This window comes from Amblyomma americanum, chromosome 1 (genome assembly GCF_052857255.1).
Source record: "Amblyomma americanum isolate KBUSLIRL-KWMA chromosome 1, ASM5285725v1, whole genome shotgun sequence".
In the NCBI taxonomy this organism is placed as follows: Eukaryota; Metazoa; Arthropoda; class Arachnida; order Ixodida; family Ixodidae; genus Amblyomma; species Amblyomma americanum.
In genome coordinates this window covers 283,317,041-283,389,129 of record NC_135497.1, presented here as the reverse complement: position 1 = coordinate 283,389,129, position 72,089 = coordinate 283,317,041, and the positions used below count along the sequence as shown (strand labels likewise).

The following is a 72,089-nucleotide window of genomic DNA, read 5'->3' as shown; positions in this document are numbered from 1 at the left end:
AGATTATGTTTATTCTAGAATCCCGAGAGATTCTTGATGTCCACCAATGTGGTTTTAAAAAAAAACATGTTCCACAGTCGACCATTTAGTCCGCCTGGAAAACACAATCCGAGAGGCCTTTATACACAGGCAACACTGGGGGAGGATGCTGAAATATTTGAGCGACTTTTTATCCAACCGTTCTTTCCAAGTTCGTCTCGGCGCAACCCTCTCAAATAATTTTACTCAGGAAAACGGCGTTCCTCAGGGATGCATTTTAAATACTACATTGTTCATAGTAAAAATGAATTCTTTAACCAGTATAATTCCACAGTCCATTATGTACTCGGTCTACGTTGATGACCTTCAAATTGCATGCACAACTTCTAGCCTGGCAACTTGTGAGAGACAACTACAACTCACAATAAACAAATTAGCACTTTGGGCAGACAGAAATGGATTTAGGTTTTCTCCACAGAAAACTGTTGCGGTTCTTTTCTCGCTGCAGAGAGGACTGCAGATTGATCCCACCCTCCACTTGAACGACACCACACTTCCAGTAAAACAAGAACACAAAATTTTAGGCTTAACTTTTGACAAAAAGCTAACGTTTCTACCACATATAAACACCCGAAAAAAGAAAGCCACCCTATCCCTGAATACACTCAAAGTACTCTCACGGAAGCGTTGGGGATCCGATAGGAGGTGCCTATTGCACATCTATCGCTCTCTAGTACGCTCTTCGTTAGACTAAGGATCCATAGTGTATAAGTCTGCGAGGCCATCATACCTTAAAAAGCTAGATCCGGTACAAAACCTCGGGTTGCGCCTTTCAACTGGTGCTTACAGAACATCACCCATAAATAGCCTTCACGTAGAAGCAAATGAACCGACCCTCACCAACATGAAATCAATGCTTACATGTGCATACGTACAGAAAATAAGGTCGCTACCGAAACATCTTTGGTACACCATAGTTACAAAATGCCCATCCAGAACACTGTTCACCAACAAGCCTCAAGCTGCAGAACCATTGCTCCTCCGCTTTGAAGAAATATTCCAAGAAATAAACATACTAGATGCACTTCCTGATGTTGGCCAGAGACACGATAGGTTGCCACCTTGGTACTTGTTTCCTGGGGTATGCGATTTCGCTCTGACACACATTTAAAAAAGACATACCCGACTGGAATATATACTGCAAGAGTTTCTTGGAGTAAGTGAAAAATACAAGAATTGCACAGATTTCTACACACATGGATCTAAGGCAGCACTCTATGTAGGGAGCGCATTGTGCGAGGAAAATGGGAAAAAGTAGTGAGGCTGCCTCAGTGCGCTTCAATCTTTACAGCAGAATGCTACGCCATTGCTCTGGTTGTAGAACAAATATTGAAGAAAAACATACAGAACAGTGTTATCTACAGTGACTCCCTCAGCGTAATTACAGCAATAAACTCCAGAAATGCAACCGAACCCTTAATAGGAAACAATACATAATGTAATACGAGCTGATTCACAAGGACATACAATAAAGTTTTGCTGGGTTCCCAGTCACGTGGGCATCAGCGGAAACGAGAGGGCTGATGCAAGCGCCGCACTTGCCCTTAACGCAAAAATAAAACCAGTAAACATACCGCATAAGGACTGCATCAAGTTAGTCCAGAATAAATTGAGAGAAAAATGGCAGGCTTCTTGGGACAACGAGGTTAACAACAAGCTGCACTTTGTAACACCTGTCCTGGGTGAATGGAAGACCTGTAGGCACCAGGAACGATTTATTGAAGTAATTTTATGTCGTCTCCACATTGGACATACGCACATTACACATAATGTCTTACTAACGAAACAAGACAAACCTCGTTGTGAAAGATGTGGAGACGAACTAACAATAAACCATATTTTGTTCTCTTGTGCAAAACACGAAAAACTAAGAAATTAGCACTTTACGAAGTTTTATAGTGAATACATTCCTTTACACTCAGCGCTGCTCTTAGGCGAAAATGCCATTGTTGACATATCTTCCGTTTTTAGCTTTTTAAAAGTAGCAGGTGTTCTTCAGAAACTGTAAAATTTGATCCACAGCTTTGCTTTATAATAAGATGCATTTCAGCCATTTTCTCATTCCATGAGAAGAGGGCTGAGGTGGTTATTTGAATAGTTGGGAGCCTCAGGATCCTTGCCCAGCCAAGGATGGCTACTGAGGTTATCTGACCTTCTTGAAAGCGTTTATTTTTAGCCATTTTTAAAATTTCTTCTTTCTCTTAATACTACCAGAACGAAAAAGCAATTTAAGTCCTCTACACAACCATGTTTCCTCCCACCTACAGAAAAGTGTTCATATACCTTGAGCCTGGCGCATGATAGCCTTAGCTGCTTATGTGCCATTAAACCCAACACAACACAACAACACAAAACGAACATACGGTGTCTGCAAGGCGTTCAGGCTCAAGCTCTGCGGACGTGTCTAGGACTCCCAAGATGCGCGTCTACAGCTGCAACAGTACTAATTGCCCAGGAGAATCCAGTGACTGCCTATGTCACAATAGAAGCCTTGAGAGCGCACATTCGTCACCTCTCGCGGATTCCCGCACACCATCTTGCCAATCTTTCTGCTGATCGGCCAAGTACATCGTTTGCGAAAATTATGAATGTCCATCGCCACTTCCTACCAACCCAATTTACACCAGCCTCTAGACCGTCTTTTCCATTATGGAGTCTGCACCAACGTCGTGTGCTTCTTTCCATACCGGGCATCAAAAAGAAGGCTGATATATCGTCGACAGCACTAAAACAGACCACTCTAGAATATTTACATGAGAAACACGGACACCGACTGCACATATACACCGATGGCTCAGTGACCCCTTCCAGTTACTCGGGCTCTGTAGCCATCCCCGTAAGGACCATAGTTAAGAAAGTGAAAACATCACAGCGGACTTCATCGACTCGGGCAGAACTTACTGCTATTCGTATCGCCATTGAGAATATCAGTGAAGAAACACCCCGGCAGTGGTCTGTTTTCACTCATTCAAAGGCAGCCCTCCAAGCGTTACAATCTGCTCTTCGTCATGGATCCGATGAACGACTTGTCGCTTAAATCCAAGATCTCCACCTCACATCTATCAAAAAAGCGCACGATATTAATTACAATGGCTGCCAGGACACAGCGGCATCGCAGCAACCACCACGTGGACGAGACCGCGCGAACTGCTTGCGTTGAGGGCGATTGTGTGTCCATCCCCATCTCGAGGGTCAACGCAGATGGTAGGCTTAGAGCACTATCGCGGGACATCACGCTTGCCGCGTTGAATTCCGGCCAATTCTCGCATTCGCGTTTTAAAACCTTGGACCCAGATCTGAAGCTTCGGTTTCTATCCGGCCTACCTCGACGTGAAACAACTTTGTTGTGTTGCCTGTGGCTGCGTGTAGCTTTCACCAAGCACTACTCCTTCTTAATAGGCATGGCTGACAGCCCTGCATTTGCCATCTGCGGGTGTGTTGAGACTATAGCCCACATTCTTTGTGAATGCCCTGCCTACAGCACCGAAAGACAGTCTCTCTGCCGTGCACTCGAGCATCTATATCTGCGCCCACTGACGGAAGCGAAGATTCTCGGCCACTGGCCGCTGTGATCGTCGGCGGTGAAGGCCTACAAGGCACTGCTCTTCTTTTTTAGGAGTTCTGACCTGCACGATAGGCTGTGAGTTTACTGAACACTGTGACTTTACATAGCGACTTTAAGTGCCTGCAACTGTCTTTCCTCATTCATATTTTTCTCCCCTCACCCCTTTCCCCCGTGTGGGGTAGCAAACCGGCTATTCTTCTGGTTAACCTCCCTGCCTTTCCCCCTACTCCTCCAAGACCCCATTTTTTGGGGTACTGTAAATTTTGTTATATGTGGGCAGACGCATAACATATGGTATGGGCCTGCCAGAAAAATTCGCCAATAAAGGGAGGAAATCAGCACACAAGAGAGGGCTGGGAGGCGACCTTGTCCGGCTGCTTGGGAGCGGCGGTTAGCGGTACGAAGAGTACTTCAGGTCTTCGTCCGGCGACACGTTGCCGGTTGAGGCAGCAGTTCCAACTTCTCAAAGCAAAACTTATTTATTAAAGACGGGACTGACATAAAAAGGCAGGTGAGTAAAAGGCAGTTTAAAAAAAGGGCAGTTTAAAAAAGGCCGTCTAAAAAAAGGCTGTTAAAAACGGCCGAGCTTGAGACTCGGCGCGCTCGTCCAAAATCGTTGTTTCCCACGGGTTTTAAACCCTTCGATACTTGGGCGGAGCTTTACCAAACCAGCTCTCGCCCAATCTGAACCAATAGCCATGCAATGTACAAGTGGGCGGAGCCCAGTGGACCCCGCTCCTCCTGGAACGTGCAGGGCGCGTGACTCCGCGTACGCAGCTCGCTGCATGCACATTCCATCGATTGCCACGCATCGGATTGACAGCTAAGGAATGTCTTCCGCGGGACATGATCGCTCCTGGTAACAGGTGCGGGGGGGGGGCATTGTCCCCGTGGGCTGTCGCGAGCCCAGTGGAATGCGCAGCTCGCTGCATGCGCATTCGATGCACCGGTTGCCACGCGTCGGGACAGAAAGGATTAGTGCCGCCTTTCACCCTAAGCGCGGGCGACACGCCTCGACGTAGTACATTCCTCGATTCCCCCTCGGGCATGACCGCTCCTGGTAACAGGTGCGGGGGGGGGGTCCCATCGGCCCTGTGGGCTTCCACTTAACACCTCCCCACCAAGAATGTTGGGGGGACACTTGCTGTACACTCAACATACCGAAGCCCACTATAGCGCCAAGAATGCGGCCTTCTACAACATACAAAACGCGCGAAAGCAAAAGGGTCCGGGCCCCCACTGGCCGCTGTACCAGCACAAAAAAATACACTTCTACATCCTACTAACAATTGGAAGAAGAAAAAAACATGCTAGGGAGGATATTGGCTCTAGATGAGGGGAATCAGAGCAGTGACGACGGGGGATTCACCCCATGCCCTGGAAGGAGCGAAGTTACACTACCGCTGATAGAGGCGAAGCGCGACCCATGCTGCGATCTCCTTGCGGATCTGGGCGACAGGCGGATCGCAAAAATAGAGGTCGCTGATGAATTCAGTGAGCTGGCCATGCCATGTTCTAGGAGGCTCTCTAGACACGAGCATTTAAAGCCTTTCGCGGAGGCTTGCCCCCCTTATGCGCAGACGGTCGGCCTCTCCTTCGAGGAAGATGAGAGACACAACCCCAGAGCAGGACGAATGCGAGAAGGGTGCTTCCTGAAGCGCGCACTGTACACTTTCGTGCGAACAGACATGTTCGATCCTGGGGGATAGGGACAAATGCATAATGGCCATAGCCTTAACCCACTTTGTCACTGCCAGGTTGCGATAGGCGTAAATATTCCTTGTGGCTCGAGCACACGATGGGGCAGTGAGTGAGAGTGGGGAACGTGAAGAGTGACTCTGAAAGTGATCGAACAGTTTCATTCCAGTTGGCTAATTGTGTCCTCTGTGAACTGTTCCCCTTGTGACATTTAATCAATGTGTGATGAAGAGCACCGTGTCATTAGGTTTGTTTTGCCCTCGTCGGGATCGTGTTGAGGTGTATATGCCACTTCATAAGAACTGGAGACAATGTATGCTTTGTTCATTCGGTATTCCGTTCCATGTTGTTGCGTGTGAAATTGTTCTAATGCTTTTACAAGAGGATTTCATTTCTGCTTGTCGTCCTGTACCTGAAATGTGTTAACTAAGAATTGTGCTTGCGTCCGCATGCCTGAAGGTACTGCCTCCAACCGCTCTGCAGGAAGCCGCTCAGACGATCCTGGTCACGGCACCAGTTAAACTTCCTTGCCCTCCTACTGAAGGGAGCGGCGGTTAGCGGTACGAAGAGTACTTCAGGTCTTCGTCCGGCGACACGTTGCCGGTTGAGGCAGCAGTTCCAACTTCTCAAAGCAAAACTTATTTATTAAAGACGGGACTGACATAAAAAGGCAGGTGAGTAAAAGGAAGTTTAAAAAAAGGGCAGTTTAAAAAAGGCCGTTTAAAAAAAGGCTGTTAAAAACGGCCGAGCTTGAGACTCGGCGCGCTCGTCCAAAATCGTTGTTTCCCACGGGTTTTAAACCCTTCGATACTTGGGCGGAGCTTTACCAAACCAGCTCTCGCCCAATCTGAACCAATAGCCATGCAATGTACAAGTGGGCGGAGCCCAGTGGACCCCGCTCCTCCTGGAACGTGCAGGGCGCGTGACTCCGCGTACGCAGCTCGCTGCATGCACATTCCATCGATTGCCACGCATCGGATTGACAGCTAAGGAATGTCTTCCGCGGGACATGATCGCTCCTGGTAACAGGTGCGGGGGGGGGGGGGGGGGGGCATTGTCCCCGTGGGCTGTCGCGAGCCCAGTGGAATGCGCAGCTCGCTGCATGCGCATTCGATGCACCGGTTGCCACGCGTCGGGACAGAAAGGATTAGTGCCGCCTTTCACCCTAAGCGCGGGCGACACGCCTCGACGTACATTCCTCGATTCCCCCTCGGGCATGACCGCTCCTGGTAACAGGTGCGGGGGGGGGTCCCATCGGCCCTGTGGGCTTCCACTTAACAGCTCTCGTCCAAAGAGCGCGGGCAGCGGCTAACACCAATGGTGTCCCGGAAGGAGGACTACCACCCAGGTAATGCATGGAGCGGTGAAAACTTCCACTCAACTCTAAAACGCACCCCAGTGCATCCAATAACGTTTAACCACCACCACCACCACCTGGGGATCTTTAACGTGCACTGACATCGCGCAGCACCCGGGCGCCTTTTGCGGTTCGCCTCCATCGAAACGCGGCCGCCGCAGTCGGGTTTGTACCCGAGTACTCCGGCTGAGTAGACGAGAGCCTTAACCACAGAGCCACCGCAGTGGGTCTATATTCAGATTGGAGGTTCGGCATTGAAGACAGCCTCAGGTGTGACCAGCCATGTAACTCTTCGTCACGATTTTTTGTTTGCGGTCTTAGAGCATGCAAGTACTGGAGATATTTTGCTCAGGGGCACAATATTGTGCTACAAGGAGTCCAAGACAAGGCTAATTATTAAACAACAGCTAACCAAACCTATACCACTGAAGTTATCAATTCGCCCAGGCTATTTACTATTCTCTTCGTTTTCTCCCTATATTTTGAACCCTTTTGCTTTAGTATTATTAACAGCGGAACTTTCCGTGGCTTCTCCCTGGCACAATGTGAAGTTAAGATTTTAGCCTATGCTGAAGATGTCGCCCTCTAGTGCTTTGACAGAAAGATTTCACTTGAGGTATTACATTTTACTGAACAGATATGGGAGGTATCAAGAGTGGCTCTTAATAAAGATAAATCCAAGAGACTTCGGTTGGGTCATCGAGGTACGAGGCCAAGTCATTTTGGTGGCATAAGCTGGGACTGCGGAGCCCTTTTGTATCTATGGGTTCCTTGCACCAAATTCGGAACAGTGGAGCCTATAGTGATGAACAGATATTGTTTATGAGGCGACATACCCAGGCCTCAATGGGGAGGGAACTGTCAGTGTTTGCTCGCGCTGACGTCTGCAACATGTTTTGTGCAAAACTTGCCTGTGCTGCAGGTTTTCCACTGTGCGAGAAAGAAAGTCCAGGTGATGCACAGAATATTCGATACCTTTGTATGGCGCTGGCAACGGGAACCGATGCGTCTGTACAACCTTTCTCCGCATGGAGTCTGACGGAGTAGGCCTTATTAATCGTCCATCAGTTTGGTTCGCGTTTTTTTTCCAATCGGAAAACCATTCCGTTTTAGTAGCGGAGCTTATTAGGCGTCAAAGTGCATTTGCCTTTCCTATTCGCACCGACTGGAGACAATCGCGAGCGGCCTTCATGGGAATTCGTTATAAGGAAGTTGCGGACACCTTCAATTTCCACACTGTTAGACTACCTGTATAGCCTCTCCTGAAGGCATATGACTCAGGAACTTAGAGTATTTGTAACCTGTACCGTGTTATCGGCATTTTTTCTGAAGTTCCTTTACACCAGTGTTTTAAAACGTGTTAAGGCAATGTGCACTTCTGCTGCAAAAACGCTCTTTCATCTGCACACATCGATGCTACCTGTCAAGGCATGACTGCTAGCTATGGAGATTTTTGCGCCATGTATGGTGAATTGCCGCGTCTGCAATGCGTTTGACTATTACTGACCATTGTTTGAATTCTGTGCAATGATGCTATGTTCTTTTGCTACTGTGATGACCCCCATAATGCGCAGGTCCACACGGGACGGAGAGGCAAAGAGACACCGTATGGCTCAGTTTAAACAAACAGGTATATTCAATAATTACACATGATTAAGATTATACATCAGAGGCTGGGGCGTCCGAGCTTACGTGCCGACGACTTTATGGGGGCGATGGAGTGGCTCCGGAGTTGGGCTCGAGCGGTTGCTGGCAGAAGCTGCACGCCGTCGGGCTTCGGCGCTGAAGGCCCTCTTGGCGAACGATGTCGTCCTGAGCGTTCTCTTCCGTACTGCTTGTCGATTTTTATATCCTCTTCTCCACGCTCCCTAGGGTGAGGACGCCCACGCCGGAGGGGAAGGAGGGGGGGCTATGGCTTTCACTTGGGCGCACAAACATACCACCGCACTTAAGGTCTCGCCCCCCTCACGTGTTGAGTCCGAGGGAAAGAAGGTTGTCTTCGAGGTAGCGCATAGCGTCGGCTGTGGTAAGGCGCGCTCTGGCCCGCTGACAGTTCCCGCGGGTCACCGGCCTCCATTCTCCATCCATCAACTGACACTCGCTCCTCAAGGTAAGGCGCGCTCTGGCCCGCTGACAGTTCCCTTGTCCTGGAATGTGCTCGGGAGGGCCGCCCCTGGAACCGCCACGCCAATTGGGGAGGATAAAGCCCGTTTCCCCGCGGCGGCGGCGGCGGGTCCGGTTGGGTCCGGTTGGGCTTAAACCCCTTCGTTCTGGTCGTCACTCAAAGAGCATGGCTGGGTAATTGATGATGCCGCTGTCATCTGGGTCTCCGTCTACGCCGCGCCGTCGAACGCGGAACCTCGTAGCACACACAAGGAATGTCACACTACATATTACAGCGAACACTTAAGAACGATATTGAAATAACACTACAGTATCTGTTTTTTGCCTGCAGAGAAAAACTTTGTGGTCCCATGTGATCTATTTATGTTGCTGGGACTATTTATATAGTCTCTGGAAGAGCCGTGTGATATAGCGCCACGCCGAATCACTGCGGTCACCGAAATCTTTGTTCCGTATGCAGTGCGCTTTGGTGCGTATATGTTGCGCTAGAAGAGCCGCCTGGCTGACTCCCCTATCTAGATGCTTGTGTGCCTCGCAGACTTTTGATGCTTGGGAAGACTGGGACGTGCAGGAGTATGGTGGGCTGATATTGCACAGCCTGGTGTTTTGAAACAGGAGCATACTCCGATTTTCTTTTTCGGCGCTATTTCCGTGCAATAAAAAAAATAGCTGCGCCGATAGCGTAGTGCTTTCGTGCAGTGGCCAAAGAAGCTGATCTCTTTGCGCCATCGCTGGTTCGGATCCAGTCGCGGCATTATTTATTCAAGGTCAAGGTCAATGCTTCAGCGATGATCCGGCTCTTGCAGCTTTCGTTGAGAAGTACAGCTTTCGCTCTAAAAAATATTTAGCCTTTATCTTACTGTTCTTTTTTTATGGGGTACTAGCGATGGTAATCGCCCACCTCTCTGTGCCCGCGTATTTTCGCCCGTCCATCCGTTCACACAACCAGAAAAAATGTATGTTTCCTACAGGTACATTGTCACTGCAGCGAGCAGACAGAAGGAGTTTGAAAGCATTAGATGCAAAAGAAAAGATTAAAAGAGTAGGTGCGTCGCAGCTACCGTGTCTCACGTGCAACTGCTACAACAGACGCCCCCAATGCCTCCCTTTCATCTTGCATACAGGTCACAGAATATTACAATAGGGTACCAGGCCGTGTGATAGTTATCTTGCAATTAGTGCGACATTAAGAGCAGCAGCATTGCTAAAAAGAGGCGCTAATTTTTTCAACGCATACAGCACACGTTGAGTGGCATATGAACCAAGGCACTGACTCGTGGATAATCAGGTCCAGAGAAATTGTTGCTTATTTCGCATGAAACGTGACCACAGAATGAAAAAAAGCCAATTCAGCAGCGAGAAGAGGTAATCGGTGTGTTGTGGGTGTGAAAAATAAAAAAACCATTCAAGGGGACAGAATGCCGAAAAAACTCCGGACCATAATCAGCTCGGCATTCTTTCCGGCTTTTCGCAGCAGTGCCTCGCGGGAAGTCTTCAAGCGACCACACGTTCCCTTTAACAGTGTATACAGTACAGGGACTATCGACAGAGCGTATCATCAGAGCGTGTCCGCAAGGACTGTAAATCATCCATTAAGGGGTAGTTAATAGATGAGTTAAGTATAATTACGTAACTAGCATGAAATAAAGATTAAGTCACCAAAATGGCTGATCAGTTGAGGAATTAATTGGGCGAAGCAATTATTCTGTTGAAATTTGTTGTGAACGTATCGCGAGTACTACTGATCGGGATATATTTTACAAACTGATGTCTGCTATTACTATCGCTTCTTAACTTTTTGCGTTGTTTCATATCAATGCATTGGGTATTTTTGCCTTGTATTTTTATTAATGATGATTCAAATTGTTTCACTTTAACGTTGTGGTTTCAATGAAGTTGTGTAGATTATAGTCCAGGGAAGAATTTTTCAGTGTGCTGCTTTGTTCATTTATTGATTATTCTGTTTTAATTATTACTGCCGTGTATTTTATTCCAATGTCCCATAATAACTGTTTTTCTCATCTGTTTGTTTTTAAATTTCTTTTCGATCGATTCCCTGTACCTGCCTATGTAATAGCCTCAGCCGTGAGGGTCTTTAGAGGTAATTAGTAATAAAAATTAGTAAATAAAAGTATACTTCCCAAATTAGTCGGTAATTTTATCAAATCGATGATTTATGTAATCGCTGAATTAGTTTCAATTATATTCAGTTAAATGTACTGACATAATTAACTAGTCAATTACTCCACAATCTGATAAGCAAGCTAATTTTACCAATTAAATTAGATTACATTCATTTGTTCATTTCATTGTGAATAGTTCGGATCTGTGCTTCCAGTCCACGACCAAGGCATAAAGAAACAAAAACGCAGAAGTGCTTTCGCATCACTGCACATAAGACAAGTACGCCCCCGGAATTTTTTCCTTTATTACGTGATTTCGGTATAGCACGACATTTTTGCAAAAACAACAGGCCACACATAGCAACAAGGAGAAACGAGAACAGCGCGCAGAATACAACGTGTACCACGTGTTGCGAAAACAAACTGATTGAAAACTGACGGCAAAGACTTCAACGACCCCTAGAACACACAGAGAAACAAGTTGACAAGCCGTGGCACCACAAGCGCGCACTTTCCAACCGGAAATAGTGTTTAAAGCCCGGACAGGAGTTACTCTAGGCCCCTTTGTGTCTATCCGCGCTGTGAACAACGGCAGGAACAAGTTCCTGCCCTCAAGTGACTTGTAAACAGCGTCAGGAATGCGGTTAGGCGGGTGGACGAGGAGGTGGACTCGCTGGCCGCAGTCGGGGCTGACCTCTGGTGACTCTAATACCCTAGTTACACGGCCGCCTTAACCGCGGTTAACCATAACCGTGGTTAGGAGGAGATAACCTTGGTTATCGCTAACCTCAGTTTGTCGGTGTTACACGCGAAAACCTGTCCCATGGGCGTGTTCGGCGCTGGTAACGTCACTGCTTCTCCAGACACAATTATAAGGCCCATTTTATTCCCGTGATATAATAAGCATTTAACAAAACACTGTGATAAGAAGTTCTTTTGGTGAACTACGCTTGGTATCGCCTGTGCATCTAAACTTGTTGCCTGAGGTTGTTCGAATTCAGATAAAACATGAAGGTAGTCTTTCAACAATGGGGGCGGTCGACACCGTAGCGGATTCTAGAGCCAAGGCAATCCTCCCTCGCTGCTTGCCATCGCCTCGGCACTTTGAGCTATTCCGTTTTCTTCTCGCTGTTTGCATTTTACTCAATTTCAGATTGTTTCTCGTGTCATAATAAGTTCACTTTGCTGTTTTAAGTATATTTTCAATTCTATTCCATCCTTTTCTTCGTGTTTGAAGTGTATTTTAGTTCATGAAACGTGTTGACAGTGCTGTGCGTCGGCGGGAAATGGCTCAGAGCAAGCCTATGTTGGGCGGCGAGAGAGAGAGCAAGTTCCTCGTTTTGTTCGCCGCTTATCAAATGGAAATGCAGCAGCTATGTCTGCGACAGCTCGCCATTCTTGGCGAACTTGAAGACAAGCAAGCCGAGCAAGAACGAGCCGGACATACGTGCCGGCACCTCCAAGCTCTGGCTGCAACGCTGTGCTCTCGCGAGCGGAGTCTGTGGGCGTATCCACGCGAAGTTCATGGTACGAAGCAACGCTTCCGCACTTGCCAGAGGCTCGGTTTAGGGAGAACTTTCGAATGACAAGAGGCACATTTAATACATTTTAAATATGTGTGACTGCATGAGGAGGCTGGACACAAATATACGGAAAGCAATACCGCTGCATAAACGTGTGGCAATTGCCTTATATCGTCTTGCGACTTCCGCGGAAGAAAGAACTGTACCAAACGTCTTTGGAGTCAGTCGCTCCTCAGTTAACATCATCGTTAAGGAGTTCTGCTATGTTGTTGTGCGACTTCTCGAACCTCGGTACGTGAGAATGCCGAGGACGCACGAACTGGCCGAACACCTGTAGCAGTTTTCTGCAGTTGCAGGCTTCCCTCAAGCTGTTGGAGCACTAGACGGCTGCCACATCGGTCTGTCCACTTTCCGAGCATGCAGTGGACTACATAACTATAATGGGTGGTATAGTGTAATACTTTTGGCTATTGCTGACCACAGGTACAAATTCCTTTACACAAACAGTGGATCTCCTGGGAGGAACCATGACGCAAGTGTGTTTGAGGAATCGAAACTGCCAAATATTCTAAGCAGGGAATTGTTTAAGATGGAAGCCAAAACCATCGAAGGAGTACACGTTTCACCTCGGCTGCTGGCTGATCAAGCCTTCCCACTCCAAAAAAACATCATGAAGCCATACCCGCATTCTGGCACTACAGATTCTGCTACGCAGCCATTTAACGTTCATCTTTCAAGTTCCAGGTGTGTGGTAGAAAATGCCTTCGGGCGGGTGAAGGCACGTTTTCGCATACTGCTTAAGGGCCTTGAATGCGACATTGGCAATGTGAACAAAGTCATTCGCTGCTGCTGCGTACCACACAATATTTGTGAGGAAATGACTGACAGATTCAACGCCAACTGGCTGGATGCAGTCCGTCTAGAGGATGGACGATGACCACAGCCTTCCTGCACAAGCAGGCAAGACGAGCCTTCGGGTGGCAGTGAGAAATGCCCTGGTAAAGCACCTTGCTTCACAGTGAACGGTCTTGCATGTGTAGCAGCAGCATGATCGGCATGATCGAACGTTTCCATCGTTCGCTAAAAACATCCCTCAAAGCCCAACTCGACACCACCCACTGCACCGCCTCCTTACCACTGGTTCTGCTCAGCCTCCGTGCTACGCTGAAACAAGATCGTCGTTGCACTACGGCAGAACTTGTCTTCGGCTCACCCCTGCGTCTTCCTGGTGAATTTTTCGAATATACCGGTTCGTTGACAGATTCCAAACCTACCGATTACGTGACACTTGCACGCACATCTTTGTTCGCCGAGACTGTCCGCAAGCCGCTTCAGCGCCCCTAGGACGGCCCCTTCTATGTACTCGAAAGAACATCGAAGTTCTTCATCGTCGACATTCATGGACGCATTGACACCATTTCAATCGACCGCTTGAAGCCAGCCTTCACAGAGGACGCCCCGCCCACTGGACCTTCATGTGTGCTTTCTCAAGTTGTATAGCATGATGAAAAGTAGCGTCTTTTGCAGCAGAGTTTATCATGGCATTGTGACGGTACACCCATCAATCAAAGCACCTGCCCACTTCATAGTATACCTATTCATTACACCGCATAAAGTACTGAGATGTAGCCTCAGCCTAGTGCTAGCAGCATGTATGTGTATGTTTTATTCAGTGCTTCCATTGTGTCATGTTGTGCAAAATGGCATTGTAGGGTTGTAAAGGTTTACGACTTGGATCTTGTTCAGTTGCCTACCCATTTTATAATTTTGATAGCTTGTCGTATAGCATGTATATATTATTAACAATGTTGGCCACAAAATATTTTGTTCTATGTTGGGCAAAGGCTTGTTTAATGTTTGCAGGATAAAAGGACAGTGATAAGCATTCTTAAGTTTAAAATATTTAAGTGAGCAGCGGCGGCAGCTCGTGGGAACAGCTGCTCATCGAGGAATCCTGCTTTTTACAGGTTACGTGCTGTTTCTCTGCTGACACAAGCCCTCGTAGGAACCTTTGGACGTGGTGCCGGCTCTGCACAAAGCCCTGCCAGCAGTGCCACGGTGCAAGCCCCGAAGCCCTGATTACCTCGCATCGCCATTTCAACGAACTCTGCCAGCGCATGCGCAGTGTGACATTCCTTGTGTGCTACGAGGTACATTCCTTGTGTGTGCATCGAGTTGGGGCTTAAGGCCGCCCCTCTTTTCCAGCTGCATACCTTTGCAGAAAGCAGGACGCCGGCACACGCGGAAACCGAGAGCCCCCGAGTACATACGGGGAACGAAAATTGTCGCTTGACGCACGGACCCCCTCCCCCCCCCTTACGACGTGGGCTATCGCCGGGAAGGCACCCACAGCTTCCCGCCGTGCCTCGTGAACAAAAGCGCATTCCCAGGAGGGCCGTGACGGACACCTGTCATGGCGGACAGGCAAGACTCGCCAAGAATGTGGGAAGACAGGGGCGACCCTTAATCTGGTTTCCCGGAGCGACAGACGAACCCCTTCATGCTTATTAGCTGTGTCCCGCCGTCGGTAGCCCGGCAGCATCGTGGGCCCTTTCGCCCCCTCCTCTGTTGCTGACGGGCGACGCGAACCGATGGTGGGTGGCGGTATGCATGCATGGGGCAAGGATTAGCTCCGAAGGGAGAGCCTGTGGATACTCTCACTTGAGAGAGAGTTGTGGCGTTTTTGTTTATTTAGTTTGTGTTGTTAAGAAGACTCTGGGTTCGAGGCTAAGCCCAACCCAAGGGGTTGTCCCCATCTCGCATGTTATTTTTGATTGGAGAATTGATGCTTTGGGCGGGCCACTGAAAATGACCGCCCTTAGTCCTTTGTTAATCAAGTGCTTAAAAGCGCATGTAAACGGATGCAGTCCAGTCTGAGCTGGGGCTCCATGCTTAGCATGTAATGTGATGCTACTTAGGCACTAACCTGCCCGGTCGATGAGTAAAGTAGTGCAAAGTTTGTTCTTTTGTAAATTCAGTTCTGCTTTTTCCAGTTTAACTCTCTGTATATGTATGTTGTAAAATTATCCTCTGCTGTCATCATCTACAGGCTCGCCTCCTGTTCATCTTCCAAGCCGAACGACACTAGAGGAAGGGTTTGTGAACCATCCTCGAAGAAACGGACGACTATTGAAATTCTACTGCATACACGCTCAGGACGACATCGTTCGCCAAGAGGGCCTTCAGCGCCGAAGCCCGACGGCGTGCAGCTTCTGCCAGCAACCGCTCGAGCCCAACTCCGGAGCCACTCCATCGCCCCCATGAAGTCGTCGGCACGTAAGCTCGGACGCCCCAGCCTCTGATGAGTAATCTTAATCATGTGTAATTATTGAATATACCTGTTTGTTTAAACTGAGCCATACGGTGTCTCTTTGCCTCTCCGTCCCGTGTGGACCTGCGCATTATGGGGGTCATCACACTGGTGTCAGAAGTGGGGTCTCAAAAGCAAATGTCCTCTGAATGCTGCGACATTCATGACTTCAAAATTGTAATCAAAAGGGTATCACGGGACTGATTGTGGGACTTTTACCCCCATTTGAGAGGCTTGAGGCACCGGACGGCTTGAAAAAAAAATGTCTTTATCTGAGGGAGCTCCCACTCCACAGCCGTCGCTCGGAGCAAGCATGCTGGCATTAGGAAGCGTCATTCCGACGTTTACGGGAGATAAGACAGGGGTTCCAATCTGCGATTTCTTTTCCATGCTAGAAGAGATTGGGAAAATGGGGGGATGGTCCGATGCTCAAATGCTGGGAATGGCGAGGTGTAAGATGGCAGGAGCTGCTCATGATTTTGCATGGCGAGACGAAAAAGTAAAATCCACAAAATCATTTGCGGAATTTAAGAAGCTCGCGTTTGAGCATTTTTGACACTGAACCACGTCACGTGCGAGTACAGAGGTTCCGTGACGCCGGACAGATGGTAGGGGAGGACGTGCGAACGTTTGCGTCGCGGCTTCAGCGCTTAGCGCGCGATACGTTAAGCAGGGAGGAGGAAGGAGACCAGCTTAAGAAGAAATACGCGGAGGATATACTTAAAGAGGAAATGACCGCTTTGTTCGTGGCTGGTCTGCAAGACCCCGTGCGCCGGTTCGTGCTCTCGCGCAAGCCGAGCAATTTCGACCAAGCCGTGGAGGCCGCATTGGATGAGGAACAAAATGAGGCGTTAACGACAGCCGCAGCGAGAGTACGCGTCATAGAGAGAGCGGTGCTCAACCCTGAGGTTGCTCTCTTGACAGAGCGGTTAGATCGCTTAGAACAGCTGCTATCTCAGCAGGTAGAATGCCAGGTTGAAGCGCGCGCTCAACAGCGCCCATTCGCTGGAAACCGGAGACCGCCACAAAGCTACAAGCGCGGTATGCGAGATTTTGAAGAAATCGTATGCTTCGCTTGCCAGGGTCGCGGACACATCGCCAGGTTCTGCCAAAACGTGCGCCGTGGGGAGCCACAAAGAGAAGCAGGCGAGACACGCCCTAAGCAAGCCTACAGCGGGGCTCCAGATACCGAGACAAAAAACTAGTTAGTCCTCCCCAGCCTGAGGAGCGTGGGGAGGGAGCAGTAGATGATGAGGTGGTGGTAGTTTGTGTGGCCGACGAGGCATGCCCTGTTGTGCGTTGCAAGTTAAATGGTTGTTGTATGGAATTGTTGATAGATACGGGGTCAAAGGTGACATTGCTTAAGGAGAGCAGTTTTAACACGCTTCGAAGGAAGGGGGACCGCGAGGTGTTGGAAGCGTCGGGTGGTATAGCAACCAAATTTGTAGGCATAACGGGGGATCCTCTAGGCATAAGTGGACTCTACCGGTTACACTTCTCTCTCGGCGGAATTGCATTGGAGCACCCCTGCTACGTATGCCCGGACACGGTGTCTCTGCCAAACGGAGTGTCAGGTATATTAGGGCAGGATTTTTTGAGACAAGGGAAGGTAGTAGTCTCATTCTCTGAGGAAGAGGTTAATGCGGGCGGCTCAAAAGTTCCGTTTTTGAACAGGAGAGGGGCTGAGATTCGCATTACCGATATTGACACCCGTCAAACAGTGGGATCATTGGAGAAAGTATATTCGCGGGTTGCCGTCCGGCTGGTCGAGGAGGCGGTCGTCCTTCCTTGGTCGGAGCACATTTTGTACGCGTTTGTGCCTTCAGATGTAGAGAGCGGCGCCGTGGGAGTGCTTGAGCCGGTCGACTCTCTCAGCAATGGCCTGAAGGCAGCCGCGTGCCTCGTGACAGTTAATGACGCCCACAGAGCGCCCCTACGGGTGGTTAACTGTAGCCAGCAGCCACTGACCCTTCCCAAGAACAAAACATTGGCTTTCTTCACCTCTGCGATAGAGCAACGTGAGCCCACCGATACGGTACTCGCAACTGTAGAGCATGCTAGTCCTTCGGCTGCTCCAAAGGTGTCGTTCGATCTTTCTCACGTAAAATCCAGGGAGAGGGAGGCTCTGGCTGGTTTGCTGAACGACTACTCGGAGGTATTCGCCGCGTCCAACCTGGATTTGGGCTGCTGTGGCATTATAAAGCACAGGATAGAAACCGGCACTTCATCGCCCGTTTACCAGCGTGCGTACAGGATTCCTTACTCCCAACGTGAGGAGATGGAGCGGCAGGTGCAGGACCTGATTGATCGCGGCATTGTCGAACACTCAAAGTCACCCTGGGGAGCAGCAGCACTATTGGTGGAAAAGCCAGATGGCTCGTATCGATTGGTAGTGGACTACCGCAAACTAAATGCCGTAACTCGCATCGATCCATACCCCATCCCCAATATACAGGAGACGCTTTCTCAGCTGGGCTCTGCCAGGTACTTCACGGTAGTGGACATGGCGGCGGGATTCTGGCAGATAGCAATGGATCCGGCAGATGCCGAGAAAACGGCATTCAACACGCCCTCAGGGCAATATGAATGGAAAAGAATGCCGATGGGTCTGGCCAACAGCCCTGCTGTCTGGCAGAGAACCGCTGATGTTATCCTGGCAGGTCTTCTGGGGAGGCTGTGCTTCGTGTATATGGATGACATTATCATATACAGTGACAGTTTTGATAACCATTTGCGCGATATTGAGCAGGTTTTGGTGCGACTAAGAGCAGCGGGTGTCAAGCTGAAGCCCTCTAAGTGCCAATTCCTCAAAAACGAGGTGAAATACCTCGGGCACGTTGTTTCAGCTGACGGCGTGCGACCGGACCCTGAGAAACTAAGTGTGTCTCGGATTTTCCATCCCCGACTAGCGTCCGCCAGGTCCGGCAGTTTCTCGGCCTGATCGGTTACTACCGAAGGCACATAGAGGAGTTCGCCAAGCTCGCTAAGCCGCTCACCGCCTTAACAGCCAAAAATGTCGCCTTTCGCTGGGACGAAAACGCGGAGAATGCTTTTGGGGCCCTGAAAAGGAAGCTAATGAGTGCACCGCTGTTGCGCCACCCGGATTTTAGTTTGCCCTTCGTTATGGCCACAGATGCGTCAAATTTCGCAGTTGGTGCCGTGCTATCTCAGGTTATCGAGGGCAAAGAACATCCCGTTGCTTTTGCTAGCCGACGGCTGAGCCCCACAGAGCAAAAGTACGGAGCTACGGAAAGGGAGTGCCTCGCCGTTGTCTGGGCAGTAAAGCACTTCAGATGCTACCTTTACGGCCGCAAATTCAAGCTAGTCACAGACTGCCATCCTCTGAAATGGGTGATGAGTGTCAGGGACCCTAGCTCGCGACTCGCTAGATGGAATCTACACCTGCAGGAATACTGCTTTGAAGTTGAGCACAAGTCAGGAAAGACACATCTGAATGCTGATGCACTCAGCCGCACAGCTGCCGTGGCAGCTATAGATGAGTTTGTCCCCGTAGTCGACCCCGCCGAATTACGCACAGAGCAGTGCATGCAGAACCTGCCCTACTTCCTTTCGTTATCTATATTTTTGTCTGTGCCGTGATCGTGCTAGAAGTGGGAGCTCCTTTATAACTGTGGTAAATTTATTTCGTCCAGTTTGGACTAGAAAAGAGAGGCTTGGGTGCTGAGTTTCATGTTTATCTGTAAAAGAAGATCAGTGCTGCCCCTGGAGACGCCAGGTATGACAGCGGAGGCATATGGTGTTGTGCAGTGGTGTTGAGTGCAGCGAAAAGTGTTTTGTCGGACGCACTGTGCGAGGCGATTCAGAAAGACAAGGGGAGCTGCAGGGACTCAAATGTTCGGAGAACATTCTTCTGGAGGGTGAGCGAGTGTGACATTCCTTGTGTGCTACGAGGTAAATTCCTTGTGTGTGCATCGAGTTGGGGCTTAAGGCCGCCCCTCTTTTCCAGCTGCATACCTTTGCAGAAAGCAGGACGCCGGCACACGCGGAAACCGAGAGCCCCCGAGTACATACGGGGAACGAAAATTGTCGCTTGACGCACGGACCCCCTCCCCCCCCCCCCCCTTACGACGTGGGCTATCGCCGGGAAGGCACCCACAGCTTCCCGCCGTGCCTCGTGAACAAAAGCGCATTCCCAGGAGGGCCGTGACGGACACCTGTCATGGCGGACAGGCAAGACTCGCCAAGAATGTGGGAAGACAGGGGCGACCCTTAATCTGGTTTCCCGGAGCGACAGACGAACCCCTTCATGCTTATTAGCTGTGTCCCGCCGTCGGTAGCCCGGCAGCATCGTGGGCCCTTTCGCCCCTCCTCTGTTGCTGACGGGCGACGCGGACCGATGGTGGGTGGCGGTATGCATGCATGGGGCAAGGATTAGCTCCGAAGGGAGAGCACATTGCGGGAACTGATATAACTGGGCGTCTTCCTACTCGGTGGTCATTTGGCAGCGGCGGCAGCTCGTGCGAACACCTGCTCATCGAGGAATCCTGCTTTTTACAGGTTACGTGCTGTTTCTCTGCTGACACAAGCCCTCGTAGGAACCTTTGGACGTGGTGCCGGCTCTGCACAAAGCCCTGCCAGCAGTGCCACGCTGCAAGCCCCGAAGCCCTGATTACCTCGTATCGCCATTTCAACGAACTCTGCCAGCGCATGCGCAGTTAGCACACTGCGGGAACTGATATAACTGGGCGTCTTCCTGCTCGGTGGTCATTTGGCAGCGGCGGCAGCTCGTGGGAACACCTGCTCATCGAGGAATCCTGCTTTTTACTGGTTGGTGTACAAAGCACTCCTATTATTTTAACAACAATTAGCCAACAATGTTGCTGCTGCTGCCGCTGCCATAGTGTCACCCTGCAATTGTACTTTCCGTGATTTGTTGTTGTTGCTGCTGTGATTTTCAGCTATGTCTTATAATTGCCTCTCATGTCAGTTGCCCATTGACTTGGATGAAGGATCGGGGTCAGTGCAATGCTCAGAATGCTCGAGCGAGTACCACTTTGGCAAGTGCGCTGGCGTAACCGAGAAATCCTTTAAGGGAAAAACCGAAACCGCCAAGGCTAATTGGAGATGCTTAACATGCAGAAGCGCTGCGACACGCGTTCAAAGCGAAGTTGAAACCGATGTTCTCATGGCCATTAATCAAAAACTCGAAAGCTTGCCTGCACTTGTTGAAAAAAACAGTGACATGGAAAAATCTGTTCAGTTCATGTCAGGAAAGTTCGATGAATTTGAGCAGAAGATAAGAAGACAGGACGCAGAAATAAAGGTACTCAGAGAGCGGGTGGCAGAATTGGAAGAGAAGGACTTAGCTCGTGCTACAGTACAAGTTGATCTTGAGCAACAAATCAATGACCTAGAATTTCGCAGTAGGCGGCTTAATCTGGAAGTACATGGTGTCCCTGTTGTCGCGGGCGGAAACCTGTTATCTCTGGATCAGATTGCCGATACGCTTCAAGTCCCTCAGCTCACTGACGCTGACGTCGCATCAGCTCACCGCCTGCCAGCCAGGAGAGATAAAATCCCCGGAATTATTATCCGGTTTACCAAGCAGCAGACAAAGGACACTTGGCTTCAGAAAAGGAACGCGCTGAAAGACAGTGAATCAAACGTTTTCATTCAAGAAAACCTAACTCGCTACCACAGAGAACTTCTTAGGGACGCGAAGAATAAGGCAAAGGAAAAAGGCTATGCTTTTGTCTGGTATGTGAACGGAAAAGTTCTGGTTCGAAAGACCAGCGGTGCAGTTGCCATCGTTATTAAGACCAAAGGTGACCTTGACAGCCTGTAACTGACGCATTGTTCGCTCTAATTTGCTGAAAAAAAAGTGATGGATGATACTCGCCATTATTTTCCCAGTGATGTGGATCAAGTGGTGTCAGATTTTCCGGCGACCTCTTACAAATGTATTCACCTGAATACTAGGTCTGTGAAAAACAAAGTATTCCGCCTGGAAGAATTTTTCGCTAGTTTTTCCTTTGAATTCTCTGCAATAATGTTAACCGAGACGTGGAGCACAAGTGACTGTGATGTCTTCAGGTTGAAGAATTATACGACATATTATGCAAACAGACATGTTCGCGGCGGTGGTGTTGCATTATTGCTTCAGGATGACGTTGAAGGCGAATTACTTGAAGCATACACTTTAATTACCCCAGATTATGAAATTGTTTCAGTTTCTACACAAAGTGCTGTGGTTTCTGTGTGTTACCGCCCTCCTAACGGTAATATTGCATCATTTTTACAGTTTTATGACATGTTCCTGGCTTTTGTTGTTCAGTATCACAATAAGAAAACCGTAATAGCTTGTGGTGACTTTAATATTGACATGGGTAATCCAAACCCATCTGCTAGAGATTTTAATATGACTATTATGTCTAATGGCTTTGTTAACCTGATCAATACACTAACCAGAGTCACAAGCGAAGGCCGTTCTGTTCTCGATTTAATTATTACTACCTCTATGCAGCTGAATGCTTTTTCTGGTGTTTTATCTTGTTGTGTTAGTGACCATCTTCCTGTGTTTGCTTGCATTGAGAACGCTAGTACAATAGGAAGTAAGTCCACATCAATCACATACCAAGCTTTTACAGAATCATCATTGAAATCCTTTAGGGATGCGCTCATGAAAGTATATTGGAGTAAGATAGCTGAACTTCGTGATGCAAATGTTGCCTATAATACATTTGTCGATTGCTTTAAACAGATATATCACGACTGCTTTCCTCTTGTAACACGTGTGAAAAGTCGCAGAATCCGCAAGCCATGGGTAACGCCAGAGCTTCGCAGAGAAATAAAAATGAAAGACAAGCTGTATAGAAATTTTTGAGCAGCCGGAAGGTTGAGGACCTTGCGGTATTTAAGAAATATAGGAACAAATTGACTAAAAAACTGAGGTCTGCACGAACAGCCTATCACGTGTCACTTCTAGATGTTAAGAATGCTCGAAATGGTGTACTATGGTCGAGATTAAATACACTTCTGCAGCGGGACAGTTCCCGCACTGCATTAACAAAATTAAATATTGATGGAAAGGAAGTTTCTGGCATTGAACTGGCTAATGTATTCAATACTTTTTAACGAGCTTGGCTACCTGTGCTGTAACACGTGCTGCCGGATCTGACGCTTGCAAATATGTTCGAATTCAGAATGATGAAACAATTTTTCTGCATCCAGTCACAGTAGACGAAGTAGTGTCGGTGATAACAAATCTTAACAATAGCAGTAGCTGTGATATTGATGATATCCAAATACGGCCAGTCAAGCATGTAGTTGACATAATTGCTCCCATACTTGCTCACATCTTTAACATCTGTTTCGAAACTGCAGTTTTTCCGGAAAAAATGCAATTAGCAAAAGTTGTTGTTCTTTACAAAAAAGGAGATCGCAATGCCCTCGCCAACTACAGACCAATCTCTATTTTGCCAGTGTTTTCAAAAGCATTTGAGAAAATGCTCCATCTAAGAATGTCAAATTTCATCCATAAATTTAACTTGCTAACACCATTTCAGTTTGGCTTCTGCAAAAGCAAATCAACTGAACTTGCATTACTCCAACAAAAGGAATATATAATAAAGCAACTTGAAAACAAAGCTATTGTCATTGGTGTATTTGTGGACTTCTCAAAGGCTTTTGACCTGGTAAAACATAAAATCTTACTAAACAAATTACACTACTATGGTATCCGAGGAAAAGCACTCTCATTGTTAAGTTCTTATTTGTCGTTTAGACAGCAAGTGGTGTACATAAATGGTATACGGTCTGAACCGAAGCCGCTCTTCTGCGGTGTCCCCCAAGGCAGTACGCTAGGGCCTCTACTCTTCAATATTTACCTAAACGATATTGTCAACATTAGCGATAATACAAAGTTTTTCATCTATGCTGACGATACGAGCGTATTTTTTTCGGGTGAAAATGTTCATGAACTTATCAAACAATGTTCCCCGCAGGGGGGCGCCTGCAGCTTGCAGGCGTCGCGACGGTGAGTGGCGACACCGCGGGTTCCCGAGCATCCGCAGGGACATCCCCGCAAGGGGATGATGGTGAACTGTGCATCACCACGGACCCGAGCACCCGCGCCTCGCCGTGCGTGGCATCGCCGTGTTCGGGGAAAAGGGGATCCTGGTGGTTGAGCCGATGCCGAGCGTTTGGACCCTTAAGGCCCCTTGGCGGAAGCAACACACCACTTTGGCCCCAGCTTCCTGCAGACGGCACCTCCGGCCTGACCCGACCGGGGGGAATCGGCAGTCGCCTTTTCCTATCCTCCTCTTCTTTAACTTTCGTATCTCTGTCTCACAACTCTCCTATATCCTACTCACTTCTTGGTTTTTCCTTTTTTCCTGGCGGCGAGGGTTAACCTTGTGTGACCAACTACCCTGAGTTGCGTCATATTTGGTTATAGTTGAGGTGTACAGCTGGCGTGGGCAGGACTTGCTATCAAGTTCCTGTCCCGTCCCCTTGTTGGACTCCGTGGTGGGTGGCTGGCACCATGACCGAAAAACAAAGTTTTTTATGGCTCCCCAACTTTCAAAACCTGATCGCTCTCTCAAAAGAGGGCGGAACGAGGCAGACAACTTCTTTCAAAAAAGAAAAGTAACTTTCCCCAAATATCATGTGATCCACAGTGAACAACAAGATAAACAGGCAAGAATAATATCCCCCTTCCTTGTGTCAAAGTGCTTGACTGAAACCCTAGGCATTGGCTATAAGCTGTCAAAAATGGCCAGCGGCGACTTATTGCTCGAACTGTGTGACAATGTCCAACATTCTAAGCTCTCCAACCTAACGTCCATAGGGGAAATCCCGGTCTCCGTGACTCCTCATCGCTCACTAAACACTGCCCGAGGCGTAATATCGGAAAATGATTTTCTTCACATAACTGAAAAAGAAATGCTCGAAGGGCTCATCGACCAAGACGTCATAGATGTCCACCGAATCAAAATCCGGAAGGACAACAAGGAAATAGACACAAAACACATGATCCTGACGTTCAACACCAGCACCCTGCCCGACACAATCGACGTGGGATATTTGAAAATCAATGTACGACCATACATACCAAACCCTCGCAGGTGTTTCAACTGCCAAAGGTTCGGCCACGGCTCACAGAGCTGCCGCGGTCGTAAAACTTGCGCAAAATGTGCCTCTAACGATCACCAGTCTGATGTATGTGACGCAGCCCTGTGCTGTGCAAACTGTGAAGGATAACATGCTGCATACTCCAGGGCGTGTCCGGCCTGGAAGAAAGAAAAAGAAATTATCACCATAAAGACCAAAGAAAACATTTCTTTGAAAGAAGCGAGAAGGCGTTTTGCGCTTACAAACACATTCTCCTTCACAGCAAAACAAAACTTCGCTGATGTGGTGCGCAGGGGCGTAGCACCACACAGCACTCCGGCACCTGCCAAGGCCGCTCCCACCAAGCCTATGGCAGGGCCATCCACGCCCCAGGCAGGGTCAGCGAAAGCTGCCCTGTCACTGCCAAAGCAGGGACCGCCGGTCCATGGGTCGGCATCCCGCAGGACCTCCCCCCGTCGGGAGAGGCCTGAAACTAACACAACCGCGGCTGCGCGGTCCTCCAGCACCTCTGTTGAGGTGATGGATACAACACCCACTCCGCCTCCATTACAGCGGCGGAACAGCTCTGTTGAGCGAAAAAAAGACAGGCCCCTCATAACGGGCCCACCACATAAGTAAATCGCCTTTCATTTTCTTTTAAAAACACAAGCATGGCTTTTTTAATTCAATGGAATTGCAGAGGACTTATGCGGAATTATAGTGACATTACACATATTTTAGGGTCAATGTTACCCATAGTTTTATGTCTTCAGGAGACCAATCTTGGTGCACAACATGTGCATATCCTGAAACATTATCAAACTTTTAGACGTGATCACGAGCAGGCAAATCGACTCTCGGGAGGCGTCGCAATTGTCGTCCAAAGCGGCGTCCCTGCTCGAGAAATAAAGCTCAATACAAAACTAGAGGCGGTTGCAGTCAGCATCGTCAGCTATAAAACACTAACAATCTGTTCCGTATACATTCCTCCACATTTTAGATTAACAGTCCATGATCTAGAAGAATTGATAGATGAACTTCCAGAGCCATATCTGGTAGTTGGGGATTTTAACGCTCACTCCCCTTTTTGGGGAAGCGAGCGCTGCGACTCTAGGGGGCAAACAATCGAAGATTTTATCCTCTCAAATAACATCTGTCTTTTAAATACAGGAAAATCAACTTATTGTTGCCCAAGCTCGGCAAAAATGAGCTTTCTCGATTTAGCTTTCGCATCACCATCGCTTTTTACCGATTTTAAATGGGATGTTTTAAATGACCCTCTGGGAAGTGATTACCTACCTATTATCATCAGCCTCTCATCGTCTACTGCAGTCATCCCCACAAGACCACGGCGCTGGAAACTTCACCTCGCCGACTGGTCACTTTTTACAGAAAGTGCCACTCTAGATAAAGAATTTTCTGAAGACCTCAGCATAGATGAAATTAATGACAGGTTTACTACATGCATAATATCTGCTGCAACACTCGCTATACCACAAACAACAGGACTCGTACAGAAGAAACACAAAGTATGGTGGACACAAGAATGTACATTTGCAAAAAAACAGCAAAATAAAGCATGGGGCACCCTGCGTCGGTACCCCACTGCAGAGAACTTACTCACTTTTAAGAGGGCCAAGGCGAGAGCGCGGTACGTGCGCTAGAATGCTGAGAAAACCTCCTGGCAGAAATATGTGTCCTCTATAAATAGTTCAATACCATCAAAGAAAATGTGGGACAAAGTCCGTAAATTCACTGGTGACCGTACTTCCTTCACACTTCCACTTTTGACAACACCCGGTACACAAACATCGTTGGAAGAACAGGCCAATTTTTTAGGCGAGCACTTTGCTGAAGTCTCAAGGTCATCCCACTACACAAACACATTCCAGAAACACAAAGCTATAGCTGAAAAACAAAAACTTTCATTCGGAACAGGCATGCAGGAAGACTACAACCAGCCCATTACGCTCCAGGAATTAAATAGTGTATTATCTTCCGGTAAAAAGACAGCACCAGGCCCAGACAATGTGCATTACAATATGCTTGCCCATCTCTCTGATACAGCCGTACAGGCACTGTTAAAATTCTTCAATAAAATATGGATGACTGGCAGAATACCTGAGGAGTGGAAGAAAGCAGTAATAGTACCTTTTCTGAAACCCGGAAAATCACCAACAAGTCCTGACAATTACAGACCAATAGCCCTCACCAGCTGCATTGCTAAATCTTTTGAAAGTGGAATAAACATTAGACTCACCTTTGTACTCGAATCTCGGCAACTATTAGATGTTCATCAATGTGGATTCAGAAAATCATGCTCAACCACCGATCACGTTGTCCGCCTAGAGAACACCATACGGGAGGCGTTCATCCACAAGCAGCAGTGTATCGGGGTCTTCTTCGACATGGAGAAGGCATACGATACCACGTGGAAGTTCGGCATCCTCCGCGACCTAGCAGAGCTAGGTATCCGAGGCAGGATGCTGAACTGCTTGAACGACTTCCTGGCTAACCGCACATTTAGGGTCCGCCTAGGAACAACTCTCTCCATGACTTTCACCCAAGAGAATGGCGTACCCCAAGGTTGCATTCTAAGCACGACACTCTTCGTAGTAAAAATGAATTCGTTAGCCAAAGTAATACCCAAGTCCATAATGTATTCGGTTTATGTAGATGACCTACAGATAGCATGCACTTCCTCCAGCATATCGTCCTGCGAGAGACAAATACAAATCACACTAAATAAACTAGCTGCTTGGGCAGAGATAAATGGGTTCAAGTTCTCTCCTCAAAAAACAGTAGCTGTTCTGTGCTCATTGCGACGAGGCCTACAATTCAATCCCAACCTATACTTGAATCAAGCCACACTACCAATTAAACCAGAACATAAATTTTTAGGACTCACTTTTGACAAGAAACTCACATTTCTAACACACATTAACAACCTTAAAAAGAAAGCATCCCAAGCCCTCAATGTATTAAAGGTGCTCTCGCGAAAACGGTGGGGGTCCGATAGAACATGCCTATTACACATCTATCGCTCTCTGGTACGCTCCAAGCTGGACTATGGGTGCATAGTATACGGTTCAGCAAGAGCATCCTACTTGAAAAGACTGGACCCCGTTCATAATCTTGGTCTGCGACTAGCAACTGGAGCATATAGAACATCCCCGGTAAACAGTCTTTACATTGAAGCTAATGAGCCTGCACTAGAGGATAGAAGAGTCACACTGACATGCGCATACATCCTAAAAACCCGTACTCTTCCTAAACATCTCTGCCATCCCATTGTTACCAAGTGCCCATCCAAAAGATTATTTAACAGTAAACCACAATCCATCCGGCCACTAATAATGCGCTTTGAAGATAAATGTGAAGAGTTAGGAGTACTGGATGCCCTGCCGAATATTGCACAAAAATATGCAAATTTACCACCATGGTACAGCCTGCCTTCAGTGCGCACACACTTACATAAAAAGGAAATGCCACATCAGCTCATACTACAAGAATTCTTTGAACTACAAGAAAAATATGACACCTTCACTGAATTTTACACTGATGGGTCAAAAACAGAAAATCATGTTGGAAGTGCAGTTTCAAGACAAAAATGAAAAAATGATACGACTGCCACAGTATGCATCGGTTTTTACTGCCGAGAGTTATGCAGTCTTTGTAGCCGTAGACCAAATAGTAAAAGAAAACATTAAAAATAGCGTCATTTACACCGATTCACTGAGTATGCTCAAAGCGCTGCACTGTAGAAACGCCGCTGAACCCAATTATAGTACATTATAGGAAACATCATACATAACATAATTAAAATAAAAAAAACAAAATCATAACATTATATTCTGCTGGGTGCCCAGCCATGTTGGAATTGTAGGTAATGAGAGAGCAGATGCATGCGCAGCACAAGCTCGAATTGATCAAATAAAACAAGATAACATACCACACAGGGATTTTTTGAAATTAGTGCACAGTAAACTCAGAATTAAGTGGCAGGCTGCATGGGATGAACAGGCAAACAACAAACTGCATTCTATAAAACCCGTTTTAGGAGAATGGAAATCATGTAGACATCAAGAACGTTTTACTGAAGTTATTTTATGTCGGCTACGCATTGGGCACACACACCTTACACACAACTTTTTACTGACAAAACAAGACAAACCTCTCTGCGAAATGTGCGGCGATGTACTCACTGTCAACCACATTTTAATTTCATGCAGAAAACTGGAACAACTAAGAAAAAAATATTTTACAACACTCTACAATGAATACATCCCATTGCACCCCAAGTTACTTTTAGGTGATCAAGCACTGGTTGATCTTTCAAGTATTTTTAAGTTTCTTAATGAAGCCAATGTTTTAAACAAACTCTAGGTATAAAAAGTGTAACATTTAACAAGAACCTAACCTTGTGTTTGGCGCATCATAGCCATAGTTGCTTTTGCGCCATTAAAATCAATATAACTAACTAACTTATCAAACAATGTAATGCCACAATGAATGCCCTTAAGGTCTGGTCTGCAGTTAACCTGATGCAAATAAACGAGAGCAAGACCAAAGCTGTCATATTTAGGCTGAAAAAAAAAGTTATCCCACCGCACGATAATATTATAATAAACTCGCGGGCTGTAGAAATTGTTGAGCAGTTTAAATGCCTTGGGGTCATATTTTCTGCCAGTATGTCATGGGATTATCATGTCAATTATATCTTGAAAAAAATAGCTCAAATCACTGGTGTTATAGGCCGTCCAAAATACATACTTCCCACAAAAACTAAGATGCTGGTATACAATTCAATATTCAACTCGCATTTAAACTATTGCCAGTTGGTGTGGGGCACTACAACATTCACTAACCTTGAACGTATTCATTTAATGCAAAAAAGATATCTCCGAAATGCATATAATTTACCGTTCCGACATCCAAGTGCCGATTTCTTTTGTCATTCCAGAGTTATTAAAGCACATAATCTTTATAAATATCGCCTCAGTGTTACTTTTAAAACAGAAATCAAGAAGAATGTAACAAATCTTAAAAATTTAGCAGAACTAAGGAAAAAAGAACCAGTCTATCCAACAAGACGTGGCGAAGAATGGACAGTGCCAACACCTCGGCTAAACCTTGGTAGGGAATGCCTTCAGTACACACTTCCATCTCTTCTAAATAGGTATATCCACATTAACCTCGATTTGTTTTCTTTTTCACGTCGTGAACTACATAATTTGTTTTTGAATAACATTGTTTAAGTTTCATTATGTATACATATTGCTGTTTCGTGTATTCTCCGGTGCTTCCTTGGTGTGCTTGTCTTTTTTTAAAAATTGTATAAACTCTTGTGTTGCCTTCCCTGTCAATAATTAGGATTGTAGACTCGTCAAGCTGCCCAAAGGCAGCTTTTTTCTACGATTCCTCCATCTGTAGTGCTAGATGGGAAATAAACTTTCATTTGATTTGATTTGATCATTATTGATGTGGACAAATTAGACGGTAGTTAAAAAAGATTCGGCTTAAGCATTTGACCATGCTGCACTGTCTGTCGCAGTTGGTAAAACATCACTTATTTCAGAGGGGACAGATTATTTCATTCCGGATTTTTATTTGGTGTGAAGTACGATTTCATGACATCAAGCATTCCTCTTTGAATGTCGTTGCTTTCCTTCTGCAGTTCCAAGAGCTGCTTTCTCAGCTCGGTACTTTATCTGGCGGTCTCGGCTGTCCGGTCGTCGGCTTGCTGCTGCATTGTCAGTAGCTCCTGCAAAGGCGAGCTCGGAGGTCTTTTTCGGCGCCTTGTGGTGCTGTCGCTGCTTTCTCTGGGCTGGGCCATGATTCTCTGGGCCATGGTGTCTTCAGCTGTATCATGGTCAGCATCAAGTGTAAAGGTTGCGAGAACCTTTCCAGCTCCATCTTCAGGACCCTCTGGCACCAGCGAATACCAAGCAAAATTTAAAAACTATAAAGATGTATGCCACATAGCTGCAGGATATGAAACCTAGCTGCTAGGCAAGGCCCAAAATACAGATTTTTGATAACTTATCAAGAAAGCTCAGAGAAATGACGAGGATAAAAAGGTAGAAAAGACGACTTCCAACTCAGAAGCCATTTTATGATGGGAAATGCAGTGTGGATTCTTCCTTTTGTGAAATATTTGACATTATACTTAAAACCTATGCAGTAATATAATACGGTTGCCACATGTTTTGGAAAATTACAAATACTCTCACCCTATTCCTTCAACTGCGGCCAGCTGCTGCAAACAATGGACACAAGGGAAGATTTTGGATTAACCGGGGTGCAGATAGTGTTGTGCAGTCCCATTATGCAAGACATTTCTTGTACCGCAATTTGTTTGTCCTGGAGAGTATCAGTACAGTCTGACAGCAAATATTTCTCATAGCGCATAGTGAAGTGTGTTGTAATTGTGTTATGTGTGATGACAAACACGATCAAATCATGTGCACCTTATTGGAAACACTTCACAAACCTATGCATCACCTCATCTTGTTCACCTTGTCGTTTTACACAGGTTTTCTTTGCTTGTTGGCTCTTGAACATGTTCAAATTCTTTCATGTTCTCTTCTCACTGCCTGCTTTGGAGCAAAGTGCATATATATTAAAATGAGTTTATTCTATTGTCTGTAATAAAACAAAGTGAATGAGACATGTCTTTTCGAAGTTTTAGTCACTTGCTTTGTGTTGTGTAGTGTTTTCGAACTACCTAGCTGTGATGGCTATAACACGTCATCTTGCCGAGGCAAAAAAACCATTTCCTTCTTGCAGCGTTGCTAGTCATGGTGGATTACAATACTTGTGAAGAAAATATACATGCTTGCAGGCACTGTAATATTTAGTTTTTCTGAACCAGTGAAACTAGATTACCTCCACACTTTCCTGCACCAGGCTACTGTCATTCACTGGCAGCGCTCCAAGAAGAGAGTGATTCAGCCAGTAAAATGGCCATTCAATGCCTTTTGATCCAGTGCTTGAGCCAGATCTCCTCAGCTTCCTAGAAACAAAGGTAGATTTATTCCATAAAACTTTGCATCAGAAAATTTATAGGCGGGTAGAGTTTCGTTTAAAGACAAATAAACAAACAAGAGAGAACCGGCTACCCACATGGAAGAAGTACATATCCCGCCTGTTTTTGTTTAGACTGAAACGGTGCAGAATCGGAGGAAGAGCATGCTGGTCAGCACATTCAGCAGATAAAGTAGTACACCTCAAGTGTCAACCGTGCTAGCGCAGGTACCTGATTTCACATCGAGATTACCTTGCCGTTTCTACCGTTAATTTTGGACGGAAAAGATAAAGTGAATGCCAGTTCTATACAGCCTCCGAGTATTTACTAATACCGCGCGAACGCCGACAGGCTGCGAAAAACGTAGCAAGCTAAGCTAGCTCGAGGCAGGACCTTCTACTGTTGCGCGAACTCTCACCATTAACCTCGGTTATCGTCATCGGTTATCGGTGCGTGCAAACTACGTCAGCGACGTTCGCACTGCCAGGTGGATGCATGCGATGCTATGTGCTCCAAAGAGCATTAAGAACGAAACAGACCTGCGTGCTGCTGGCGCACATCACTTTGGACGATATAGGAGTCAATTCAGGAGACGCTGCCGAAAAACACTGCGCTTGACGCGGTTACCATTAGTAGACATGCAAGTGGTCAGTTCAAACGAGCCGAGTACAGCGCAGTAACGATTCGCGCATATCACAGGTCAGCCAGAAAAAAAGACTAATGTATTCTGCAGCAAAGTAGCTGTCATGCCGGACGAAGCACAGTGCAGCACGGCGAATGTTAGTGCGCACGTGCAGCGCACCGGATACCAGCATTAAAAAACACTAAAATAACTTGTAAACTACACCATTATATGAAATGGCTTTCGTACTTACCGGTAGTGCTTATTGAGATTTTCCAGCTTCTGCCGAATCTGTTTTGCTGATTACGGCCCTTCGCCTGCCGGCAGGCCTGCGTTCAGGGAGTCCGCCATGGCGCTGTATATTTTCGCATTGCGCGTATTTGACCACAGAGCCGAGAGATTGTCCTCCCAGATGCGTATCAGTGCTTCTCTTGTGGCAACAGACCATTTCACTAACTTCTGTTCACTTGATGTGGCAGCGGGCATCGCGAGCTCAGCCGACATGGTGGCAGCCATTTTGTCAGTTAGCCGCTTGATTGAGGTAGCCAACCTCAGTTACCGATAACCATGGTTAGTGGCATAACTGCGGTTAGGCTCTCCGTCTAACAGCGCACAACTGTGGTTAATATTAACTGAATCAAACTTAATCGCGGTTAAGTAGGCCGTGTAACTAGAGTATTAGTCGGCCGCTCCAGCGCTGCATAGCACTCGATGATGACCGCGCGAGGGTCGTCCGCGGAGCGCCTCGCATTCCGCACTACATACGGCCTGCCATTCAGGCGAATCACTTTCAACACTACCCGTGGCACTCCCTGCTGTTGGGGCCGACAAGCGCAGCAGTGGCTGTTCGTGCAGCAGTTCCTCCTGCAGTAGTGACTGTCGATCCTGTTGTGACGACAGTTCCCCCTTACAAAAATAGCTATGAACTTTCTGTAGAATTTGTATGAACTGTCTATGTGCATTGGTAACCTTGTAGTTACATTTACATTGTGTCAACAATTGTTGATAGAAAGTTGGTAGAAAGTTACTTCTTTGTATGTACTCCTGTCAGTAGAAAGCTACTAGAAAATAATTTTTACATTCTATGCACCTTTGTTAATAAAAGGTAGTAGAACGTTACTTCCCTGTATATAATGCTGTCAATAGAAAGTTACTATAAAATACTGGTGCAGTTCGACACATCGAGACAAATGAGGGACAAACTGCATGGGGCTCAATGTGATTAAAACTCTTGTTCGCATAACCGTGACATCTCACTTGAGTGCCCAGTGACACGGCCTCTCGATGGAGGCGCACCCAGCGCGCCTCCATCGAGCGGCCGTGCCAGTGAAATCTGTTGCAGCTAGTCAACAATTTCCCTATATCGAAGAGCGTCCAGCGTTTGTCGCAGCAAATTCATTCGGAATCAAGTCAGGATACAGAAATGTGTTTTCAAAACTGAAGATATTCTATTTTAATAATTTTTTCTTATTGCTTTCAATGCCCGGTTGTGAGGAAAAATATACTAGAAACCGAAAAAACACGTTTAGTCATGCGAATAAAAACCTAAAATAATCATGTACTATAGCCGATCACTTCAAAGCTATTAAAGCAACCTTAACACGAAATTAAGATTAGCAATCACATTCTGTTAGCTTAGCATATTCTATTAGCCTTTGTTGATAGGAAGTTGGTACACTTTTCTTACTGCTTTCTATGTACTGTTGTCAGTAAAAATAGACTAGAAACCGAGAGAGTTTTTATCATGCGAAGAAATGCCTAAATTAAGTACTGCAGCTTAACAGGACAAAGCAACTAAAGCAACCTTGGACACGAAAGAAATATTAGCAGTCACAGTTTCTTAGCCGAGCGTATTCTATTAATATTTGTTGATATGAAGTTGATACAATTTTCTTACTGCTTTCTACGCACTGCTGTCAATAGAAATATACTAGAAAAAATTGCTTTTCAGGAAAGGAGATGACGCAGTAACTGGCACATATATCTCGGTGTACACCCGAACCCGCCGTACGGGGAGGGGTAAAGGAGGAAGTGAAAGAGGAAAGGAAGAAAGAGGTGCCGTAGTGGAGGTTTCCGGAGTAATTTCGACCGCCTGGGCGTCTTTAATGTGCACTGAAATAAAACAGCACACGGACGCTTTTTGCGTTTCAAAGCGACAGAGGAGCTCCTATTATCGAAAAAGCTGTAAGAGCTTCGGTCCCATAATCTAGAATGTGAGCAGGAACCGCTTTGAGCACAGATAAAGCACCGTCGCAGTGCGTCTTCTGCAGTTCCAGTAGCATCTCCTTCAACGCAGACACGGTACGAAGATATGTGGCAGGGAAAATGCGGTGAGAATTGTATTTTCTATTTTCCCGTACTGCAATGACTCTAAGGAGCCCGAGAAATAACTGTGGAGTTTTAAAGTTTAAACCAAGCAGACGTGCGAAACATGTGTTCATTCTTCGCCTCTCCTTACTGGCATCTGCATATGCACACAAACGCGGTTCTCGATCGCTCTTCACCTTCACACTCTCTGCTCGGCAGCAGCGGGCGTGACGTCCTCTTCCCATTGGCTATACATGGCTCGACGCTCCTACGAACTAAGCTGATTGAGCTTACTCGAGTCACTCCAAGGCTTCACACTAAGAATATATATATATATATATATATATATATATATATATATATATATATATATATATATATATATATATATATATATATATATATATATATGTGTGTGTGTGTGTGTGTGTGTGTGTGCGCGTGCGTGCGTGCGTGCGTGTGTGTGTGTGTGTATGTATGTGTGTGTGTGTGTGTGTGTGTATGTGTGTGTGTGTGTGTAAGCGCGTGTGTGCGCGTTTTGGTTTACTTTGTTTCCCTGCTCGCACTTCCAACGTGGTAAGCAGCGTTACTTAAATACTGCCTTCCTTTCCCTTGATTCATGATTATACGCAGTCCTTCAAATAACAAAAATACTGCATATTGTGGGGCGGACGTGATGCAGAGCCGGAGACCACGAAAGGCGGAGGAAGTAATTAAGGTAGCGCACTAAAGACTACGGTAGCGAGACTGCCAGGGGGCCTCGCTCGAGCAAAAAGCGTGCAAGGCGCTCAATGACGATGCACGCGCGCTCCAAACAGAGGCGATGCGGCAGCGCGGGCTTGCACTGTTTTGCATGTCGCTCTAGGGCAGCGCGCGGACGCTCGCGTTCTCAGGGTACCCACACGTACACTAAATGGCATGAGGCATGACCGTGGCGGTCGCGTTTCGATGGAGGCGAAACGAAAAAGGCTCCCGTGTGCTATTGCAGAGCCCTGAGCTACGGCATTTCTTTCTTCCTTTCTTTTTTCACGCCCTTCTTTATCCCTTCCTTATGGCGCTGTTCGGGTGACCAGCGAGATAAGTGAGACTGCCAGTGAGCCATTTGCTTTCCTCAAAACGAATGTTCATTTTCAAGCTGTGCAGAGTACAGCAAGCCACACAATATGCGAAAATTAAAAACCGAAACCAGTGTAGCTGGCCAACATCATCATTCCTGATTTTGCGACGAAGTTACGGCGAAATAGCTGAAGCCTTAGAATCAGATAGTGCCGCCGTGCAGCGACCGCGGCTCTCCGCCTGAGCCCAGCTGCGTCGCCTGCAGCTACCTCGCGCACCGCTTTCGAAAGCTTTCGTTCGCAGCGCCGCCAGGAACAGCTGGTTGCGAGTAGTCGCATTTTTTTCCTACATCCCTAACCATCAACTGCTTTCGTAATTCAAACAAAATTTTGCGTCGTTTATTGCATCACGCATGTGGCAAAAATAACGTTACCAGTTTTCTTTTAAAGCGTTTAACGTTACGCGACTTTAGTGTCGCCTTTTGATTCCCCGGTTGCGGGGTTGAGCGCCCCATGCGCACTATCGGCCGTGTGCTGCACTACTTCTTTGAGTACGCTGTAACGCAGTCTTCGTCAACGTTTATAGATATACTTGAGTTTCGAAACTCTCCGCCGCGCCCATTGGCAGGAGCCGGTCCGCCGCGGTTCCTGCCACCGCGGCGCTGCGGTCGAAGGTTGCGCTATGGAAGCAAGCGTCGTCTGCTAGTACCCAATGTTTTGCCCGTGCAGGGCGCTGCTAGATCGCTTGTACAACTGACTTTTGTTCGCTAACCATTTCGATTTGCGGAAATTTTATCATGCGGCGAAAAGTTCGAGCTTTTCTGTCGTCCACATTCACGCGTTCCAGCCTTCGCCGTAGTGGAGTGCGCTCGGTGCGTTCGCCAGCACGGTGCATATTGAAGGAGCGGTTATGTACGAACATGCGACGATACGAATAGTCGCCTATTGCAGAACAACTCTCCTGCGACTTCAAAGCCGCGGTAGGTTAGCGTTTTATCGTCGGTAAAAGCCGTGCCGCTCATTAAGCGCGTCGCGCCTGCGTAGGATGGCGGACTTGACTGCGTCCGTTTTCTTTCCTACAGTCATTAAAGTCACGCTCTTGTGGCTAGTAGTGCGCCTCAAACTATGTTACTTCCAAATGCAGCGCTTGATGCATCCATTCCCGCTTACATGAAGAAATGCGCAACGAAAATTTCATACTGATACCGTGCACCATTCGCCTTCCCTTTGCACTGACCGCAAGCCCGCGCAACTTCAAGGCGCTCAAGGAGAGGTGCAAGTCGGCGAAATGGAATGTTTTGCAGCTGACGACCTCCGCAGCCCACCTTCGTTCTGTAGTCTTTACTGTGCAGCCTTATCCAGACTTTACAACACCATTGTACATAATGTACGCAATGTACCAAGAAACACGACAACAAGAACTGGGTGAATGATATTCAAAAACAAAAACGCTTAATTAACACATTTGCTGAAAAGAACAGGCTTTGAGGATTCTTAGAAAAGCTTTGCCTTTTTCCTCTCTCTTTGTGCCTTCACTGCAGAGTCATTCTCTTGGCACTTTGCTCTTGCAAAGAAGTGCATACGAGTGACTAAATAAGAATGGATCACTTCAGCAGTAAATTCCTCACAATTTTCACAATTTGCACTATCGCTTCCACGTCTGTCTATAAGCGAGCGCATCTGCACATCGACAAGCGATCTTTGTAGTAGTTTTCCATTCCCTGAAATAATGTATGTAAGGTTCTACCTTACCACAACGCTTTTGACGATGGAGAACACACCTGTTTTCATTCCTGCTTCGTAGAAAACTGCTTGCTGACGATCACCAGGTTCCTCCACCACAACTGAAAATTGCCAGTTTCGAGGCAGTTGCAACGACGCACCATTCTCGATTATGTTTGCATTGTCAGTGCTATCGAAATCACCCGGCAGCTCTTGTGATTCTTTGTGAGTGACCTGACAAGCCAGCTGTGCACTCCTATCAAGCAGTTTCGCCTCTCTTTTTCAGTGATCGCCGCCTTTTGGCTGCAGAATACAGGTAACTGGGCAAATTGGGAAACAGCTTGGGAATGGCACCATTCGAGAACAACCTCACCGTTGATGTTGTGCTCGAATGTTTTGACGATGTCTGACGGCTGGAAATGAACGTCGCACGCTTTGCATGTTTTGCTGAGTAGCTTGTCAGCGCGGGGGATCGCTCTGCCCCAGCTCTCACGAAGCAGCGGGTCCGATGGTGGAGCAAAAAAGTTCCTCTTTTCTGTGTTGCTTCGGTAGCCGCTCGTACAACCAGGCACGAAGCAGCAGGTAGGCATACTGGCTGAATTTCAACGCAGTTGAAGTTAAAAGGGAAAACAGGTCGATGAGTGCAGCTCTTGGTGGCAAAAAACGGCTGGACGGCAGCAGCAGGACGTGGAAATCGACGAATTCTTGCAGCGTCCAAATCACTCGCTTCTCACTCCGTTACGGCAAACGGCTGACTTTTAACGAAATTCACGAAGCAGTCGCACGTTCACAAACACGAAACCAAATTAAATGAAAACTAAAACGACACAAACACGCAAAAAAAAACCGTGGCAACAGGAAAAAAAACAGCCACCGACGCACACGCCGCAAGCCAAACGTTGGCGCAACTAAAACCCTTTGATAATTTGAAAGTAGTGACACACTCCTCCGCGCCGCGCTTTCCTCCTCGATTCTCCTCGCGCGGCCGCTGCAAGCTCTTCGCACGACACGCTTTTTCTCCTTCGCGCCCGCCGGCCGGCCGCAGCAGTGAGTGAAGCGCGTGTTTGTGGGCCAGGTCTGCTCTCCAGGAGTGCGCAAAATATTTGAAAAATTGCGAGAAAAGCATTGAGAATGCCCAAAGTACTTTCATGAAGAGATTGGTTTCTTCTTAGAACTCTTTGAATGGGGAATACCGATGTAAACAAAGCTTTCAGGCGAGTTCGGTACTGCAGACGCTTTTTAAGTCACATGACAAGGTGTTTGACATTGTGCACCTGATCTAGTACTGCGTCTGACTTTGTGTTTTTTTTAGGGTGTGAACTCTGTCACCGCGGTAAAACTTCGGAAAACGACCCAGGGAAGTGCTTTGAACTTCAAGATCAGAGAAGGTCGAAGCGGGACTTAGTCTATTACGCTACTGTCAAGCTATCTGTCTAAGAATAGTATATATCACGTGATAAACCGTGAGTTTGGATCATTGGTTACTTATACACTTATTTTCACCAGTTACTGGGCCAAATTAATTGATATTTAGTAAATTGCAATTAAAACCGAAATTCGTGCTGCAGCATCGTCATATACCGTTGGAAAGCTTAGGCCAATGTAATGACGCGGTGCTAGTTAGCGATCCGCATTAATTTGCGTTAATAATTAATTTTGTATGAAACCAAACTTTGAGGTAGACGAATAAGTCCTATACCGTTGAAAACCTTAGGATGAATGCAAATGCTCTGAATTAGATAGCGATCCCTATTAATTAGCAATAATGAGCTAAATGCAATCAAAACCATCATTTGCATTACAGCATCGAGTCATATACTTTCGAGAGCTTAGGTACAGTGCAAATGAGCTGTGCTAGTTAACGACACGAATTAATCAGTGCTAATTATTTAACTGCAGTTAAATCCAAGCTTTGCACCATAGATGGAAAACTAAATGCAAGTGTAAACGCATTATGCTAGCCAAACTAAAAGAAAAACCTCACAACAACAGAGATAACACTCTAACTAGGCTTAACACGAACTGCTTCGAAATGTTTTTCTTTGCTTGGGCATACTAGCGTTCAGTAAGTCTTATTTAGCATGCACCTGCTTAGAATACGTTAGTCATGAGTGCATATTCCGTCCATAGGTTTGTCTCTTCAGTGTGAAAGTGGCTTTCTAGTCTGTTCTAGTCTGCATTCTAGTCTGTTCACTGAATAAAACAGTTGCGCACTTTCAATGCGATCATGGAGCGCGGACAACCAGTCATCGACCGCATTTCATGGAAAAATATTAGGCACTGGTTTCAAGGAAGCTTAAGAATATACTCGGTATAACTATGAGAGAAGGCATTCTATATCTCTAGGAAAGATACACGCCTCTCGATAACGTAATTTTATACTTGACACCGAAATTTCGTTTCACTAAGTAGCTGAGGATATGAAGCTGGTATGTTGATTAGGCATCACAAAAAATGTATCATTAAAGAAAATGAGAGCATGGTCAGCAGGATGATTTATTTTCGCGCACGCACAAGAACGTTGATTGACAAGATACACGTAACATGCGGGACAATCACATGATATTAAGCATCTACGCTAGCGCAGAAATGTACTATGCAGTATTGATGACAGTTGAGAAAAAACATGCTCAAGGAAATACAACAGTGGTGTATGATATAGCTCAAATCAACGTCTCTTTGTACATGTATACAGCAGTTTCAAGGAACCGAACGCTGACGGACAATGGGATCTTACGCTGAAAGCTACTCTGTTAAAAATTGCAGATTTGTTGTATAAAGACGGCGCTGCAGGTTCAAGAACTAGCACGTTTTGAGCCCAGTCGCTATTTGCAGAGAAGATGCAATGCGCGGATGCTTTGGAGATTCGTTCCGTTCTTGCCTCGCATGCAAAATAACCTAAAAACGGGGCAGCAAACAACCCTCGAAGGATGCCTTCCAACCAGCGGCGTCAACCATTTTTTATGACGTCGTGGTTAATCCCGTAACGTGGATATATATATCGTATCATGAATACCGCATAACCATCTTCAGGCCGCTTGCTGCAGCTGTACGCGCAACAGCACGGTATAGCGCTTCCACGTTGCAACAAAAGCACAGAGCGTAATATTCGCACGCCGAGCCTAGGAGAAAAATGGCGCGACGGAAAAAGAAAAACAAGCAAAACCCCGGAGCCCAGCGTTTCCAAGGGCAACGGCAGGGAGACCAATCGTCGGGCAGGAAATCGGGCGAAGAGCCGACCCTCAGGGAAGCGGCGAGAAGGAGGAGAGGAGGTCGCGCGGCGGCGGCAAAGTCCAATGGTTGGCGGAACTTTTTTTTTATTTGAAATACCCTCAGGGCCATACGGCAATATAGAGGGGAGTGGTTATACAATGTAGTAAAACATAGAATTATGAGCACAATATCACAGAAGGTTGCTAGTTATACAGTGTTACCAAAGGCATCTTGAAATAAACGGTGGTCATCGATTAGTGCCAGTGGCGCGGGAAGGTGATTCCACTCGTCGGATGTCCGGGGTAAAAAGGAATGAAAGTTGGTTTTCGTTCTGCAGAATGGTATTCCAACCTTGTGGGCGGGATCTATGTGTGATGACACGTACTGTGGGGGTGAAATAAGTTCTTCGCGTAGATAAGAATGGTGAAAAAGTTTATGAAAAAGGCGAAGACGAAGTGCTCGACGACGGGACGCAAGGGATGGGAGACCAAGACTAGATTTCATGCTGGTTATGCTTGCAGTTCTGTTGTATTTAGAGAGAATGAATCGAGCAGCTGTATTTTGGACCATCTCAAGTGAGTGCGTTAAGTTCTGGTGATAAGGATCCCATAGCGATGCAGTGTATTCGAGTTTAGGTTAAACTAGTGTTTGAGTTTAGGTTAAACTAGTGTTTTGTACAGTAAAAGCTTCAGCGGTGATGGTGCTTTAGCAAAGTTACGACGAAGGTATCCAAGTGTTTTGTTGGCGTTGTTAACGACTTGTGTGACATGAACAGTCCAGGTAAGGTCATTAGTTATGTGAACACCGAGGTATTTATAAGAGTGTACGGAGTCTAGAGAAAACCCGTTAAGGTGATAAGAGGGCAAGTTATTAGTCACTCGAGACACACGCATGAATTTGCACTTCTTAACATTAAGGTCCATTAGCCAAGATTTACACCAGGTTGAGATAGAGTTGAGGTCGGATTGTAGCATTAGTATGTCGCTATCGCATGTTAATTCCCTGAATATTACGCAGTCATCGGCGAATAGGTGAATGTGAGATGAAATGCAGGAGGGTAGGTCGTTAATGTAAATAAGGAAAAGAAGCGGACCGAGCACAGAACCTTGCGGAACACCGGAGTGAACCACACTCGGATCTAAGGTGAGATCATTAACAGAAACAAACTGTTGACGGTTTGTAAGAAAAGCTTCAAGCCAGGTTAGAATCTTTGGGTCCAGGTTAAGTTGCTGCAATTTGTATAGTAGTAAGTTATGACACACTTTATCAAACGCTTTCGCGAAATCTGTGAACACGCAGTCAGTTAGTGAGTTACGATCAAGGATAACATGCAACTTATTAGTAAAGGATACAAGTTGGGTTTCGCATGAATATGATTTTCGGAATCCGTGTTGAAATCGCGAGAAGAAAGAGTTCGATTCTAGAAAGTTAGCCAGGTGAGAAAACAAGATGTGTTCGAGAAGTTTACAAGGAATGCTGGTGAGAGAAATTGGCCGGTAGTTTAGTGGAGAATGGTTGTTACCTGATTTGTGGAGTGGAATCACCTTCCCCACCTTCCATGCGGCAGGTAGCGAACCCTGGTCAAGTGACTGCTGAAAAATTTTTGTTAGTATGAAGGAACACTTGTCGCAGTCGCATGAAGTGCTGCGTTTCTTAATACCTTTGGTCAACAAAACTACGTTTAAAAATAGCAGAACCATTTCATTGCAGTGCACATAAGGTAATGGCACACTGGAAGGTATGTTGTCGTTTTATTTGAATTGCTTTCAATATACTGAATGTCATTCCCCATTTTCAGCCTGAAGCGATAACAGTATAACGTGATTCGCGAATAATAGCTCTAAGGAAAATACGACTGCCTTTGTAAACCATTTTTATGCAGGCTAATGGATGCATATGTAATTAATCATTAGCCTCCACTCCTTAACACATTGGACTGAACCGCTAGATGCTGTAATAGAATGTTGCTTCTTTGATTACATTTACAAAAGCATCTCTCTAATTCAACCTTTCTTCAAATGCGTCCGCAGTGGAGGACTGTACAGCTATCCCACTGGTATCATCACGCTGCTATTGCACCTCCTTTCATCCATCATTGAGCCAACACTACCTCAACCTGAGGTTAATGGCATCATCGACCTGCTGGTGCAGCCTATCAGCCATTTATACCGGATATCAAGCATGTCACCTGTAAAAGAATAGGTATGTATGGGTATCACAGACCGTTGTTTTTTTCTTGTCTTTGCTTGTAGCCTGATGAAAGTCTTTTGGTCCGGGATATCTCTCTGTCTTTCATTTGTTTCTTTTTATCTTTTGAAAGAGCATTAAGAAGAAAGGAAAACGGTATTGCGGGCACCATGAGAGCATTTCGCTAATCAAACGCATTGTGTTGTAGTGTGTAATGCTTTGTTTACAGTTTTTGTGCTCATTCTTCTGCTTGGGAATCTTGACCATTGTATAGAACAAATAAAATAAAATATATGTGCTTCATGACCTTTCTACAGTAGCCTAAAAGCAGCAATTCAATTTCATCGTAGCTTTACTTCACCAGTACCTACCTGCTTCAAGGCACGGCAAGTTTGAAGCGAAGCAGTAGTGTGATAACTGGAAGACATAGCAAAAGGGGCAATACATTACTGAATATTAGCGTTCAAGTGGAACGCTGTGCCTTAGAAGCACAGGTGTGGCTAGCATGAATAATTCGTACGATACGAGATTATCCTTGCATTACGTGAAACCCTGTGAAGCTTATATTGAAGCTGTACAGAAGAAAGGCATTTGTTCAATATGTAATGAGTGTTGCTAAGGTTATTGTTCTTTCACACTCCCTTTGTCACAACTGACTGCACTGTACAGTTCAAATGCATTTGTAATCTTGAATATTTGTTCATTGTTGTCTTTATTCATACCAACATTCAATTACTGGTTGTACTAGACTAGCTGAACTTACATCAACAACTATTTCCATGACCTTAACCATGCCCCTTGTTTTACTTGAACCGACGCATTTGTCGTTGTCCCCCTCCTGAGCCATCAAGTTTTGCTATAAGCTGTGCAAATTATTTCATTCCTTTCAAGAGGCATTGCTGCAATTAGTGGCATGTAATTGCCTAATTACCTGGGTGCTCACTTTTATCTTCTTTGGAACACATTTTTTGTTTACTTGTTTCCCTTGTATTGAGCATGCCCAGCACTGGAGTGATGTGCTGCGGGACAAGTAAAGAAATGTCAGTCCAGCTGCTCCCTTAGGGGCACTTTGCTGAGGCTTTTCGCACTCGTAGGTCTGTGTGGCGTTACTTACAAGCATTGTGCTTCACACAGTGTGTGCCTTTATGTTTTGTTTTAAAGGGCCACGCTGGCACTCCGACAACCTTGCTCATCTGCGTACTATTTGTTCTATTTTGGTCATCCATTTTACCCCCCACACCTGCTATAGCACCAAATGGTGATGGATTATCTATAGACAGGTAAATAAACTGAGCAGCATGTAAAGTTGAGTTACTTTCTCCTAGCTACTCAAAGAGACACAAAGGTATGCAAGTTATATTGCAGTGTTTTTCAGGTACCGCTTTTGAGAGCAAAAGCGGCCTGAAGTTTGGTATATACCAGCCAAGAAACATGAAATAATTTTCACATTTGATGGTGTGCAAGTTATCTTCAAATGACTGGTATGATTAAATATCTCTTTATAGTAGCCAAATTAGGCACAACATGCTAATGTCGGTTCCTGTGTATATCAGTCTTCAAATGTGGGGGTAGAGTTGAGCACAACAGCATGTTATGGCTTTTTCTTGTTCAAGGAAGCATTGCATTTATTTCTATTGTTGTGTCTGCTGCTTGTGCTCTTACTCAGCAACTTTATCAAACCCGCTCTGAGTGCTACGTTTGAGTGCACATTTAGCTGATTGTTGCCTTTCCAAGGTTTGATTATGAAAGAATTCAATATAACTGTATACCTCGAATCTGTTTCTTATGCAGTTCTTTTGCCGCTGCATTCCGCCATGGAGGAAGCTACCTACAGGCGCTGTTGATGCGCACATCTCATGGCTAGGACTCTACCTCTTCCTTCTGGTAATGCAGACCAGTAACGACAAGGGGGAGGGCTGATATTGCGGACAAGTGACAGGATGGCGCACCAAATAGCTGACTAACCAGGTCACTTCAGTATCCTTGTGCTAATGTATGGTTTTTAAAATCGCCTCAAAGCTTGATATCTACATCGTTGTGGACATCTAGCATATTATTTAGCAGGACTTTTATTCGTTAGTGTTTGCAGCCTTGAATGTAAGTCTTAAGACAGTGTAAGTACTGTTTCATTGTGAGAGATTTTTTAGCTATTTAGAGAGGTAAACAATAACATCCTTAGAAATATGAGTCTAAATGTGCATATTGTAGTGCTGTCAATTGTTGAAAAAGCATGTAGGTTTGATGCTTGTCAAAGGTAAAAACTCCACATCTAGTTACATGGAGCTAATCGCATGTCTGCAGGCCTAAGTTGCTGCACTTCAAGCTCGCTACAGGGTGCTTCACATCTTTCATTTTTTCACGAGTTTATTTGGCTGCCTCGACTGTTCTGGATTGACTGGCACGTCAGGAAGCTAGAAGGAAAACAACCTTGATTTCTTACTGTTTAAGCAACAGTGCTTCGCAGTGTATGTATGTGTGTGCATGCACAGAGTTTTTCCAAAGGTTTGTTATGTGGCTAATGGAACGTTCATGCTCCAGAAGAAATTATTTCACCTCTCTGTTGTACAGGAAAGTGAGCAGTAATAGTATACACACAACGTGTTTCAGAGAGCACGAAGCAATTTTTAAAAATATGCTTTTTGGGTTCAAATATGGCTTTTGCAGCTTAGTATTACCAGTGTTGGCAGACGGTGGAAAACTAGTGAATTGTATTTAATAAGCTGGTTAACAAATTTCTGATAATGAACTTTTAACTATCACAGGTAAGTAACTGGTTGCAATTAGAATTTGTAGCCTGTCGTTAGTAGTAGCCATATCAGTGTTTAGAATTTACAAAACGCGATTACCCTCACCACTGGGCTCATCAAATTTTGACTGCATCATGCAAAAATACATGCGGTTTTGAAAGCATGCAGGCAAAGCAACTGCTCCATTGCATTATACTAGACAAAAAAGCCAAAATATGTCGAGCCACAGCACAAAGGCAATTGCGTTTTCAAAATTCTAAAAACTGATATGGCTATTACTAATGATTGGCTGCAAATTTCTTTATTGCAGCTAGACATCTAACTTTAATAGTTAAAAAGTTTGTTTTTGGGTGATTCTATGAGAGATCAAACTCTATAAATATTTCATTATTTTAATTTTTTTTAGTATTTTATATTTTATGCACACATTTTTACATAGCCCCACAGTGAATTACGTTTTTTGAAAATGCTAATATTTCAGGAGAAAATGTGTAAAATAAAATAAAGGACGTGGCGAAGGCAGCGTTTTCAAGCACAGCTCAATTTTGCAAAGTTGCAATGACGTAAGCATCTAGATAAGAAAGCCATGATGTATTTTTCATGCTAAATGTACAGATGAGAAGAAATATGTTGGGCTTATTTCCGCCATGTTGAGGAAGTTGTCGCTTACTGGAAAAAAAATTGAAAACATGTCTTAAGCGTGGCTATTTTCAAGAATTTTTTTCTGCAGATATAAAGCGCATCTTCAAATTTGCAAATTGGATAAACATCGTGGGGCTAAGAAAGCGTATCGACTTTCATTTTTATATAGTACCGCGAAGTGCATGAAGTATTGCCTTAACTGACATTTTTGACTCTAGTAGTGGTTTTACAAATCAAAGAAAAAAAACTTTCTTCAATTTTTTTGAAAACTCCTGAAACAAGTCTCTAGGAGGAGGCGAAAAAGAATACGAAAGAACTTTTTGCATTATTTTGTTTCTAACAATGATATCCAAGCTCAAACTTGTAGCATTTTGAGCATCCGCAGGAGTGCCTAATTGAGGGTGGGGAAGCAGCAAACGCGCCCCCCGCTGCTGTAAATTTCCCCAAATCCCAAGGCCGAAACATTTTCCATCTAGATAGAGCATGCCTAATTACATTTTGTAGACAAACACTGATCTGTGACGTAACCAGGATTTGGTAGCAATGCTATCGTCGAGTGCAGGTAACAACTTGGAGTTAGGCGCTCCTGCTGCTGCTCAAAAAGCTACAAGTTTTAGCTTGGATGTGAGTGTTAGAAACAAATTAATGGAATATGTTCTTTAATATTCTTTTTCGCCTCCTTCGAGAGATTGGTTTCAGCAGTTATAAGAAAAATTGGAGATGGTTTTGAAACCACTATTTTATTCAAAAATGCCGGAATTAGGGCAATTGATACTTCTTCCACTTCTCTGTATTATACAAAAATGAAAGTCAGTACACTGTTTTGCACCTGATGCTTATATGCAAATTTGAAGATCTGCTTTATATTTGCAGAGGAAAAAAAATCTTGAAAATTGGCTCATTTGAGACTTGTCTTTTCAAAATTTTTTCTACTAAGCGACAACTTCTTCACAATGGTAGAAATAAGCCTGACATACTCTTCTTTACCGTACTTTTAGCAAGCAAAATATATCCATCCTGGCTTTCATATTTTTTATTCCGACATCAAGCAAATTCGCGAAATTGAGCTCTGTAAAAACGCTGCCTCAGCCATGACGTCATTTATAGTTTTTTCTCCTGATATATTTGCATTTTTCGTGAAACTAAATTCACTCTTGGCCTGCTGAATAATGTGTGTACAGTGCATAACACAATCAAGAATATACAAAAATTCGAATAGTTTGATCTCTCGTGGAATCACTCTTAAAAATTAGTTAACCAGCTAACTACTAAAGACGCTGCGCCAGTTTTCTGGTTCCCCCCAACACTGGTAATACTGTGTTGAAAAGCCATATTTTTACCTCAAAAAACCTATTGTTTTGAGAATTGCTTAGTCTTCCCTGAAACATCTCGTATTTAAGAAAAATAACAGGATTTAATCCATGACATCTCAACTGGAGGACCAGCCTTTTTCAAGTGTATTACAGCATTCGTAGCACACAGCTTTTGTTTGAAATGCTGTATACACTCGAAAAAGGCTGATTCTACGAAAATGTCGTGATTTAAATCCTGTTATGCTTGCTGACATTTTCTTGCATTGATCAATCAGTTGCCAAGAAATCACCTTCGATATATATATATATATATATATATATATATATATATATATATATATATGTATATATATGGCAAATGAAATGAGGGGCTCGTTTGACAAACATATTAAGGAAGCCAACAGTGTGCGATGTCAGTGCACGTTAAAGATCCCCAGGTGGTCGAAATTATTCCGGAGCCCTCCACTACGGCACCTCTTTCTTCCTTTCTTCTTTCACTTCCTGCTTTATCCCTTCCAGTACGGCGCGGTTCAGGTGTCCAACGATATATGAGACAGATACTGCGCCATTTCCTTTCCCCAAAAACCAATTATTATTATTATTATTATTATTATTATTGTTATTATTATTAAGCCAACAGTGGGTATTTATGTTCTGGTGAACACTCTCAAGGTTCGCTTACACGCAAAACATAAATACCCACGAAAGCAGCAGATTGGACAGCCGTCGCCGTAGCACAGTTGGTTAGCGCACCGGACGCGATATTCGGAGGTCGTGGGTTCGGATCCCACCGGCGGCATGGTTGTTTTTTCTGCTGGTTTATAAATAATTTTCTTTGAAAAAGAAACAATTGATTGGCATTAGAAATTAAAAAATATAAAACATTCTCCTATGCACCTTGGTTTCGGTGACTGTTGGCTGCCTTTATATATATATATATATATATATATATATATATATATATATATATATATATATATGGTGAGATTTCATATTCTTAAGATGAAGCCATTTATACCTCTAAGGCCTATAGACAATAACATTTATTAGTGGTGGATGCGGGCTTTGCATAAAGGATATAAAATCGCTAGACAGTTTCTGTGTATCAATCATTGTTAGCAAGAGGGAACTGAGGGGACTAGAACTGCTGTGTCAAAGGGAGTATTCAGTTCCCCTATTGTTCTCTGTAAAATATTTTGATGTATGATGCATATCTTGCAGTGCTTATGTATGTTAGTGCTTGTGTGCAAGAAATTAATGTAATAATTTGTGTTTTGCTTCTGTTATTCCTTAACAGTCTAGGATACGGAGTTCACAAAAGGATTTTGAAGTGATAAAACAATGTTTATCAAAATGGCATACAGTGTAAGTAACACACACATTTCCAGACATTGATAAGTTGATGGGTGGCAATTATACTTTCTTCGTACTTGAGTCTTTTGAATAACGGTGGCCAATTGACGGAAGACCGTTGATAGGGTGCTGGTAGACTTTGTCGGTAAGTGGTCGATAGAAAGTATGTAGAAACTGTCGATAAGGGGATGATAGGAAGTATAAAGACTTTCTATGTACTTGACTCATTTGGATAGCGGTGGCCAATCGTCGCAAGAAGGTTAATAGGGGATTAATACAAATTATAAACACATTTAAAAGACTTTCTATTCAAAGTCGATAGGCCGTTTTAACATTTGTCTAAAGACTTTCTAAAGAATGTTACTAAATTTTTTGTAAGGGCCTGTTGTGAGCCGGTCTCTCCCGTTGTGACAGAGGTTCCTGCCGACTCAGCGGCGGTCCTCTTTGAGGCAACAGCTGTACGAAGCTGGCGTCCGTCGGTGTCCATCGCAATTCTGGCATATGCCGTGCCGAGTGAATTATGGTTTGCGGTCTTGGCGGAGGTTGAGTGCCGTAGGGACGACACGAATAAAAGTTGTCTTCAGAAAGTACATTCATGACTCTGGCGTGTAGGTCCCAGCTGAGGCTTTAGTTGTCACCTGGCCCTGCGGTGCGGAAGAGCGAGGCATAGTCAAGATCGAGACATTGTGGGGTCAATGCAATGTATACAAATCAAAAGCAAAAACAACCACAAAATTTTTTCAATGCGAAAAAGGTTGCGATAACAAGCCAAGTTTAGAGGCTCAAGATGCTTTATATTTTACTAGCGTAGTAAAAATTGCATACTAGTTTTCTACTAGACTTTTGAGATAGTGCGGCGACCCGCAGCGGGAGAACGCGAAAGCATTGACGCCTCCTCGGCACTCTAAATTTAATCATCTACTACAACAATCGGACGATTACGCAGATTCAAGGACATGTTGCGAAACACGAACGATACAGCTGTTTCTCGCAGCAAGTTTAGAGCAAGGTACAAATCCCGAGTCGACACATCCATATTAGCATTAAGGAACTTATTAGTTAAGAGATTATTTTCAGTTTATCGCTATCAATTAAACGTCCTCATTGGCTACGATTATTGCATGCAATTATATTACCAATTTTCTTCCTTTTTACTCTTGTTAATTAATCACATTTACTGTATTTACATCTTTTTTTACTCCAATCACACATTCGTTTTCAAATTTGGTGCCAGATCTGCTTTCCCGTCCGCCTACTATATCACTGTCCAGCCTAACGCAATTTGCTCCTAACACTTAACTAATTACTCTATATCACTCAAACGTTTTTGCTTAATTATCACTCATGGAACACATTTCAGTTCGTTTGTAACTTTAATTCAACTCCTTCGCCTATTTTCCCATCATTTTGCCATCCACTGTAGTTTTCCCGTCCACTCACTATATCTACGTCCGCGGTAATTCGACGGTTTTTCGACATTTGTGGCTCCAACTATTAATCCTATCGACATATTTTTTTCTCATCATCCTCACATCGTGCTCTTTCGATTACAACCATTCATTTGATCCTACCTATTCTGAGACCGCCACAACGTATGCGGAAGCGTTTTGATGACATGACCTCGCCGATACAGCCAAAATATGCTTTAGCATTAATGACGTACAGAGCAACATACTGCGTATTCCCTCTCAATAGCTTGCGCCATGAGGTAAGCTTTGTTTTTGGACAGTAACAGTGTCAACATAAAGGGCTCCTTTGAATACATTTTCTTTCCTGACATCTACGTAAGACTGGACTGCCTCAATAACGATGTGACACTAAGGTGACTGGCATGCTCGGAAGCACGCACACACTGAGTTTCTCATCGTTTTCACTTCGCGCGCGCTGGCGTTCATCTCACATATGTACTCCTTAGTGTTATTTTTATTGTATACCCATAGGTCATATATTGTAACAATTTTGGTGCGCCACATTATAGGGCACGACGATATGACACCTCATCACATGCTTTCCACAGCCTTCAAGCCGAATAATTAAAATTCGTGGCGTAGTTTTGCCACAGATACGTCCACACAGAAAGGGGGCATTGTACGGGTGCTTACATTGGCGTCCGTGTGATGGCTGCATATCTTGCTGAGCACACTCCTGCAACGATGGTACGTGCAGTAGGTAGAAACTTTCCGCGTTGCGATGCGGCCATGCCACGAACTGCCACTGCGGTTGCAGCTGCGGCTGTGGCTGCGCGCCTGCCTGCAGCTGGTGCTGTTCTCTTGAACGACCGACACCCAACGCAAGCGCCGTCTGTTGAGACGTGGCCGTGCCGAGCCGCGGTGGGGCGCTGCTGGGCCTTGGCGCTGGTTCCTGCACGCAGTGAACAGACGATGGCACTCGGTGGGGAAGTTACAAAAGGTGGCCGAAATGGATGCACGCATGGTTGACCCCCTTTCAAACGGGGGTCAACCATCCCGGAAAGATGTGAACAGACGCCGTGCGAAGTGCCTTGTCGATGGAAATCCAGGAGGTAACTCTGAAGCCTATTTTAATGAAGGACAGGTTCTCACTTGGATGAAACACGAGAGTTTTCCTGGCTGTTCAGCCGAGAACCACCATTATGAGTGAATATTATATACCAAATTCAGCCCTATGACCAAGGCTGCCTTAAGCACTCCGAGAATAAAAGCACGTTTTTCGAGCTTAAACCACCCTCTTGCAGCGCTTCAAGTGCGAAACCAGCAATTTATGACCACAACCGAATTATGATGGGCATGCTGAATGAGGAAACGTGCACACGTTTTTCAAGGAGAGTCAGGCATCACGTTCGACCATGTGGTACCGAATGATATGCAAATGAGCGAACTGAAGCCACGAGGCTGCCGCGTGCGTCTGCTTCTGCAAACGAGTCGCGTGATTCTGGCTTGCGCACAGTGGAAGAGTGAAGCGGTTTTCAGGGTGCCGATAGTACGTACCTGCACCGGTAACGGACCTGGATATTTGACCGTCGTAGTGTCTTTGAGGCCAGTGCACATGCCCACCGGTGTCGGCTCTGTACGAGCTGGAGCCGAGCTCGAGGCACCGGTGTCTCTGTGCTGTGGCGTCGGTGAGAGTGGATTAAAACTCGAGGGAGACGACTTCGGCTTTGCCTGCGTCGACCGCGGCAGCAGTACCTACCGTCTGAGGCGAGTTTGAAGTACTCGATTCTTCCTGGCTCAGCGATGAGACCACTGGCAGCTGCGACACCCCCGCCGTGGGCACCGACGACATTCTGATGTCCCTTGGTGATTCCAAGTTCGGCGGTGTCCTCGCTGCGGACGGCACCAGCCCCAGGTCGCTAGCCAAAGTCAATGCCTCTGTTGTCTCAAGTGGTTGGCCCTGCTCTTCTTTCTCGGGCATGATCCAATCGCGAGGTCTGTATTTAGGGAACCAGCAGGAGAAAAAAAAAGGTTGTGAGGAGTTCGGACCCAAAGAAGCCCGGGGACGAGATGACAGGTCCTGTCGTACTTTAGCCACCGCGCCTCAACAAAGATTCGAGGCGCCGTTAATCTAAGGTGCCCTTCTCGCATCTGACAGACTCTCCTGCTGAAGCTATATAGCAGGCAGAAATGCACTTGCGAAGACCGAGGGGAGCACTTGAAACGAGCGACGTTAAAAGGCCAGGGAAATGTCGCTGCAGCGCTAAGCGGTCTCTGAGGCTTTCTTGGACGGAACCCGTAAACGCGCTGCGGTCTGCTACCATTCAGGAAATGCTCTCATTTGCGGATGTCATTCTGGATAGAAACGAAAGCGCGGACGTTTACATTGGAGACAAGTTGTGTTTCGCCGGGTACCTCGGTGGCTACAATGACATCCGTTTGTCCGCTTGACGTACGTTAACCAAGATTGTGTACAAGCCTATACCTACGTGGTCGCCGCCTGCAGGCGTCATCGCGCTCCCCCTCGAAGCTTCTCTACGGCGACAATGTCCGTTAGTGGACACCACAGATGCCTCACTCACACCTGCTAACCATAGCAATGAAATGTCTAGCCTCACTGGTAGCCACCCTTGAAGGACACCACGTACCACGGCGGATTTTGGTTTCGGGCATGCATGAGCTGAAGCGGTCGTTCATGTAACTCGAATAACAGGCTTGGAAAGAACGTGTAAATGTTCTTGTTTGTTGTATGCTTGTATCACAGTCAAGCACAGTCTCCTGGCCGCGGTTACCGTGAGCGAACTAGAGCATCCCGCCATTATACTGTATTTGGCAAAAGTAACATGCAAACGGGGTTTGCTTCTCGGGCATACCGCCGAGCTCTTACGGTGCCCTTAAAGACGAAACGTTCTAAGGAGGTCAGGAAAAGGGTTCTCCTTACATTACATAGATTTATGGCTAAAGGGATGACATAAGTACTCCGCAACATGGCTTGCAAACAAACCCCGTTGCCTCGTTAGCTTCGTCAAAAAATGACTCAATTACACACGTCACTGATCATGGAACGACCAAAGGCTGGCTTTGCCTCCTGAAGGGAGCCACACTCATCGGGGTGGAATGAAAGCGCCATAAACAGCGAGGTACTTTTAAGAATCTTGCAAAGGCAGACAAGGATTATCCAAGGGCATATTGAATATTTTCCTCTCCTCTCAAGGATTTCCGGCTTCCTATGTGCTAGAAACGAATGGGCTAGGAACAAAAGCTGCCCGCTTAGCCTGGCTAGGCAGTCATGCATATTTATTTGCACAGATGGAGAGAAGACAGCCTATAAAGAGTATGCTACGACCACGCGGGTTTGTGTGGCGATGAAGTGTGCATGAGGTTCCTGAAATATATATTTTTAGAGAGTAGCGTTTAGGGGCCCGCTTCTGGCTTGCGCCTCGTCGTCGTTGTCGTCGGCGTAACCGGCAGCTACAGTAAAGCGATGAGCTCAGCGAAGAATGCGGAAAGGTAGCAGCGGAAGAGAGAAAGGTAGAAGCTTAAGATGGAAAGTGAAGATGAAGGATACGGCGGAGGCTGAAAGAGGTCGCGCTAATTTTGCGCAGTGGCTTCCTAATTGAGTTTACAGATAGCCGTCATACTTACCACCTGGCTGAAACAGCCTGCTCAACAGCAACTGGTTACAAGAAGTTTATTTAACATTAACAAGAAAACGCGGAGTTCCAACGGGGAACACACAGAACAACAGACAAGAAGCATATCACAAATGAAACCATGGGAAACACACTAACGCAGCAGCAAAAGCAACTGTGGGGGATGCGGTATCAAGCAGATATGTCAGGAACCGCTCCGTTACCGCCGGCCTAAATTGGAAGGTCCATTGAAAACGTTGCACTGATTTGCCCAAGTGAGGCGGTTCCTAGCGCAATTAGGACTGCGGGCTTCTTGATTTTCGCTCACGAGCGTGGCTGATTAAACTCAAATCAATGTAAGATCTACCACTAAACTGCTACTTTCAACTTGGGTCAACCTTGAATCTTCTGTCGAACCGTCAACCAGCAAATACAGGGGCGTCTATGGGGTTGTCGATGGGGGCCTTTAATGGCAGACACGCTGTTTCCCGTGGAAACGGGCGCGCGTTACTCTGAATGTTCAGGCCACTCGCCTAGTGGCCCGCTCCAGACGAAGACTCGTTCTTTGTGCCTTCAGCGTTCTTACTTGAAGCAATGACAGAATCCATGTCCAACATTCTTGGAATTTTTTTTTACTGTTGGAGAGCTGTAAGGCACTGCTATAGACATATTGAAGGTAACTGGCCAATTGTTCAGATATGTAGCAAAATCTTCTTTTTACAGAGTTTCCATTGATTACAGTAAGCAGTTAAAATTGATGCAAAGAACCAACGAGGAACTCTTTTGAGTTCCTGTGCCTGCAAATCAAGCCTGATGACAGGAGATCTCCAGTTATATTGATTGTTATAGTGCAATCATACTGTCACGTAGTGGTGACGGCAGTCGAAGCAACGATGAAAACGGACGAAAGGGTCTTCTAAAAGAATTGTTCATGGGGCAGACTTGCACCCAAAATGGACTGAATCACTCGGCGGCGGCGAAGCGACAAGCGTGCTCGGCGGTCGTCGAGCAGAATGCGGGCCGCTGTCGGCCGTGCTCAATTCAAAGCTGATAGCGAACTTTCGAAATAAAGAGCGCAAAGTTACTAGAACATTCCGGAACAACGTAGAATTAGCTCTGCCTGGCTGTGATCAATCGAGATAAATCTAGTCGCGTCTTGCGTCGCAAACAAAGCGATAAAGTGATGTGGCGGCAGATTTGAAAAACGAACAAACATTGCAAATATTCGCGGCATTACTCCCCTCTCAAAGAAGCATCGACCCGATGCATTAAAACAAATAATGCGACTAGTGAGGAAAAAAAACGGATCTTGCGAAAATAAGAGCATGGAAATGCAGCGGCCTTTAGCGCGCATAATACGGCTTCAGACGGACTACATGGACAACTTCAGGTCGTACGCGGCGTCGCGGGGATGCAGTCATTGCGTCAGGGATGATTTCATAATCCAGTTCACCCAGCCGACGAAGAACCTTGTACGGGCCGAAATAGCGGCGCAAAAGCTTTTCACTCAATCCACGGCGGCGAATGGGCGTCCACACCCAGACTTGGTCTCCTGGCTTGCATTCCGCGTTGCGTCTTCGTAGGTTGTAGCGTCTGGCGTCGGACCGCTGCTGATCTTTGATCCGTAATCGGGCAAGCCTTCGAGCTGCTTCTGCGCGTTGAAGGTAGGCGGCAACGTCGACGTTCTCTTCTTCTGTAACGTTGGGCAGCAATGCGTCTAGCGTGGTCGTTGCCTTCCTGCCATGGATGAGCCTAAAAGACGTCATCTGGGTGGTCTCCTGCACTGCGGTGTTGTAGGCGAAGACGACGTAAGGCAGGATGACATCCCAGGTTTTGTGTTTGACATCGACATACATAGCGAGCATATCGGCGATGGTTTTGTTCAGGCGCTCGGTCAGTCCGTTGGTCTGCGGATGGTATGCAGTTGTCCTCCGGTGGCTGGTTTGGCTGTAGCGCTGGATGGCTTGCGTTAGTTCCGCCGTGAATGCTGTTCCTCTGTCCGTGATGAGCACATCGGGGGCGCCGTGTCGAAGAAGAATGCACTCCACGAAAAATTTGGCGACTTCTGTTGCTGTTCCGTTAGGTAGGGCTTTCGCTTCGGCGTAGCGGGTCAGGTAGTCAGTCGCTATGATGATCCACTTATTTCCAGATGTTAACGCTGGAAAAGGCCCAAGCAAGTCCATGCCAATCTGCTGAAATGGCCTTGAGGGAGGTTCAATGGGGCTCAGAAAACACCCTGCTGGTCGTGTGGGAGGAGTCTTTCGTCGCTGACAATCTCGGCAGGTTTTCACATAGTGTGCGACATCGGCAGGCAGTCGGGGCCAGTAATACTTGTCTTGAATGCGGCGGAGGGTGCGAGTAAACCCGAGACGTCCAGCTATCAGCTCGTCGTGTGAAGCCTGTAGAACTTCTTCGTGTAGACAAGTAGGTACAACAAGGAGGTAGGCTGTTTTGTTCGCTGTAAAGTTCTTCACAAGGACCTCATTCTGCACACAGAAGACAGTCCTCGCTTGAATGAAGCGGGGGGTGAAGAAACCTTGCCTTCCAGGTACTCGATGAGGCCTTTTAGGTCGGGGTCCGAGCGTTGCTGCTGAGCAAAAGAGCTGGGGCTGATGGGTCCCAGGAAGGCGTCCTCATCATCGTCCGGCGGCGGTGCATCTACAGGGGCTCGTGAGAGGCAATCGGCGCCAGAGTGCTTGCGTTCGGACTTGTAAACGATGGTGACGTCAAACTCCTAGAGACGTAGACTCCATCGAGCGAGTCGGCCAGAGGGGTCCTTCAAATTGGCAAGCCAGCAGAGCGCGTGGTGGTCGCTGACCACCTTGAACGGCCGTCCGTAGAGGTACGGGCGGAATCTTGACGTAGCCCAGATGATGGCAAGGCACTCCTTCTCAGTTGTCGAATAATTAGCCTCGGCCTTGGAAAGGGAACGGCTAGCGTATGCGATGACTTTCTCCAGGCTGTCGCTTTTTGAACGAGGACGGTGCCTAGTCCCACGCTACTTGCGTCGGTATGAACTTCAGTATCGGCGTTTTCATCAAAATGCGCAAGGATCGGTGGGGACTGTAATCGACGCTGAAGTTCCTTGAAGGCTTCTGCTTGCGGCGCTTCCCATTTAAACGGCACGTCTGCCTTCGTCAGGTGGGTCAGGGGCTCGGCGATGCGCGATAAGTTTTTCACAAATCGTCGGTAGTATGCGCACAGTCCGAGAAATCTGCGCATTGCTTTCTTATCGGCCGGCGGTGGAAACTGTTCAATAGCAGCTGTTTTCTGCGGGTCTGGGCGTACTCCTTCCTTGCTCACGATGTGGCCTAGAAACAGCAGCTCTTCGTAAGCAAAGTGGCATTTCTCTGCTTTCAAGGTTAGGCCAGACGACTTGATTGCGTCTAGTACTGTTCGAAGTCTTTTGAGGTGCTCTTCAAAGTTCGAGGCGAAGACAACGACGTCATCTAAATATACCAGACAAATCTGCCACTTCAGGCCTGCCAGCACTGTATCCATTACTCGCTGAAACGTCGCTGGTGCGGAACAGAGACCAAATGGCATCACCTTGAACTCAAACAGCCCATCCGGAGTGATGAATGCTGTCTTCTCGCGATCTCTTTCGTCGACCTCAATTTGCCAGTAGCCGCTCTTGAGGTCCATCGATGAGAAATATTTGGCGTTGCAGAGGCGGTCCAGTGTGTCGTCGATGCGGGGTAGGGGGTAGACGTCCTTCTTTGTTATGTTGTTCAAGCGGCGGTAATCCACGCAGAATCGAAGTGCGCCGTCTTTCTTTCTAACTAGAACAACCGGTGCCGCCCATGGGCTGTTTGAAGGCTGGATGACGTCGTCGCGAAGCATTTCTTCGACTTGGTCCCGGATGACTTGTCGTTCTCGCGGTGACACACGGTAGGGGCTTTGACGGAGAGGTCGGACGTGTTTATCCGTTATAATGCGATTCTTGGCAATTGGCGTCTGTCGCACCTTCGGCGATGTCGAAAAACACTCACTGTAGCTTTGAAGCAGATTGCGGATCTGGTCTTGTTTGTTCCAGTGCAGGTCCGGGTTGATGTCGAAAGTGGGCGAGTTCTCAGGCGAATCTTCTGCGGAGCGGTCGGAGAGGGCGAAGGAGTCTCGTACGCCGATAATTTCGTCGAAGAAAGCAATCGTCGTTCCTCTGTTAATGTGCCCGTATTCTTCCCTGAAGTTAGTCAGCAGTACTTCGGCCTGGCCATTGCGCAAATGTGCGATGCCTCTTGCGATGCTGATTCCTCGGTCTAGGAGAAACTGCATGTTGCCCTCGATGATGGCTTCAGCGTTAATGGCTTTCGTGGCGCCTACGGTCACGATAACGCTTGATCGGGGTGGGACGCTCACTTCTTCCTCCAGGACACTCAGGGCAACGTGATTTTCCCGAGTTTTCATCGAAGCGATGGCTTCGTCCGTCGAAAGCGTGATCAGCTTGGATCGCAGGTCGATGATCGCCTGATGCTCATTAAGGAAATCTATACCCAAGATCACTTCGCGGGAGCATTGCGGTATAACAACAAAGGTCGCAGGATAGGTATGTCCTTTGAAAGTCACTCGCGCTGTGCATCGTCCTAATGGCGTAATGAGGTGGCCCCCTGCGGTGCGAATTTTTGGGCCGTCCCAAGCCGTTGTGACTTTTCTCAGCTGCGCAGCGAATGTTCCATTCATCACCGAGTAATCGGCTCCTGTGTCGACTAGAGCGGTAACTTTCCGGCCGTCGATAGTCACTTCTCAGTCAAAGGTCCTGGCTCTTGCATTGCACGTCGCTCTCGGCGTCGGGTCACGGCTTCGTTGCGTATGCGAGTCGCGGGTGGAGCGTGTGGTCGAAGCTCTTCTGGGTGGCGGCTTCGTTTTCAAGACAGCCTGCGTCGGGGTCGGGGTTCTCATTGTGTGCGGCGTCGGTGCAGCGAGTGCCGGTTCTTCATGCGGCGTCGCGGGTGCAGCGTCTTCATGGGGCGTGGTCGGTGGAGGATCTTCGGCGTTTCACTCTTGAGCAACCTCACCTCCAGAGGTTGCTGCCTTTAGTTTCCCCTACGGGGGCTGGGAGACCTTCCTCGTACCGCGGCTGCGTAGCTGCGGCGTGGCGGCGCAAAGCGCGAGGTTGACGGCGATGGTGAGCGCGAAAAGCGGTTCGCCGTGTACTCTTCTCGACGCAGGTACTCGTCTATTTCCTGCGGACGTTGCCCGAAGCGTGGTCGTGGGGCGTTAATGGCAAATCCTCGAAGACCGATACGTCGGTACGGGCAGTGACGAAGAATATGGCCTGCCTCACCGCAATGGAAGCACAATGGCCGGTTGTCGGAAGTCCTCCAGGCGTCGCATTTCCTGGGGCTTGAGCGTCGGTCATAGGCTGGGCGGGCGGGGACTAGGAGGCGGCGTTGTGGGACAAGTGGCTCATCTCGGGGAGGACGTGGGGGTTGTCGTTGGGGCTGGGCAGTCCTTACTGCAGCGGCGTAGGTCATGGCCTGGGGTTCTGTGTCCGTCGCGGTGCCAAGTGCCTGTTGCACTTCTTCCCATACCACGTCCATCAGAGTTGCTGCTTTTGGCTGTGGGGAGGATGGCAGTAATCGGCGTAGCTCCTCTCGGACGATTTCGCGGGTAACTTCCCGCAAGCTGTCGGCGGTGGTGGCCGGCGAGTTTGAAAGGATTGCATAGGGAGAGGAAGGGCGGTTGTACTGCCGAGCTCGGACGTCGAGGGTCTTCTCAATCGTCCAGGCTTCTTGCATGAATTCCTCGACCGTTTTTGGCGGCTGGTGGACGAGGCTGCCAAAGAGTTGTTCTTTACGCCGCGCATTAAAAACAACTTTCTTTTCCTCGGCCATCCCGGGGTCGGCGCGGCGAAATAGGCGCTTCATCTCCTCGACGTAAACGCGGACGGGCTCATTCGGAAGCTGGATCCTGGACTCGAGGAGTCGTTCGGCACTTTCTTTCCTCAAGACACTTGTGAATACCTTCAATAGTTTTCTCTTGAATAGCTTCCATGTCGTAAGGGATGACTCGTAGTTTTCGTACCACGTGCGTGCGGAGCCATCCAGTGAGAAGAACAGGTGTACAATTTTTGCCGCATCATCCCACTTGTTGAATGACGCCACGCGCTAAAATTGATCCAACCATTCTTCAGGGTCTTCGCCTAGGGATCCATTGAAAGTTGGCGGCACCCGCGGCTGCTGCAGTATGATCGGTGTCGACATCTTCGGCGAGGTTGCGGTGCTCGTAGTCGCGTCTTTTCGCTGTCTGGTGTGATCCGGCAGTTTCCAGAACTCAGGGTCCTCTCCCTGGAGACGTCGGCTGGCTCGTCCTCGGATGCGAAGCGCTCAGGGCTGGCTTCACGACTTGAAGGCGGCGTCCGGAACATGGAAGGCTACCCAGCACCTCCACCAGATGTCACTTAGTGGTGACGGCAGTCGAAGCAGCGATGAAGACGGACGAAAGGGTCTTCTAAATGAACTTTATTGGGCTGGCTTGCATCCAAAATGGACTGAATCACTCGGCGGCGGCGAAGCGACAAGCGTGCTCGGCGGTCGTCGAACAGAATGCCGGCCGCTGTCGGCCGTGCTCAATTTAAAGCTGATAGCGAACTTTCGAGATAAAGAGCGCAAAGTTACTAGAATATTCCGGAACAACGTAGAATCAGCTCTGCCTGGCTGCGATCAATCGAGATAAATCTAGTCGAGTCTTGCGTCGCAAACAAAGCGATGAAGTGATGTGGCGGAAGATTTGAAAACGAACAAACACTGCAAATATTCGCGGCAATACAATGTATTAAAAAAGTGCGCTCATAGAGTCCCGTTCACAAATGCCTTTGTCCAGAATTAATCACAAAGTGTACAAGAGAGGCGAAAGCCTCAGGGTGCTTGCCAACGTTTCGACAAGAGCACCAGTCTTCGTCTGGGCGGGTATGAGGTTGCAGCGCGTCCTAGCAGGGAGCAGCAGACGCGGGAGAGGACGCCGTAAGGCAAGGGCTGCACCGTGCCGCTATTTACCACTGAGGATGTTTCGTTCAATGCGGTAGATAAGAGGCCTTGTGCGAGCAACGGCATGCTAGTCATAGTAACTGCCATCCAAGTATTTTGCCCGAATATGTCGCAAAATAAAGCTGCGCTAAAATTTCGAATAAGGTAGTATTGAAATTCTCGGTCAAGTACTTGTTACTAATACAAGAAATTTGTCTTCGTTTACTCTCTCAATATCTCCATTTAACGATATCCAGCGCGAGCGGCTGTTAGCCTGTCAGCGCGGAATTCCTAACTTCATCCGTACACCGGACCGTAGGCTGTGCACTTCTTTGTTTGCCTTTAATTAGAAGCCACTGCACTCCCCCAAGCAACCCTTGCTTATCTGTCCTCAGCAGTGGGCGTCCTGCGCATGCCCATTTCCGCTTCATGATTTCAGTTAGAAGGAAATAAACTTGTGAGGGAGTTCCTTCACACACAGCGCGCGACAGAGACATGTATGCGTACCTTTCACTGTAGTTGAGAGACCAGAAGCTGTTATTGGCTCTGCTGCAGGGCACCTTGATAAACCAGTTCTGGTAGAGGGCATGGCGCACCGAACTCTGCGATAGTTCACCGCAATGTGAAGGACATTTAAAAGAAAAAATCTTGGCTGCTCGCGACAGATTTACAAAAGTGCAAAAAAAAACGGGAGGGCACACTTAAGCTCTGCCTTAAGGGTATGACGCGATAGCAAATTGGATTAATTCCCATATGTGCACAAAGTCATTCTATACATTCATAGGCGTCCCACCTGCCTCCTAGACTTCTCTCTGGGCAGCAAGGACATGATGCGATGGCAAAGTGGATTAATTCCCATATATGCAGAAAGCCTTTCTATACATTCATAGGTGTCCCACATCGCCGGCAAATGAAAATTGGTTTTTGGTGAAAGAAAACGGCACAATATTTGTCTCATATATCGTTGGACACCGTAACCGCGCCGTAAGGGAAGGAATGAAGGAAGGAGTGAGAGAAGAAAGGAAGAAAGAGGTGCCGTTGTGGACGAGTTCGGAATAATTTCGGCCACCTGAGGATCTTTAACATGCGCTGACATCGCACAGCACACGGGCGCCTTTTGCGTTTCGCCTCCACCGAAACCCGGGCGCCGCGGTTGGGTTGGAACCCGGATACTCCGATTTGTGTTAGCTGAATTCACTCAAGGCTGTTGTGATCGGGTCTGCGGGAGTCGCCCTGGTGTACCCGCTTTAAATCGCTAACAACGCCGCTCCGAACGAGCGACGGCGTTGGTGGAATACGCGAAAGCGTTTCATCGAACGGTCATTGTAAAGAGCTGGCACTGTACGGACCATGTTCCAATGACGTGGCGTCGAAGGCGAGCCAAAAGATCCCCCAATACCCCTCACCCTCGAGCTCATCATTTCCCCACCGGCTCTGATTGGACGCCGTGATCGGGCGCTGTGATTTGCACGCTGCGCCGCTGAGCCGGGGTACCCGGTTTCGAACCTGGCTGCGGCGGTCGCGTTTCGTTAGAGGGGGATTGCAAAAGGCCTCCGTGTACTGTGCGATGTAAGTGCGCGTTAAAGGTCTTCAGATGGTCGAAATTATTCCGAGGCCCTCCAACAGGGCACCTGTATCTATATCTTTCTTCATTCGCTAGCACCTTCATGCCTTCCCTAATGGCGGAGTTGAGTTGTCCACCGAGGAGTGAGACAGTTACTGTGCCTTCCATTTCCTCAAAAACCAAATATACTCAACGCTTTCTCCCTCTCCTCTGCCGACTCGAAGCTTTAAACTTGCAACGGCGGTAAATATTTGATGGCAGTTCTAATGATAATACACGAAAACTGTCAAGAGTGTTACCACTGTATAATGCGAGATTCGGGGTGATATGTTGAGATATTCTGTTTTCGTAATGTACTGAAGAAACGAAATTGAGAAGACCAAGCATATCTGTAGAGTTATAGACCACTCTTTTCATTTTTCAGGCATACTCGCTCTCGTGGCGCTTCTCTCTCAGTCCTTGATAGTCACAAAGGAAGCGTCGCGATCTGAGAAATGGCTAGATATGTTCGAGGTGTCGGACCAATGTATAGTTATGCGAGACGAAATTTATGATGCATTTCGGGAGGTCGTCACAGCAGTTAGAGGAGTTACGAGGGAGAGGAACTACGCTGTCACACGTCACGTCAATGGGTTAGGACCGCCCAGTGGAGTCAGTTGCCACCCTCCTGTTGCGTCGGCTGCAACTACTACTGACAGTACTAGTACTACTACTACGACGGCGCTAAACCTAGGGAACGAGCCTCTCGCTGCTGTCGTTTTAAACTAAGAAAGGTGGACTGTTAACTGAACTGTAGTCAATGCTTACATCCCGCATCCAGGACAAGAGTAGAAAATGCTTTGTGTATGCAGTAATGCATCCTAGGGTTTGCAGGCCCGGCTTCCCCGGCAGCAGTTTTTCGTCAGCACTGCAGATCACCAGTTGAACAACAAAAGTGGTAACCTCAGCTAGATAATGATAAATTGCTTGGGTTTCTTTGTAAGCGCACATTGGGTACATGACCATCTTTAGCTCATAGCTACGTAGACCACCACGTAATTAAGAGATTATGTGACCTCAATGAGTTCAAAAGGATAGAAAGATAACAAGAGGAATAACAAGAAGGTATTTCTGATAGAATATATAGGCTGCTAGAATAGCAGTTCCCGTTAGCAGAATACTTTCCTGTAACTATCTTTTGTGCAATATTTTTCTGTACTTTTTTCCCCTTCAAGTCCTACGCAGACCAGTATGTCGGTGGTTTTAAATACATTCTCAAAAAGTAGTCTTGTCAAGAAGACGCCCATCTCATTCACTCTTCTTCTTTATCTCTTTCCCAGTCGCGCTCACCTTCCAAGTGGCCTGGGCGTCCACATCCACGAAGCGGAAGAAAGGGAACTTGTTCCTGCGCATTCGGGAGAAAAATAAGAGAGAACACCGAAATGACGAGCGACAATGCAGAGTAACTTCAGTTATCGAGCTGCATGATGTGTTGCTCATATCACTCGTTTTGAGAAGCGCAGGTAGTTTAGGACGTTTAAAGCTGGGCACATCTTGAAGAGAGCCGCTGACACGCGAGACAAAATGCGATGTAACCTGAAGTGCACGTCATGTGGGGTCCTCCCGCACTGCTGCCTCCTACAGTCTCCGTGACGCGGCGCAGTCCGTCAGGACCCCACGTGACCATACTGAGCCGGGAGAGACCAAAATTTAGCAAGGGAAAGTGCGGAAGTGGGGGACAGGAAAGGTCTTGATTCGTCATTTTTGGCTAGTTAATAGCATTGAAAAACTTAGGAGAGGGTGGTGCAACCTAAGGTCTTCGCGATCAGGCAAGATACGTTCTAGATCATGCGTGCGAAGAGGGGCTCACCTCAGTGCCTCGTAGATGTGTGACACGCGCAACATTCGCCTCGGACTCTTGTGGATAGCGTTAGCGATATGCTGCACCAAGAAGCCTGACGGCCTCCGAAGGCAGGTGCCCATGGGCAGAAGTTCTCCCAGATGACCAGGTGGCGCCATGTCCACCGTGCATGTGTCCTCAATACTCGGTAGCTTCCGCCGCCTGACGGTCGACTGTAAGGCAGCTCCTGCGACGGACGGCCAACCGCAACGAATGATGGTGGCGCCACCCAGCAGTACCATTATTTTTAGCTACGCCATTTGTCTCCTGCACAGTTCTTCTAAATTGCGCCCGTTTTCTCCTTTACCATTCCTTTGAGCTGCGCCATTTCCCCCGAGTATCACTTTTTTAGCACCGGCAATGACAGAACCGCGCTCAAAGAACTCAAGGCGACATCCAGCAATACGCGCTCTCCCGTCTTCCTGCCAAGTATTGACCAAGCCCAATGTGACAAAGGGAGTAATTCAGAGTTCAGTTTGATGGAAAAGGCTGTGAATATGAAATAGTTTTTAAAATCCGCCTCCAATCACTTGCTAATCTAGAGGCTTCGTGTTGGATGTCATTTTTTTTTTGTTGATCTTTCCAGTCCAGATATAAAGACAAAAGCCAGCGCTGTGGCGTAGCACTATAGCACATGCCTTTGCGTTCTGTATGTGTTTCTCCCACCCCCCTCCGCCCCCTCCTGTATTAATAGCAGTGTTGGTTTTGGCAACGCAAACCTTTTTTTTAATCTGTGCTGCTTCGTGGCAAAAGTTACGATGCTAAACTTCTTAACGGTGATCGAAAAGCGTTTATTACCCTTTTTATCTCAGCTCAAGTACTCACAACGTGGGAAACATATTGCTAGCGGCTCGACCTCACACGATTTATAAATGATTTATTACTTATAATGATTTATAACTATTTTTCCTGCCCATCCGCAGTCACGCGTGGATGAGATCCCGATGTTTTAAAAAGCAGGAAAACATGATGTGCTGCTTCTATCAAAACCTCTCGGTGGTCGTAACGTTTCCCGCGGACATGTATCGGATTTAGTACAGGATATGGAGGTGCACGTGGAGGGTTGTCCAGTGGCCTTAAATTCGCCTTGTCAGCATAGGGGACGACTTGGCAAATGACTCATGCGTCAGATGCTCAGAATATAGGGAGAGTGGTTCCTGTTAGAGCGAGAAAGACGACCACAATCTTATCACTTATTAGAAGACACAACCCGATACCCAGACTGCAGGGCTAAATTCGTTAGTGCATTAAAAGTGGCCGGCCAAAACCACCACAGTGCTAACAACGAAAAGTACAGGGTAGTAGGGCAATTTGTTAATTATTATTAAGTAAATAATACGCAAGAACGACGGCACCCTCACTCCAATGCCGCGTGAAGTCGCGGAGACTGTACCTGCGCACGCTTTGCGCTGCGCTTGTTAAGTGGGTCGGATAAAAGACGCAACCAGTATAAAAACACAGCCGAAAAATGTCTGCCATCAAAGCAGATTTCTGCAGTATTTTGGCCGTGAACTTTAGCAACAGAAATGTTTTTTTAGTGACAATGAAATTTTCAGTAGTATTGTGCTGTCCTTTGTCGTACCGGAAAGAACTTCATCATCATCATCATCATCATAACCATCATCATCATCATCAGCCTGACTACACCCACTGCAGGTCAAAGGCCTCCCCCATGTCTCTCCAATTAACCCTGTCCTTTGCCAGCTGCGCCCACCATATGCCTGCAAAATTCCTAATCCCATCCGCCCACCTAGCCTTCTGCCACCGCCTGCTACGCTTGCCTTCTCTTGGAATCCACTCCGTTACTCTTAAGGACCAGCGGTTATCTTGCCTTCGCAGTACATGCCCTACCCTAGCCCATTTCTTCCTCTTGATTACGACTAGGATGTCATTAACACGCGTTTGTTCCCTCATCAACTCTGCCCACTTCCGGTCTCTTAACGTTACACCTATTTTCCTTTCCATGGCTCGCTATGTTGTCCGTAACTTAATCTGAATCTTTTCCGTTAGCCTCTACGTTAGGTGAGTACCGGTAAGGTACAGCTGTTGTACGCTTTCCTCTTGGGGGATATTGGTAACCTGCCATTCATGATCTGAGAGAATCTGCCATATGCACTCCACCCCATTCTTATCCTTCTAGTTATTTCCCTGCAGATCAGATGATCCAGATCAGTGGTCCCTACCTGCCCTAAGTAGAAGCCTGTACCACTTCCAGCCCTTCGCTGCCAAATGTGAACTGCTGTTCTCTTGCTAGACTGTTGAACGTTACTTTGGTTTCCTGCGTGGTAATTTTTAGACCGAGCACTCTACTCTCCCTGTCTAACTCATTGATCATGATTTGCAGTTCATCTCCTGAGTGACTCAGCAAGACAATTTCATTAGCAAATCGCAGATTATTGAGGTATTCTCCATTAACTCTTATCCTGAGCTGTTCCCAATTCAAGCCTTGGAATACCTCCTGTAAACAGGCTGTGAATAGCATCGGCGAGATCGAGTCTCTTTGCCTGACGCCTTTCCTTATTGGAATTTCATTGCTGACTTTATGGAGGACTACGGTAACTGTACAGTTCCTATATATATCTTCCAGTATTTTGACATAAGGCTCACCTACACCCTGATTCCGCAATGCCAGTATGACTGCCGAGGTTTCCACCGAGTCAAATGCTTTCTCATAATCAATGAAGGCTATATATAGGGGTTGGTTATAGTCTGCGCATTTATCTATAATCTGATTGATAGTGTGCATGTGATCCATTGTGGAATATCCTTTACGAAAGCCTGCCTGATCATTTTGTTGATTAAAGTCTAAGGTTGCCCTTACTCTATTAGCAGTTACCTTATTAAATACCTTGTAGGCAACGGACAGTAAGCTGATCGGTCTGTAATTTTTCAAGTCTTTGGCGTCTCCTTTCTTAGGAATGAAGGTTATATTTGCATTCTTCCAAAATTCTGGCACGGTCGAGGTCATAAGGCATTGCGCATACAGGATGGATAGTTTTTCTTGAAAAGTCTCCCCGCTGTCTTTCAACAGATCTGTTGATGCCTGATTCTCACCAGCTGCTTTTCCCCTTTGCATTGCTCCTAAGGCTTTCTTTATTTCTTCTTTCCTTACTGGCGGGATGACGCATTGCTGTGCGCTACTGTCTCCATCATTAACGTCCTGAATGCATTGGCTACTGTATAGATTTGTGTAGAACTCCTCGGTTGCTTTAACTATATTATCCATATTGCTAATTACATTGACCTCCTTATCTTTTAACGCATACATCCCTATTTACCTGTGCCTAGTTTCCCCTTCACCGCTTTTAGGCTACCTCCGTTCCTTAGAGCATGCTCGATTTTCTTCATATTAAACTTCCTTATGTCGGCTACCTTACACTTATTTATTCACTTCGATAGCTCTGCTAGTTCTATTCGGTCTGTAGGGCTAGACGCCCTCATGCTTTGACGTTTCTTAATCAGATCTTTCGTCTCCTGAGATAGCTTGCCGGTATCCCGTCGAGCCGTCCTACCGCCTACTTCTACTGCGCACTCCGTAATGATATCTGTGAGATTATCGTTCACTGTATCAACTTCAGATCGTCTTCCTCAGTTAAAGCTGAATATCTGTTCTGCAGCGATATCCTGAATTCCTCTATTTTCGCTCTTACCGCTAGCTCGTTAATGGACTTCCTCTTTACTAGCTTATTTCGTTCCTTCTTCAAGTCTAAGCTAATTCGAGACCTTACCATTCTGTGGTCACTACAACGCACCTTTCCTAGGATTTCCACATCCTGCACGATATCAGGTTGAGCGCATAGTATCAAGTCAATTTCGTTTTTAGCCTCATCATTAGGGCTCTTCCAGATCCACTTCCTGTTCTCTCGTTCGCGCAAAGAGGTATTCATGATGCGTAAATTATTTTTATCTGCGAACTCTACTAATAGCTGTCCCCAGCCATTGCTACAACCTATCCCATAGTCGCCTACCGGCTCGTCGCCAGCCTGCTTCTTGCCCACTTTCGCATAGAAGTCGCCCATCAGTACACTGTACTGTGTTTTTACCGTGTTCATTGTTTGAAAGAACTTCAGAATAGTATCAGATATAACTACCGGAGTGCTACAGGATAATGGTACAATACTACAGAAAAATCATCTGTTATTGCTACAAACCTACAGAACATACTGTCGTATTTTGGGCACGATTCGGTAAGTTTTTTGTCAACTGGGCATTCATTTATCAGCGCCATGACACTGTGCACTTGCATGGCGGCCACTCTGGCGTGTGCATGAGCTAAGCATACATGTCCGCACTCATACAGGACTCTGCGTCAGTACATATACAACCTCACAACCGTAAGCATTCGCTCTTTTCGCTGATTCTAATTGAAGGACAAAGACATTGCGGCATCCCGTATCTGTGGGCCAAGTTTGCTCTGCACAGCAACCAATTTCGCGAGGGGTCGAGCACGAACTGCTCAAATGCAAACACACACACCCATGCGCGCATTTTGACGAGCATCAGAGTGAGAATCGTCACTATAGTTTTAGGATTGCGTGTACATGTGTTACCGGGGGAGTACAGTCCTTACCAAGGTAAAGGCAATTCGGTAAACCGGATTACAAGCTGCATGCTATGCACGTGAAGTGGTAGCTATGTGGTTAGGTGGGGAGAGCATCTGCGGGTGCAAGTGCACAGTAGACATTTGATATTCCGATGTACGCCCCCGCTAATACGTCTGCGCTATTCTAAATTTCTCTAATTTTAGCAGCCGTTAGCCGTTACTACCGGCAGAGCTTGGAAGCTTTCCGCGTCTACATAAAGGGACCGCTACGGGCACTGTTCGAGACACACATCGTTTTCATAAGAGGACCTAAGGTGAGGGGTTTTACCATCCTGTTTTCATGGTAACGAATTCGTTCTGCCGACGTCCCTTACCTACATTGGTCCAGAGACTACATATTGCTCAATTTGGAGACTTGATGCGGATATGTGTATGGTCGGTAACACTGCCTAAATGGGATTTTAAACGGCCGACAGGAGTGCACCGGACAGCGCAAGTGGCGCACTGCTCTCACTCACCACAGTGTCTCTTCGTGCTTGGTTTGTCGCAGCGGTGTTGGCGGCCAGTAGAAGACGGAACGTCGTTCGCTGCTTGGACTACAGTGCTCATGTCCGGCATGATGCTGGACACGTAGGCAACGGAGAGCGCCTCGGTCTCCTGTTCGACCTGTGCCAGGGACGACGAAGACAGGTCACAATGCGCTAGCCTCGGCAAAACATCAGCCGCAAAGAGAAACTCTACTAACGGAGCTATAAATTAAGCCTACTAATGAAGCCTCACCGAGCAGCCGAAAATGAGCGAAGTATTCGCGAACTCTCCTCAGCACGAGTACTTCTCTGTAATAGACTCCTTTTAAAACTGAAAAAAAAACGGAGATCGGCTCGAGAATAACTTACTGCTGTCGCAACTGCACGGAGGTAGGTCTCAGAGCGGAATGGCCTGGAAATTGTAATATGTCGCAACCGAAAAAAACGCTCTTCTACTGCCAGAAAGCACGCTGCATATGTGGGCCAAGGCTGCAAGAGACGTGGACGGACGCTGTAGATAGCGTGAGCATGTCACGTTAATTTCGGCAATGTAATTATCTTACCACACATCACGTGACATAATGACGTCGCCTAGAGGGCTCACTCCCCGGCCTGTGCATCTCTTAAGGTGCAACCAGGCCCACCAGGACGACTCACATGAGATCACGTGAGCGTATGGCCACACGTAGCCTTGTCGTCATGTCATTTTGCTTGGCCCGTCTGGAGTAAACGTGAACTCCTGGAGGCAGGGGCGCTTTAAGGTGTACTGCACAGGTATCCTAATTTTTTCTCCCTGTATGCAAGGCTATAGCTTTGGAGTTCCTTCGACATCAAGTCGTACGAAACAAGAAAAAAGCAATTAGTCGATGAGTATATGCACTGAAACATGTTCACAGTGATAGTGACGTCATAGGCCTCTGGTAAAGTCCTTTAGGTCAAAGACTTAAGGTGAAGGCATTCTGGGTAAAGGCCTTCTGGGTAAAAGACTTTAGGTTGAAGGCCTTTATGTGAAGGGTCTTTATGGTAAATGTCATAAGGTCAAAGGATGCTTTCGCATTCTTTCAATATCACCTTACTCTAGACTTATGCCAGTTTTTCACGACCAGGACGGCCAACTGCTCTTCACAAGAATCAAGCCCACTAATGCTGTCGCACAATCCTCCACAGTCTACTTAACATTTAGTGGTTTGAATCTTCTTCCAGTGGGTGGCACTCTTTGAATGGTCCTTTGTGGACGCACGACATCAGGTGCCGTTATCACCGTAGCGAACAATAAGAAAACTTCGTCACGCTAGTCGTCAGCGGGGTTATGGCGTGATGATAACTTTAATGCTACTGCATTAAAAAAAGAGAGGAGCGTGGAGGATGGAACAAGAAGGAAGGACGCGCGTGGTGCAAGACTACAATCTGGCGCTCTAACATGAAGCTCTCAGGATGCTTGCAAGCCATCATAGACGACGAAAACAGCAATCATTTAGAACACCTCTGGGAAATATGACAAAAATATGACCAAGTCGTTTAAATGGCGGACTCTAGAAGCAAGCGAGGCGTTCCCTAGAGGAGGAGGAGGAGGCCCCTAGAATTTCGCCTCCATCGAAATGCGACCGCTGCGGCCAGGATCGAATCCGCGTCTGTCGGGTCCGTGGTATGCCGCCAATGAAAACTAAATCCTTCAGCTGCTACAGATGCTCGAATGGAATAATATCCAGGAGAAATACTCTCACTCTAAAACGTGCCACCTGTGAGTTGCATAGCGAGGTGTCATGTTAAACTGGCTGTTTTTAAGGCGTTAGCATTAGATGGCTATGTCCCGAGTTTCGTGTGAGCAAAACATTCTCCGCATGATTACGTCGTTCTGTGACGATAAATGTGCAAACGTTTAGTTGTGTTAGATAGTATGTGATGAGATTTCGCTGTGGCAAAGGTTTGGTGGATGTAGCAAGATTAGTTAAACGCCAAAATTACACTTCGACGTTACAATCGCCACAGACGTCGACATAGCTTCTCCGAACGATTGTGTGGTTCTAAAAAGATACATGTGCAAAAGCTTAATTGTGTTATATAGTGCGTTATGAGGTCAGGCTATGCGGAAAATTCGGTAGATTAACTTTAATTAGTTAATTAGACATGAAAATTACACTTCTACCTTACAAAGCCCGTGTTTTCGTGCGTGTTTCGTGTCAGGAAAACATTCTCCGCAGGATTACGTCGTTCTGTGGAGATGTATGTGCACAACTTTGACTGCGTTAGATAGTGCGTGATGAGATCTTGGTATAGAAAATATTTGGTTGATGGATTGCAATTACCTAATTAATTAAACTTCGACAACACAATAGCCATGGACGTCGACATAGCACTTGGACGTGATAAGTAAAATAAACAAACAATACAAATACAGGAAAAAAAAATGAAAAAGAAAGTAATAAAATCAAACATAACAAATATAAATAGATCGGGCACTGGCCTCGTGGAAAAAATCCCCGTTCTATTAAGTTCCATGCTTTCGCATTCCTCCGTGTAAGGAGACAAGTGCCCTGGTAATTTTTAGCTGGAAGCGATACATTTAGTGCC

The 72,089-nt window shown here is 46.6% G+C and overlaps 1 protein-coding gene across 1 annotated transcript; it reads right to left on the bottom strand.

The window, feature by feature from the left end:
• Positions 1-52,107: 52,107 nt before the first annotated feature.
• On the bottom strand, positions 52,108-64,630 carry LOC144118491 (uncharacterized). Its single transcript, XM_077651419.1, has 4 exons — positions 64,419-64,630; positions 63,899-63,953; positions 61,513-61,607; positions 52,108-52,405 (listed from the first exon to the last, which is right to left on the bottom strand). Exons 1-4 carry the CDS (start codon positions 64,565-64,567, stop codon positions 52,108-52,110), a joined length of 597 nt encoding a protein of 198 aa, XP_077507545.1. The 5' UTR covers positions 64,568-64,630.
• Positions 64,631-72,089: the final 7,459 nt, after the last annotated feature.

Coding starts and splice junctions, on each gene's coding strand:
- LOC144118491 (XM_077651419.1), bottom strand. CDS start 64,567: ATGGCGCCACCTGGTCATCTGGGAGAACTTCTGCCCATGGGCACCTGC. Junction 63,954..64,418: donor CACATCTACGAGGCACTGAG/GTGAGCCCCTCT, acceptor CCGAATGCGCAG/GAACAAGTTCCCTTTCTTCC. Junction 52,406..61,512: donor TCTCTCAACTACAGTGAAAG/GTACGCATACAT, acceptor CCCTAAATACAG/ACCTCGCGATTGGATCATGC.